The sequence below is a fragment of the Malus domestica genome, chromosome 17 (genome assembly GCF_042453785.1).
Source record: "Malus domestica chromosome 17, GDT2T_hap1".
NCBI classification, from domain to species: Eukaryota; Viridiplantae; Streptophyta; class Magnoliopsida; order Rosales; family Rosaceae; genus Malus; species Malus domestica.
The window spans coordinates 13,798,286-13,870,374 of record NC_091677.1 but is presented as its reverse complement, the minus strand read 5'-3'; the positions used below and the strand labels follow the sequence as shown (position 1 = coordinate 13,870,374).

Sequence of the window (72,089 nt, the reverse complement as noted above, 5' to 3'; positions counted from 1 at the left end):
TTTTTGACACGACACGGTAACACGACACGAAAACGACACGAAAATAGCGGGTTTCGGGTCAACACGATAACTTATTGGGTCATTATCGGGTGACCCATTAATAATGGGTTCTTAATGGATATACACACGGGTAACACGTGGGTAACCCGTTCGACCCATTAAGAAAAATTTATTTTGATAATTTTAAAGTTTAATTACTAAAAGATTTATTATAAAATAAAATAGCCATATTAATATATACAATATATTCTATATTAAATATATAGTTTTGTATTATTATTCTATATAAGTTTAAAAAAAAAAAAGTTTTTGTCATTATTTATTTTTATTATGAGAGTTTCTTATTATCATTACAACAACAACAACAACAAAGCCTTTTCCCACTAAGTGGGGTCGGCTATATGAATCCTAGAACGCCATTGCGCTCGGTTTTATGTCATATCCTCCGTTAGATCCAAGTACTCAAGTCTTTTCTTAGGGTCTCTTCCAAAGTTTTCCTAGGTCTTCCTCTACCCCTTTGGCCCTGAACCTCTGTCCCGTAGTCACATTTTCGAACCGGAGCGTCAGTAGGCCTTCTTTGCACATGTCCAAACCACCGGAACCGATTTTCTCTCATATTTCCTTCAATTTTGGCTACTCCTACTTTACCTCGGATATCCTCATTCCCAATCTTATCCTTTATCGTGTGCCCATACATCCCACGAAGCATCCTCATCTCCGCTACACCCATTTTGTGTACGTGTTGATGCTTCACCGCCCAACATTCTGTGCCATACAACATCGCTGACCTTATTGCCGTCCTATAAAATTTTCCCTTGAGCTTCAGTGGCCTACGACGGTCACACAACACGCCGGATGCACTCTTACACTTCATCCATCCAGCTTGTATTCTATGGTTGAGATCTCCATCTAATTCTCCGTTCTCTTGCAAGATAGTCCTAGGTAGCGAAAACGGTCACTTTTTGTGATCTTCGCTAGATTGCTCCAGTCATTAGTGTGGATAAGTATATAAATGGATAGAGATAGGAAAGCAAACACAAGATGTACGTGGTTCACCCAGATTGGCTATGTCTACGGAATAGAGGAGTTCTCATTAATTGTGAAGGGTTTACACAAGTACATAGGTTCAAGCTCTCCTTTAGTGAGTACAAGTGAATGATTTAGTACAAATGACATTAGGAAATATTGTGGGAGAATGATCTCGTAACCACGAAACTTCTAAGTACCGGAGTGTGGTATCGTCTTGACTTGCCTTATCTGTCTCATAGGTAGATGTGGCATCTTCTCTGGAAGTACTCTTCCTCCATCCAGGGGTGGTATCTGTAACTGGTAGAGATGCACAAGGTAATGTATCAATTTCCTTGAAGCTTACTTGTAGTTTCAGGCTTGATCAAGCGCGATACAAACCATGTAGTAGGAGTCCCCCAAGTCGCCGGGCTAGGGGATCTGCTGAAATAGGTGACAGACAAGGTAAGCAATCAGAGCTCCGGCTGATTGTTCACATTCTCCCTATCTTGCAGGCAGCATGAAGGATAAAGAGAAGAAAAATGAGAAGAGATGATATGGGATACTTTTGCTTTTGAAGAAGTAACTTTCCACAGGCTTATTCTTGAACCGGGCTAGAGGGTTTTCTGGTTTCCTCCAGAGTATACGGCCGACTGAAGAATTTGAGGGTCAAAACAAGTCCATCAAATCTAGAGTACGTTCGACCCTGCTGATATGGGATACTTTTGCTTTTGACAGAGTAGTGGATGTATCGGCACGTGTGCTGTTACGCTTGTCTCCACATGCTTCCTTGTATCCTTCTCACTTGCCCTATCTGTTCCTCAAGCAAATGCGGTATCTTCCCTGGAAGCATAAGATGTTGAAGATGAGTACTCGAGAGCAATGCCAGGTAAGTAATCAGGTAAGGGGTTCCAGGCAGTCAGTTCCTGGCTGGAAGCTTGATTCCAAGTGCTGACTGATTGCTCTCTTTCTCCTTGTCTTGCAGGTAAGAACAAGGCCAAAGGAAAAGACAAGGAAAAAGCATGATATGGGATACTCTTGCTTTTAACCCTGATGATATGAGATATTCTTGCTCTAGTATAACTTGTTTACAGAGGTATTATCGGGGGGGAAAGAAAGCTGAATATTTCGAAAGGCTTCGTTGGGAGTGCCCTTTCAGATAAGAGAAAGGGTTGAGCATTTTTGCAGGTCTGCCTGTCCGTTAGGGATGGAGGTCGACATATATAGGAGTCTCCCTAACATCAAGTAATAATGCTATTCCTTTACCCTGCTTGGTCATAACACGGTAGTGGGAGCTGCCAGCTTCACATGTTTTAACTCTGTCAGAGCACTTTGAAAAAGTGGTCTGTGGTATCTGGAAAGCTGATGTTGCGTGTGAAGATTACAGACAAGCTTTATCCAAGGAGATCCAGCTCTTGAAGTTGGGAAAATGGTGCCTCTTCGGTTTTCGAACAAGCAATCCTGTCGGGGATCTGGCTCTCGAGATTCGGAGGGCGGTGCCTCTTCGATTTTGGAGCAAGCAATCCTGTTGGGAGTGTTTTCTCGAATGTGAGTAAAGGTTGGCATGTTTACTAGTCTACCTTGCCACGAAGCACAGAGGTTGACACACCGGGACTTTCCAATTATCCAGCAGTGGTACTGTTCCTTTACCCTTGTGGGTAATAATATGGTAGCTAGACCTTCAAAATTTATGTGTCTAAACTTTGTTAGTGTTGTTTCTTTGCAATTCTTTTACCCTTCTTGGTCAGAGCGATGTAGCGGGAGCTGCAAACTTCACGTGTCTCAACTTTGTCAGAGAACTTTGGCAAAGTTATCTGTGGTACCCATGAGTTACTGTTGCGTATGGGAAGTGGGTGATTGAACAGTACGATTCATGTGCTTTCTACTTCGCCAGAAATCTTCGACAGAATGCCCATAATTTCCGCAAAGCTGAGTGTGTGTGTGACAGGTGCTGACAAGGCTGGAAAAGTAGGTGCCTCTTCGATTTCTGAGATCGGCCTTCGTGGTCTCTTAGCAGCCCATCTTTTGAGAAAGCAAGCCTCTTCGATTTCTGAGATCGGCCTTCGTGGTCTTTGAGCAGCCCAGCTTTTGAGAAAGCAAACGCCTCTTCGATTTCTGAGCAGGCGCCTCTTCGATTTCTGAAGCTTCGTCGAGTGCACATTTTTATAGGGGCTGACATTAAGTTCCAAAGCACACTTGAATATCCACCAGTAGAAGCTCCATTCTTGCACTTCTAAGATCTTGATTTGTTCGACCTCTTCTCTCTTCAACACCTTTGAAAATGTCTGGCCCCTCCGACCGTCGTTTTGACTTGAACCTTGTTGAAGAGGCAGCCCCGCCTTCTCCAGACAACATATGGCGCCCATCCTTCGTCTCCCCTACTGGTCCTCTTACCGTTGGGGATTTCGTGATGAAGAATGATATGACCGCTGCGGTAGTGGCCAGGAACCTTCTCACTCCCAAAGATAACAGACTACTTTCCAAACGGTCTGATGAGTTGGCTGTTAAGGATTCTCTGGCTCTTAGTGTTCAGTGTGCAGGTTATGTGTCTAATATGGCCCAACGCCTATTTGCTCGAACCCGCCAAGTTGAATCATTGGCGGCTGAAGTGATGAGTCTCAAACAGGAGATTAGAGGGCTCAAGCATGAGAATAAACAGTTGCACCGGCTCGCACATGACTATGCTACAAACATGAAGAGGAAGCTTGACCAGATGAAGGAATCTGATGGTCAGGTTTTACTTGATCATCAGAGATTTGTGGGTTTGTTCCAAAGGCATTTATTGCCTTCGTCTTCTGGGGCTGTACCGCATAATGAAGCTCCAAATGATCAACCTCTGATGCCTCCTCCTTCTAGGGTTTTGTCCAGTACTGAGGCTCCGAATGATCCCCCTCCGGTGCCTTCTCTTTCTGGGGCTCTACCGACTGCTGAGACTTCTCCTAAGCAACCTTTGTGAAGGCTACCTCTTGTTTGTTTATTTTGACTCAAGTATATGTACATATTTGTAACTTATCGGGGATATCAATAAATAAGCTTTCCTTCATTTCAACGTATTGTGTTAAATATACCAAAGCCTTCTTCGCTAAGTTCTTTGAATTTTCTTTTGTTGAAGCTTGTATGTTGAAACTTTGTGAGTGGAGCATGTAGGTTGAGGTAGTGTTCCCTTAATTTCCCGAGTGAGGAAAACTTCTCGGTTGGAGACTTGGAAAATCCAAGTCACTGAGTTGGATCGGCTATATGAATCTTAGAACGCCATTGTGTTCTGTCCTGTGTCATGTCATCCGTTAGATCCAAGTACTCTAAGTCTTTTCTTAGGGTCTCTTCCAAAGTTTTCCTAGGTCTTCCTCTACCCCTTCGGCCCTGAACCTCTGTCCTATAGTCGCATTTTACTTAACATGTTGTTGTCCAAAATTAAAATAAACTAATATAGTATTTGTATAGGCAAGAACTAAGAAGACATACATACAAGTATGACAAATGTGAAAGAATATATAAACACTTGTGATTCATCATTATTCCTCCACGAGTAAATAATGGTTACACTTACATTATGATTTAGATTTTTAAAATCCTCCAAACCGTCATGAATAATGTTTTTTATTTGAGGGCAAAATTAATAAAATTAATAATAATTATTGTAGAAGTATAAAAAGTGTAAAAAAAAATATACTTTCACTCATATTGACAAACTTTACAACTTTCATGAAGGGGTCAGCTTCGAAATCCAACGCTATAAAATGACACGAACACGGAAAACACGACATGAATGCCAGGTCTAACTTTAGGTATGACTCAGGGACGAAAAAACTTCATGTACTAAATGTTGAAAATCACAAAACTTGAAGGTAGTAAACTGAGATTTACCCTAGGTTTTTATTAATATTTCTAAAGGTTAGTTTTGGTGCATTCTCAACGGACCCTGCTTCACTACTGAGCTCATGCTGAAACCTTCAGCAGCCAAGTCTTATTCATTCTCAACTGTTTTCTTGGGCTTTACAAAGAAATTCATTGTTCCTGCAATCAAAAACATTATGATGGGCTTTTAAAGCAGCCCTCCAATGAGTGCCTAATCCAACGTTGTGGTGGTTTTACAGATCAGTCAAATTGGGTTGCTTGGCAAAAAAATTTGGTAAAAACATTTTTTGATCGCTGAGAGAGGGATTGTTTCGGTTTGGCAACTAAACAGAAATTTTGAGTAAATCAGAATTCGATAAACTGGACATTAGATTGGTTTCAATTTAGTTTGGTAAACTGAGAATTTGGACTGGGCTTTGTTTGTTATGCCAGATTTTAATTTTAGGAAAACTAATGAAAATGACTTAAAAACTTTGAATTTTAACCATAAGAACAAAATAAATGGTAAAATGAATAGTACCAGGATTGATTTTTTAATGTAAAAATATGATTTTTCGTTGAAGTGAACAGTACTTGTAGCTTTTCGTTAAAGTTCCCTTTAATTTTAGGCTCTCTTAATTTTAGCCCATATTTGAGTGACTTTGAGTTCCAAAGTTGGCTCTCTTAATTTTAACCCATATTTAAGTGACTTTAAGTTCCAAAGTTTGTCAAACGATGCATTTTATTAAATTTGATGTTAGATTAGCTAATGATGGGGTTCGAATTCTCGTCGTCATGCAATTACTCAATTCCTTTTCACCACTGTGGTAAAGAGTCATTTGCTTGAGTGCCAAAGTTGGGTGTAATTTTATGTGTGATGTGAGTTTGAGGGTTTGAACCATTTTTTATGTAACTTTAAAATTTAAATGGCATAATTTTTTTGTTTTTTTTGGATAGAATTTAAATGGCATAACAAATAAGTTAAGTTTAAGTTAAAACTTGAAATAGAAAGCAACTATCGAAATAAAAAAGTTACATCTAAAAACCAAAATAATAAGTTACAAACTTACAACCCAAATGAAATAATAAGTTACGACCCAAAAATGACTCTATAGTTCAAACTCAAAACCTTGATGTAAAAGCTTAACCCCTTCGGCTTCTTCGGCTCCTTTGCCCCTCCCCCCTGTAAAAGCTTGAACCCTACTCGTAGAAGAAGTTGTTGTTGTTGTTATTTTCTTTTTTTTGGAGAAATTAGGTTCACATCTTTCTGTTTTCTACTCCATTGATTAAAATCCTATTCATTTTCAATTTTTTATCAAGGTCCTTGAATATTAATAATATCATTAATTATTTGAATAATAAAATATTTTTATTTTTAAATATATTCCTTTAGTGTTAAAAATGTTACAATTATAATATTTATATTTATGGCTAAATTTTTTATCATTTATTTTATTTTTAGTTTGTACCTATTTTTAATTTGCACCAATTTTTTTTTCATTTTTAATTTGTACCCATATATTAGTTTCTTTTTGTGCCCATATTTTTTAAAGTTTTATTTCTATTTGTACCCATGTGTATACCGTTACGTGACATTGTATATTTAATTAATGATATAAAAATTACATATGGTATATTTATGTTTTATGCCTAAACTTTGTATCATATATTTTTATTTTTAGTTTGTACCCACTTTTAGTTTGCAACATTTTTTTAATTTGTAGTATTTTCTTTTTAGTTTTATTTTGTACCCATGTATTAATTTCTTTTAGCACCTGTATTTTTTAAAAATTCATTTGTACTCATAATTTTTTAATCTTTTATCTATACCCTAATTTATTTATAATGTACCCATTCTTCTTTATCAGTGTACTACTTTGTTATATGTGAAATGTACCAATTTTTTTGTAAAATGTACAAATTTTTTTAACACTATGGATACATTCTTTTGCCATTTATTATTTCTTATTTTTACATAGTTTTTATCAATTTATTCAATCAAAATGTTTGAATTTTTTTATTATAACCGTTTCTAATAGTATTATAATAAGGGATTTTAAATTTATAGGATTATAAATCTCATAAAATATCAAACAATTAATTTCAAAACTATAAAAATATAAATATAAATTGTAATATAATGAGTTGTACAAAGTCAAGGGACTTTGATAAAACTTTGAATACCATTAAGATTTTAGTCAAAGAATGTTAAGGATTAGGGACCGCATCCAAAGTATCCATTTTTTTTTTTGAACAAACGATATTATCTACACTAAGGGGAAGTGGTGGACATAGCCTCATAATGATCTAGCAATAATGTGGTTCAAATTCATCTTTGGTGAGAATCGGATCTACAACATCTCACTTACAAGTGAAGAATAATATCACTTGACCGTAGTACTAAGTGACAACCCCTCCTAGAAATTGAACTCGGGGTAGAATGTGGAGGTGGACATTGCTGATTTGTTGGACGAGGCCCATGGAGTTGGCATGTCACCTTGAGTTCTGTTTGGAATTTCAACAATAGGTGCACTGAACTAAAAAGTTAGATAAATTTCGATTTTACTAAATTTCGACTTTGTTTCGCTAATTTTCTGTTCGGTTTCGGTATTTGGTGCAGAAAATGCCAGCTCCAATGGAGAGTGATATTTAGGATGAAAGAAAAGATCTTCAATACAAGAAAGTAAAGGAAGAAGGGATTTGGGGTAGAAAAACTATGTTTCCTCTTTTTGTAGTCAACACTATTGTGGATGTTGAATCAAAATGCTTTTGTAGTTTGTAATTTGTAATTTGATATGACTACAGTCGTATCTATTGATTTATAATCGTTGATGTATGAAAGAATCATAATATAGTAACATTCAAGTCATTAGAATATTGATCATAAAAAGTACCCAAAAGAGGACATGGCTAAGATGAGAACTAGGATATCTCAGATGGTGTCAAATGTGGTTGAACATCAACATCTTAACCTAATTGTGTGGTAAATTCTGCTTTAATATCAAATGGTAGTCCATGCTCCAAAAATATATATAGCTTGTCCATGCAAAATCAATTTGTAAGGGAAGAATATATATCAAAGAGTTCACATACCTTTCAAATATTGTATTTTCTTTCATGTGGGGTATTTGGAAACATTACAACAATTTTGTTGTAGATGTTTTCGAGACCAAAATGAAAACTTATATAATAAGTGTGAGAATGTGAAGGTAAAGTCTCACACATATGTGAGAGATCAAACTATGTAAACACTTATAAGAGGTTGGGGTACTCTCTATATTTCCAATTGATTTTATGATGGAACTGATAGGAGCATATTTATGCGACTTAGTGAGCTTGTTCTTGTGCATTTATGTTGTGTTTTCTTAGTTAAATTAGTCTTTTAAGCTAGTTTCATGTATTTTCAGGTTCTAAGGACAAAGTATGCAAAAAGGTGCATTTTGGAGCCTTTGGAGCAGTTTTGAGCATAAAATGGATATCACATGCTTGGAGCCAAATGGATGGATGAAATTGGAGATCAAAGGAGGCAAAAAATGAAGAAATGAACATGAAGAACAAAGAGTTCAGAATTGGAAGCCAAAGTTTCTAAAGTTGGAGGTTTCCATTCTTGAAAGTTTCTATTCTTGGATTGGAAGTTTCCTAATCCTTTTTCACCTTGGTTCCAACCCTTGCCACACCTTTCAAGCCTCTTCCCTCTTGGATTCTGATTTGTTAGGCCCTTTTCCTTGTGGATTTGGGTTCTACACATCATTTTCAGAAACTAAGTGGGCCAAAACCCTTTTCTTTGTTGATTTAAACCCTAAACCAAATCTTTAGGCTCTAAGCCTTAAAATCTGCTAAGTTTAAACCCTAATCTGATTTCCCTAGGGTTGTGCCGCACCTAATGTTCTAGAAGCCTAAAAATCTGCATAAAACCCTAGTTCTTTTCTCCCTTAGATGGGCCAAGCCTTTTAACTTCAAAACCCTAACCTCTTCCCATCAGATTTGTGAAAACCCTAGCTTTGCTGTGCCTATATATATGTGTTTTAAAGCCTAAATTCGTCACCACCTCCCTCCCATTCAGAAATACATCCAGCCGCATCCTCTCCACCATTCTACACCATTCTACATCCCTTTCCACCACCATACATCCTTGCCGCAACCCCCATTCAACCTAAACCTATTTCTGACTCTTTCATACGTCCATAACCATCCATAGACTCTTGTGCCGCAGCAAGGTGGGGAAGAAGAAGGCCCTTGGTGTTTCATGCTTGCAGATTGGAGCGTTTTAGGTGTACTTCGTTCTTGTTTTCAATGTTTATTTTGTTATTACTTTCTGATTTTGCTGTAATCATGAGTGGCTAAAACCCTAATTAGTTAGGGGGAAGTTTGAAGCCATGAACATGCTTGAGATATGAATTGATTTCGTCCAATTGTGATTTGTTAAGTTGTGATTGCAATTCAATTATCTATTTCATTCATAACTGATTCTTGTATGTTTATTGAGGATGCATACTTAGTTTTCATACATGAATTAGATGCTAGAATATAAATGAGTTTCACCTAATCATTACAAGTTTATATTCATTAGTAGTGAAGGTTGCTTATCACAATCGCGTTAATTGAATTCTTGGCAAACGTATCATGCATTCATAGTTACAATTGCCTTGTCAACACTTATGATTTTCATGAAACGTAATGATCTCTTATTGTATCTCTATTATGCATTCATGTAGGGAACTTTTATAGAATGATTTAGGTTGTTGCATGCATTCATCCAATCCAATGAGTAAAGGAAAATCTGAGGGTTAATTTGTGCATCACGGTTAATCTGGGGTGTTGAGCATCATAATCTATTGAAATGCAATTGGAAATCGATTCATGTTCAAGTGTGTCATGTGTGGAGAACGGACCTCTAACTAATCCATCCATCATCTTATTCATCAAATTTCGTTTTATAATCTACCTAACTTTATAACTTGTTTGTTTGTTTCAAATTCGTCCAATTCAAAAACCCCCTTTTATTTTCTTGTTTCAAAGTGCTCAATTTAGGTTTTGTTTGTGTTTTTGAGTGTTTTGGTTCAAACCAAAACACTAAATTCGTCCAAAATTGTGTTAAGGTCAGAATCTGCCCAGATTGTGTTTTTAGGCAGTTTTGAGTGTTTTTAAGCTGTTTTGAGTCTTTTGAACCTGTTTTGAGTCCCTTGAATCTATTCAAACGTTTTTAACTTTGTTTTTATGTTTTTGAGTCAGTTTAGAGGTTTTAGCAAGCCCTCCTAATCCCCGGTTTAGAACGATCCCTACTTGCATTTATACTACGATTTGACAGCAAGAGGGTTTAATTTGTGTGCTTAACTTTTATCACATTAGGAACCCCAACTTTTTTCATGGTATTTGAGCAAGTTGGCCTACGTGTGAAGCACAACGGCAACACGTGCTCCTTGTCATTATGTTTATGTTGTCTGTGGATGAAAATTTCTTCCTTCTTATTCTTGGACAAAATTGCACCTACAAAACAAATAACACCTTAGGTCAAGGTCAAGAGCCTCACGCGCCTACGATGAATTGGGGGGGGGGGGGCTTTTGGCTGAAGAACCTCTGATGCCAAAGTTAAAATTTTGAGAGAAAAGTGTTTGGGGAATTCAGAAAGAGGATTCAACTTGAATTTTTGGAGAAAATGGGGTGATATTTATAGGGGTGTGGCCGGCCCCTTTGGGATAGATGGGAACCGGCCACTTGGGTGGTTTTTTGGGTTTGATTCACAATTTATTAGCTAATTAATAAATTAATTGAGTAATAAATCAATTAATTAGCTAATTAATATAATTTGAAAGGAATGATTTGGGGGTTACCTTGTCGAGAAGATTTGATGAGGATGGATGAAATAGGTTTTGAATAATTACCTATTTTGAGCACTTTTAACCTTGATTAAGTCATGATTGTCCACTGCTCGCGTGTAGGAGTTCAGGTATTCCTCGAGGGTAATTTTGTCCTTTTTACCCTACAATCCACGTGTCGCCACTATATTTTTCTCGATTATTTTTGGCTCCACAAATACCCCCACAATTGTTGAGCTGCTCGCAGGAAAGGGTAGTAGGTGTAGAGATTTTCATGCGTAAGGAAACATAGGATGGTTTCCTATTTTGATGTAGATTCCCTCTTTAATTGGAAATTAGATCCTTCTAGGAAAAGGAAATAAATTTTTCTCAAAGCCTATTTAAGTCCACCTTAAGTGGATTATTAAATCAACTTTGGAGAACGATTTATTTTTCCTACAAGAGAGAGAAAGCTTAGAGGATATTTGTTCCCTCTCCTCTAGCAATCTTCTACATCTTGCCCGTGCAAAGGATTATCTTTCATTGCTTGCTTCGACTTTACATTGCTTCAAGGTAAGAAAAAAAAATAATTTTCCTTGTCTTCTCAAATTTTGGGAGCCTTGAGGCTTGAAATTTGGCTCGACAGAGGTCGAGAATGTGTGAAAAGAGTTTGGAGAGGTTGCGGCACAAGGGCTGCCATGGGGTAGCTTTGTGGTTTGGCTCAGCTCCTATCTCGGCTTGGGCAAAAAGTTGACATGGATGGGGTGCTGCGGTCTGGGTTTGGCGCGGGCCAAGCTGGTGTCGGGCTAAGGAGTAAGGCGTGGGCCTTTTTTTTTTTGAAACAAAAAAAAAAAAGACTGGGCTCGTGCCTGTGCTTAAGGGAGAAGATGAGAGCAGTGGGCTGCAAGGCTTGGCCCGCCTGGTTGGGCTGAAGGCTGCCCTTTTTTTTTCTGGGCTTGAGCCTATGTTCAAGAGGGGAGAGAGAGAAAGACCAAGAGCTTGGGCCGTAGGCCTATTTGTGTCGAGCTCACTTCCTTCCTTTATTTTATTTTATTTTATTGTGCAGCCATCTAACGAATCTTCCTTGCATCTTTGTAGAATTTATTCAAGCATGTCTTTCTCGAGCCACAAGAATGATGATGGTGTGCTGTCATTGTTTCGTCAAGGTGGGTCTTTAAGCAAGGTTGGTTACTTCAAGGCCACTCACTTTTCCTATTATTTTGTGTTAGGGTTCACTTTTCCTATGCCGCGTTTCTTCCAAGAAGTGCTTTGCTCCATGAGATGTGCCCCCGCTCAATGTTCTCTGAATGTGGTTTGTGTGATGGTAAGATTCCACAATCTAAGCCAATTCTTTGACTTAGATCTGATTGTCAATGAATTTTGGTACTTTTTTTACATAGGCCACATCGAGGAAGTCGGGCAGCTGCAATCTCGCCATAGGCTCTTTGATCATTCAAGCAAGGGAGATCATGACTAGGCCAAGAAGACTTTGGAGATAAGTGGAGAATGGGAGTCTAATTATTCCCTCGAGCTGCGTGTTCCAATGGTCTTCATATCCGATAAGTAGGCTGCTTTGTATCTTTGCTAAGCTGCTCTTTAATTTTCTAATTGTCTTCCTCTGCTTTTGTAGATTCGGAGTTTGGCTCAACTCCCAAGGCTTCTCCAGACATGAAGAAAATGCATGTCACTCTGGGTATCCCTTCCAAGTACCGTGAGTGACATTGGCTGTTCAGTCCTCTTCGTAGGGAGAAAGGTGGGCCACCCCCGACAGAAGAGGTAAAAAGAATCAAGGTAAAAGTGTTAGCTCACCTGATCATCGTTGTGGAGCCTGCTGCAAATGAAGGTAGGAAAAAGAGATCTTCCCCGCTTGCCCAAAAGATGTCGGCTGAGAAGAAGCCTATGACTTCTTCTATTGCTTGTGAATGTTCGTCGGCTGCCCCCAAGCTCTTGATTGTCTTGACTTCCTCCAAGGGCGAGAAAGATGAGGCTACTAAATTTTTGTCAGTGATGTCTGCCATTCCGAATGCGACTAGTTCTATTGTTGACAGGATTGCTCAGTGTAGAAGCTCATCCGTACGTCCAGTGTCGACATTTGTGCCAAAATGCCCATCTGGGGTTAAGTCTGGTTTACCTTTGGAGAGGTTTTCTACTATGAAGGGTGACAAGGTGCCTTTGCTTGCTAAAATGGCACCAAAACCCGTTCCATTTGCTGCCGAGACCGACTCATCTGCTGAGAAGAAGGAGATTGCTTATGTAGGCAGTTGTGAGAAATTCACCAAGTCTGTTTCCGAGGAAGCTGCTGAGATTTTCATACTTTTAAGACCAAATCTGCTCGAGGACATGGATATGTGTGCCGAATTTATCGATGGCATCAAAGGGGTTGTTCGTCTAAGTTCATTCGGGAAGCATATGATCGAGTATAGGAGGACTGCTCTGCTGGCCATGATGTAGAAAATGACGATTCTGGTAGCCGAGTTTATGTTCCTTGTTCAAAAGGATACCAAGGTTGCCAAGGATGTGGCAAGAACTGTGGCAGCCGAAGTTTACTCTTCGGCTGAGAAAGTTAAGAAGTTGGAATATGAGTTTGCTGCTTTGAAGGGGTCTAACATTTCTACCCCTTCTTCTCTACAGCTTGAGATCGCTTGCCAAGATATAGTGGATTTGAAGACTAGGTTTGACTCGATCCAAGTAAAGTATGAAGGTGCATAAAAGGAGATTGGGTGCTACATACCTCAAATTTAAGACCTTGAGTGTGCCGTCTCTGAGCTCAACTCCGCTGCTTACGCAAAGGATGAAGAATTGATCACTGCTTATAACCAAGTGATCCACTTCAAGAAAGTTGTTGATAGGCTTGAGCCTTAAGTGTTGTAACTCCAAGGTGCTTTAAAGATTAACGATAGTCTGAAGAAAGAAGCGGATGAGCTGCAGCGGGTCTGTGCTTGTCTGCTTGAGGAGAATGAGCAGTTGAAAGGTAAGAATGCAAGGTTCGAGGCTTCACTTACTCAGAGTCAAGATGATTTCTACAAGTTGGGTTATATGGACCATCTATTTGGGTGACCGTCTGACTTTGAATTTTTTGGTAAAGAGTTTAAGAAACCATCTCTATTTCTCCGGAAGACTTGCTCGCCTTTACTTTTAAGTCTTCCATTAGTGAAGTAGTTGGAGAGGTTGGTGCCTAGGCTGGGGCAGCTGAGGGTGAAGCGCCAGATGGTGCCACTGCTGAAGGGTAGCCTTCTAGGTTGTCTTTAGGATTTTTTTTGTTTTCCTTGTTGCTTTTACTTAAACTCCTTCGGTTTTTGCTAGTTGTTCATCAATTTTCCTAGAAAATTTAAAAAAGTTGTTTCCTTCACTTTTCTCCATCTTTGTTTCTTTTGTTCTTGCCCTAGCCTTTAGACTTTATAGACCAGTGGCAGGTGTGTTACTTTTCTATAAGCAGATAAGCCCACGTAACCTATGCAGCCGTAGGTGTTGGTGTAGAACTTTGCAAAGCTGTTAGCCATAGGGTTGGCAGCCAGACGCCTTACTTACATAAGCAAACAAGTTCGCATAACCACTAGGCTATTAAACTTGGCTTTCTCCAATTTCGTAGGTTGCGTAGCAAGTATCACAACACTTTAGGACTTGGTGTAAGTAGTTCCGCGCTTAGCAGAGGTTAAGCTTATCGACTACGTAGCATGTCGGTAGTGGATAAAGCTTCGTATATGCACGTTAGCTTGTCTAATCTTTCACAAGAATGTGCGGTTGTATAAGTCTAGCACGACTTTACTACTTGAAGGGCAAGGCGTATGCAGTCTTCCGAAAATCGTAGGCTACCTTAGTGCACTTGGTAGCAGCTTTAGGGTTCTAGGGTAGCTGTCCATATAGCATACTACATTATGTGCCCCCTCTGTCTCTAGAGCCCGATTCCACGCAGATTAGGCAAAGAGACCCAAAATCCTTCAATTAGCTAAGCATTGAAAAAGACCATTGTGGCTACTTCTAGGAATCCTGGCACAAGCCATTGTGCATCTATTTATACTAGGGCAGTATGGCTCATCCACGTCTGGATATTTGGAGTGTTTCTACTTTGGAGAACAGCCCCATGTGGATGTCAGGCAATTAGTTTACCCTCTCGCACTGAAGAGCATGGTTGGTCCTTCGGGGGGGGTGCAATTCATGCGATAAGTCCCTAAGAAGGGCGCAATCTTCTTTTGAAGTGCAGGTGAGATAAGTTATTATAAGCATGTAGTCGAGCCAAGTTGTAAATTACTTCTGAATTCCTCATTGAAAAATGAGTGAAACAAATGAAACACTTAGTTGTAAAGTATAGACTCCATAACAACTGGTTAATCTTCAGCTCGTGGGGTGGTGCCCGTTTAGCTGCTTGAGTTCTTTGGACCTTGATATAGTGGGAGGTCGCACATGGTACTTCCTCAGATTGTAGGCGTTTTACTGCTTTTTTATCTCTTTTTCGTTCATGGTGACGAGGGTGTAATTACCCTTGCCGCATACTCTGTTAATCTTGTACAGACCTTCCCAGATGGGATCCAAATTTTTGGAGCCTTCTCTGCTGGATGTGATGAAGGCTTTTCTTAGGACTAGATCTCCGGGTTGGAACTGCCGGATCTTGACCTTTTTGTTGTAACTGGATATGAGCTGCTACTGGTAGGCTGCAATACAGGTGATGGTCTGCTCACACTTCTCCTCTACTAGATCTAAGCTTATGGCTATCTTCTTACTATTCTGCTCAATGCTTGGCAATATAGTGCTAATGTTTGGCACGATAATGTTGGGAGGAATGATTATTTTCAAACCAAATGCCAAAGAGAAATGAGTCTCATTGATTGCTCATCTTTTGGTGGTGAAATATCCCCATAGACATCCGGGGAGTTTGTTTAGCCATTTTCCATTCTTGTTAGAAAGGGATTTCTTAAGGCAGTCGATGATCGTCTTGTTGGATGTTTCAGCCTGCCCATTGCCTTGAGGATATCTTGGTGTGGACATGTGCTGCTTGATGTCATACTTTTGGAAGAACTTCACCAAATCTTTGCCCATGAATTGCGGGCCGTTGTTGGTGACGATGGACTAAGGGATGCCAAATCGACAAATGATGTTCCTTCATATAAAGCGCTCTATGTCCGTTTGAGTCGTAGTTGTCATGGGCTCTACTTCTACCCATTTGGTGAAGTAATCGGTTGCCACGATCATTATGCCTCTGCCCCTAGTACTACTAGATCGATTGTCCATTGTATGAATGGCCAAGAACTCATCTGCGGGTGTAGTTTGCTGGCAGACAGTGCTGGTACTGGCTTGTAATGTTGACAGCGGTCGCACTTTTATACTAACTCCTTAGCATCTTGGTGCATGGTAGACCAGTAGTAGTCTGCACCTTCTGTGTTAAGGATTGACCTCCAAAGTGAGTTCCATAAACGTCTTCATAGATTAAGCTTAGAACCTTTAAGTTGTCGGGAGGCGTTAGGCAGAGGAGATGTGGTCTGGTGTTGGATCTTCGGATGAGAATGTTGTTCCACATGTAGTAACGTGCTGCTTTTATTTGGAGCTTTCTAGACTCCAACCTTTCCGTGGGGAGTGTGTCATTGACCAGGTAGTCTATAACGTGCTGCCTTTATTCTGCTGCCGGTTTCGTCTTTATGCTTGGTTTGTCTAGATATTCCATGGAAATAGAGCATTTGAGTTGGTGGTCGAGGGCGGAGCCTAGGCCGGCTAGAGAGTATACATGGGCGTTGTCTGCCCGCAGAACTTGAGTGAAAATGTTAGTATGAAATGCCTCAAGTTGCTTGCGTACCTTCTCTGGGTATTACACCATCCTCATATGTTTTGTTGTGTACTCCCCAGTAGTCTGGTTGGTGATTAGCTGGGAATCAGAATGAATTGCTAGCTTTTTCTCCGCCAAGTCTTTTGCCATTTGGAGGCCTGCTAATAGGGCCTTGTACTCTGCTTTGTTGTTGGATGCTTTGAATCCTAAAGTGATCGCCTGCTCGAGCATTGAACCTTCTGGGGTGACAAAGACCACGCCTGCTCCTGAGCCTTTGTAATTGGATGCACCGTCGACATGCAAATGCCAGAAGTCTCTATTGGCAAAAGCAGGCGCAACTAAGGTGTGCTTGGCTGCTTTTGGGGAGTTGTTAGGCCGTTTTGTTACGTCGCCTAGGCTAGGCATGAATTGTGTTGTGAAGTCAGCCAAGGCTTGGGCCTTTATTACCTTGCGCAGTCGAAAAACTAAACCATATTGGCCAAGTTCCAACGCCCATTTCATTAATCGTTGAGAAGCATTCGGATCATGTAGGATTGATTGTAGTGGATATTGAGTCATAACGATGACTGTATGAGCTTGAAAGTATGGTCTGAGCTTCCGAGCCGTAACAACTAGTGCCAAAATTAATTTTTCGATCTTCGGGTATCTAGTTTCAGCATCCAGAAGAGTTTTAGAAGTGTAGAATACCGACTGTTGGGCCCCCAGCTTTTCTCTTATGAAGGCAGAACTCACTGCTACTTCTGAGACTGCCAAATAGATGTATAAGTCATCCACTGCTTCCGGCTTGGATAGTAAGAGAAGTGCTGTGAGATATTTGTTTAGGTCTTGGAAAGCTCTTTTGCACTTACCATTCCATTTGTCTCGTTATGCCCTCTTGATAGCCTTGAAAAGGGCTTGCATCAATCGGTAGACCACGAAATGAAGCGGTTAAGGGCAGCTGTTCGTCCGATCAAGCTTTGGATCTCCTTCAAGGTAATTGGAGATTTCATCTCTAGGATCTCTCGGATTTGCTTGGGATGTGCTTCGATTCCTCGTTGGGTTACTAGGTACCTTAAGAATCTACCTGAAGATACTTCGAATGTGCATTTGGTGGGGTTGAGCTTCATCTTGTACTTTTTGAGGATGTTGAAAGTTTCCGCCAGGTTGCCAATGTGGTCTGACTGCTGCTTGGCTTTTACCATGATGTCGTACACATAGACCTCCATGGTTACCCCAGTTTGTTTCTTGAACATCATGTTTACTAATTTTTGGTAAGTGGCTCCCGAGTTCTTGAGGCCAAAGGACATGACTTTGTAGCAGCAGGTGCCTCGCTCGATCACAAAAACGATTTTCTTTTTGTTAGGCTTGTACATGGTTATTTAGTTGTAGCCAAAGTATGTGTCTAAGAAATTGAGTAACTGGCTCCCAGAAGTTGAATCTACTAGTAGATCAATTCAGGGAAGTGGATAAGGATGATTCGGGCATGTTTTGTTGAGGTCGGTATAGTCTACACAAACCCTTCATTTTCCCTTCTCTTTCTTCACAACTAGCACGATGTTGGCAAGCCATGATAAGTGTGCTACATCTTCTATGAAACTAGCCTCTAGTAGCTTGTCAATTTTTGTTTTGATGATCGCTACTTGCTTGGGTGCGAAATGTTTTCTCTTTTTGGATCACCGGTTTAGCAGCGAGGTCAACATGCAGTTTATTGCAAGCTATCTTGAGGTTGATGACGGGCATGTCGGAAGGTGACCATGCAAAGACATCATAATTTTCCCTAAGGAAAGTTGTGAGCTCTTCCTTCTAGGCTGGGCTTAGACGTGAGCTGATTCTAGCCGTCTTTTGCGGCTACTGGGGATAAAAATGATGTCCTCCGCGTCCTCTTCTGGTTTCCATCCTATCTCGTCTTCTTGGGCACCATTTTCTTGATCTGCTTACTGTAATTGGTATTTGGTAACTTCTTCGTTCCTTTGGACCTCAATAGCCTCTACGGGGGTAAATGTTTTCTTCTTTGATTCTTTCAATACTTGCACAATGCATTGTCAAAATGTGGCTTGGTCAGACTTGATTTCTCCAACTCCTCCTCCAGGATGTGGAATCAAATTTTTTGGTACTTAACGGAAGTGAAAGCATCTAGCTTGATCAACCAAAGTCTCCCAAGAATCCTATTGTAGAGAGATGGGTCGCTTACGATCATGAAAGTCTGCTTTGAGACAACTGGCGGTGTTTTCACGTCAAGTATGATGTGACCGATGGCAGTCGAGGTGTGCCTGTTGAATCCAGTGAGTACCTCTATGCGGTGTACGGTGTACGTTGAAGTAGGTTGACTGCACTTCCATTGTCAACCATCATTCTGCCTACTATAGCATAGGCTAGTTGGACAGATACTACTAATGGGTCGCCATATGGGAAATCAACACCTTCTACATCCTGCTCGATGAAGCCAATGATGGGTCCAAGTTGGGTGTCGACTGCTTGGACCTGTGAGACTAGTAGAGCCTGTTGGATCTTTCTCTTTTTGGAGTTATTGGTGGCCCCCAAGTGCTCGGATTCAGCGAAGATGCCATTGATCTGAATCGTCTTGGTTAGTGGCTATTCATCATCGTCTGTGTTCCTTCTAGGCTACACAGCTGGCTTGTCCAAGTATCTGTCGACCTTGCCTTTTTTCACGAGCTTCTCTAGGTAGTTCTTCTAAGTGTAACAGTCGTCTGTTGTGTGACCGGGTCCTCGGTGGAATGGGCAATACTTGGTGTGATCCATCTTGGAAGTATCTATCTTTAATTGTTTCAGCAGCTTGAACCATGGTTGATTCTTGATGTCGCGAATGATTTGGCTGATCGGGATTGAGAACTTAGAGTAGTTCCTGATTGTCGTGCTTTCTTTGGTCGTGGGTCGGTCCCTACGCTTGGCCTCCTGCCTGCTTTTGCTGAACTGTTTCTCGTCCTTCTTTTTTTGAGCCACTGCTGACTTTTTCCGAGGTTGCTTGGGTGTCTTGTTTACTCGTCGAGCCTCGTCCCAAAGTGCATGCTTTTTTGCCAGAGTAAAATAATCTGCCAGAGTTAGATATTCTTTCATGATCAATTCTTTGAATAGTGGGTGGTCCGCTGGGAGTTCTTTTTGGAAGACTGCACTTGGTATCGAGTCGTCGCATTCGACTATCTTCGCCTTTTCTGCTTTGAACCTCTTCACGTAGTCGCGGAGCGACTCTTTTGGGTTCTTCTTCACATTCAATAAATGGTCGAACTTTTTCTTGATTGAGCAGTAAGATGAATATTCTTTGGTGAAAACCAAGGAAAGATCACAAAACTCCTGATGGATCATGGCGGCAAGTGTGGAACCAATCTTGCACCTCGCCTTGCAAAGTGATGGCGAATATCTTGCACATAAAAGCATCGTTGTTCTAGTAAAGGACCATTGTGCTTTGGTAATGCTTTAAGTGCCTATCTGGATCTCCATCTCTTTTGAAAGATGTGAAATGTGGCATGCTCATGTTGGTATTGTCTCGTCGTAAAGCTTCATCGGCCACTTCGTTGCCTTGGAAATTACGCAATCGCTCGTTTAAAAGCTTCTTTACCTCTTCCTGAATTTGCCTTTGTTAGGGGTAGCGAAGCTTTCTGTTGCCCCCAGTCTTGACCTGCTGGTCTAGGCTGCTCTTCTACGTACTCGACTCATTTATGCCGCAATAGCAGTGCATGTGGTCCATTCCTTGAAGGCTGCCAATTGAACTTGAGCTGGATTGAGTGACTGTTTCTCTCCGTCCGTCGTGCTGCATGCTCCGATGTGATGTGAATGATGCTTCTTGCAAGCCTAACCGCGAATGAACGATTTGCTTGGAAGACTACTCATGTTGATTATTGGAGTGTGACCTTAACTGTGAGTGTATGCTCGTCCGCGAGCCTAGTAAAGAGTGCACACTCATTCGCGCGCTAAGGCAGAAGTATACGCTATCTCAAGGTCTCAATCGGGAGTGTACACTGCCTGAACGCTCGATTCGTGGCTAGTTGAGTGACTGCTTACCAGGACATTGCCAGAGAGGTTCCTCGTCTACCTTTGTCCTACTTCGGGACACCTCGTCTAGGGCTCGTTGGATCTCAGTGCGTTGCAAGAATTGATTCACCAAGGTCGTCTGCTGTGCAAGGACGCTCGTCAACTCTATGACTTGTCAAGAAAAGTGTTGTTTGCCATTTGGATTAAAAGAGCTTGGAAGGAATGCATTTCCTTGAGCAGTGGAAGTGTGGTAGATTCCAGGCGCAAGATTTGAATTGGGGAACGTCAGATCAGCGGAGAAATATGGTGAAAATGCCTCCGGTTTGATCGTAGGTCTTGAAATTTGAAGTTAGGACGGTTGAACTAATCTTGGGCCGACTTGGGTTGCTTGGGAAACCACGGAAATATGCTGGGCCACGGGAGTGGGTTGCTCAGCGTGTGGCACACGCGGGTGTGAGGCTTGGGCTCGGCTTGGCAACACATCGGGTTTGAGCGGCACGGGTCGGCTCGGCTAGGGCTTGGGCCCTTGAAGGTTGAAGTGGCACAACTTGGGCCGTGGCCTTGGTGCCGTGGGTTTTTTTCGAAGGTGGCCACCGTGGTAGTTGCCACGATGGTGCCTCGTGGGGTTGGTGCCACTCCACTCACCGTTATGTTGAGCCTTGTAGATCTCCACGATCCTAATTCTTGAACTTTGGAATTTCCATTCGTCAAGGTTTCCAAATCTCTTGTCATTGTACTTTTCTTTTACTTTTTACCAAAGAATTTTTAGAAGTAAAAATTCTAAGAATAAGAATGTACGAAAAATCTACAAATGAAAAAGAAAACGAAAAACCTTGAATGCAAGAGTCTTCTACGAGCGTTTGATCAAGACTTTCAATGAAAGATTGTGGATGCAAATTTCTTACTTCTTATTCTTGGACAAAATTGCACTTACAAAAAAAATAACACCTTAGATCAAGGCTAAGAGCCTCACGCGCCCACGATGAATTGTTGGGGCGGCGGCTTTGGCCGAAGAACTTCCGATGCCGAAGTTAGAATTTTGAGAGAAAAATGTTTGGAGAATTTAGCAAGAGGATTCAACTTGGGTTTTTGGAGAAAATGGGATGATATTTATAGGGGTGTGGCCAGCCCCTTTGGAAGAGATGGGAACTGGCCACTTGGGTGGTTTTTTGGGTGTGATTCACAATTTATTAGCTAATTAATAAATTAATTGTGTAATAAATCAATTAATCAGCTAATTAATATAATTTGAAAGGAATGATTCGGGGGTTACCTTGTGGAAAAGATTTGATGAAGATGGATGAAATAGGTTTTGAATAATTACCTATTTTGAGCACTTTTGAGCTTGATTAAGTCATGATTGTTCACTGCTCGCGTGTAGGAGTTCGGGTATTCCTCGAGGGTAATTTTGTCCTTTTAATCCTAGAATCCACGTGTCGCCTTTATATTTTTCTCGATTATTTTTTGCTTCACATTATCCACGTGTTAAACTTATAAGAGATTAAACTATTCTTCGTATTACAATGAAAGTTTAACTTTCGTCAACAAGGCTGAGAAAGCTAGGAGATAATCTTGGCTTGCTTTTTCAATAACAGAAAAAAAAAGTGCAAGTTGATGTTAGGAGTGATAAATTATTGTACTTGGTGCAATTTTAAAAACATTATCATGTTTCCTTTGACTATTCTAACACTACCTAACTAACCCTACTGAATTATTGGAAACAGACATCTAATTGTCTTCAAGTCTTTGTGGAGGGGCCAACATCTAATTTTCTAATTCAAGGCTGTGACAAAAGTTAGAGGGATCGAAGTCACTGGGGCCATGTTTATACTGATAAATCTATGGTGGAATCACAAGACAAGAAGTCCATTTTTATCTCCCAGAAGAGAGGAAAAAGACGTTTTAATTAATTTATCTACCGGAAGAACCTAATCGGGGTGATTAAGTATTCAAATCATCGATTGACTTTAGACTAATAAAAGGAATAATTAGAGTGTTTTAAGGTCGGTTGCCCGTAAATGTGTGGGAAGTTTCTGAATACTGATAGATGTAGGAAGTGTAACAACGGTCAAAATTTATTCACATACACATCAAAGTAACGGCAGCTGTTTAAAAAGAAAACAAAAATAATAGGTCATTTATGGTGTGCGATGAATTGAGAGGTAAATTCATCAATTCAATCGAGAACTTTATCATGTAAAAATTCAGAAGGTGCTGGTTGAGGTGTTGTACAAAGACTCTAAAAAATATTGGATTATAAAGTGGAAGCCATATTTTATGCTGTAAGAGTCTGGTAACATATATAATTCAACTGAATTTCTATGATAGTGGATTTTACATTGGAGCACTGTCCTTAGAGTTGGTTGGTCGAAGATTTGGAGGCAGATACATATTATTAGTACTTTAACTGTTTGATATGTAGCTAGGGTTGTGTTACTGGCTTGTTTTTCAGTGGGTTAAGCTTCTTTTGTACTTCAAAATGTTTCAATATTCATGACAATTCATGATTAATATATGAGTCTAATCTGTCCCAGGTTCTACAAGTTAACGAGAAACATAATTCTTAAGGGATACTTTGGATGCGGTCCCTAATCCTTAACATTCTTTGACTAAAACCTTAATGATATTCAAAGTTTGATCAAAGTCCATTGACTTTGTACACCTCATTATATTACAATTAATATTTATATTTTTATAGTTTTGACATTAATTGTTTAATATTTTATGAGATTTATAATCCTATAAATTTAAAATCCCTCATAATACTATCAGAAACGATTACGATAAAAAAATTCAAACATTTTAATTGAATAAATGGATAAAAACTATGTAAAAATAAGAAATAATAAATGGCAAAAGAATGTATCCATAGTGTTAAAAAAATTGGTACATTTCACATATAACAAAGTGGTACATTAATAAAAAAGAATGGGTACATTATAAATAAATTAGGGTACAGATAAAAGATTAAAAAATTATGAGTACAAATGAATTTTTAAAAAATATAGGCGCTAAAAGAAATTAATACTTGGGTACGAAATAAAACTAAAAAGAAAATACTACAAATTTAAAAAAAAATGTTGCAAATTAAAAATGGGTACAAACTAAAAATATAAATATATGATACAAAGTTTAGGCATAAAACATAAATATACCATATGTAATTTTTCTATCATTGATTAAATATACAATATCACGTGACAGTATACACATAGGTACAAACACAAAAAAAAACTTTAAAAAATATGGGCACAAAAATAAACTAATATATGGGTATAAATTAAAAATGGAAAAAAAATTGGTACAAACTAAAAATAAAAATATATGATAAAAAATTTAGCCATAAATATAAATATACTAATTGTAACATTTTTAACACTAAAGGAATATATTTAAAAATAAAAATATTTTATTATTCAAATAATTAATGATGTTATTAATATCCAAGGACCTTGATCAAAAATAAAAAATGAATAGGTTTTTAATCAATGGAGTAGCAAAAAGAAGGATGTGAATCTAATTTCTCCAATTCTTAATTTCTTACCCAATTAACAATAAACACAATTATTAAACAAACCTTCGATTTAATAATGTCATACTCTCTGAAAATTGAAGATCAAATTTGTATTCTTGTACTCTGCAGTGACGGAATATAATTATACTTATGCCCACAATTAATAATTTAACCTAATTACTGTCATTTGTCGAAAAAAGAAATTGTCTTCAAGCTTATCCCGTGACGTGTAAAACTATGTTTAAAAATGGTGGGACACTTGTCGACCCACTTGACCCAGTCATCCTGTTTCCTGTATTACGATTTCCAAGCTTTTTCTATGTAGCTTGCTTGGCTTCCCAGAATTTGGCTCGCTGCATATAAGTTTATCATCTTTTCTTATCTTCGTGGGTTAAACTCTTATCACAAAATAATTTATTTGTATGATGCATATAAACGGTTAAACACGATTTTTATTCAGTGTTTTACTTTTTTGCAAAGTTAATTTTTAAATAAGGTAAAAAAGAAAATAAGCAGTACCAATTATTATGTTTATATGATTAAGACATATTAATCATAAGTGAAGGAACAAATATTAAATTAAGCGCTGTAAGTCTATATTGAAGTGAATCATATTTGGCCATTGTAAGCCAAAATTATGGGCAAATATGTGTAAATACAATTAAAAAAAAAAGAAGATAAGATTTAAGTAATGAATGAGTTAAGGAAATTATCCTTACAATCAAGAAATTAAAAGAATGAGAAACAGGTGAGTGAGACTGAGAGTGAGATGAAGTGAAAATAGCATCACTTAAAATTAAAGGAAAACTAATAAAAATGGCTTGAAAACTTTGAGTTTTAAAAATAAGGACAAAATAAAGGGTAAAGTGAATAGTATCAGGATTGATTTTTTAATAAAAAAAATATGGTTTTTCGTTAAAGTGAACAGTACTGAAAACTTTTCATTAAAATTCTCTAAAATTAATGGATATCCTTACATGCATGCAAGCTCCTTAACCCCAAACAATATAGTAGTTACTCAAAATACGTTATCAAAAACGAGAAGCAAATTGGATGGCTCCAATGTAATCAAGCCATTTAGCCGTTCGCTCGTTTACTGAATTTGGCTTAGCCATCACCACCTCTCTCTCTCTCTCAAAGCCTGTGTCTTCTTATAAGAACCCTGAAACACCTTGTGTTCATAGAAAGAATCTTCCTTTATACGTATTAATTTTCTCATCTTCTCTCTTATTTGCTTTGTTTTCCCAATCTCTTTGTAACAGTCGTATAGCTTGGGTCACGAACCTACGCATAACAACTTCCATTGTTACATCGCACAGCCAGCTTCGTCGGTTGTTACAGAGAGACACTTAGTATTAGACAAAATAAAAAATAAGTCATCATGGGTTTCCTTCACAAGCTTTGGGATGAAACACTCGCTGGACCGGCACCCGAATCCGGCCTCGGCAAGCTCCGGAAGTACGACTCTATGTCTATCCCGTCCTCTCCGCCAATGGCTGCGGATGAGGTGCCGGTCACTCGCTCCATTACTATTCTCAGGACTAGTTCGTCCACTCTTGGAAACGTTTCACCTGATTCCGGCTCCCCCTCGGAGTCCCCGACCACACCAGGAACTCCGAGAACCCGTAAGTTATCTATTTTATATTCTAAACTACAATAAAACGAGTGTACATATACTATACTTCTCCTGTTACGATCAACTTGCTCGGTTATAGTTGTTATTGTTAAATGTATAATTTATTTTTTGTGAGAAATTTAAATGTTTAATTTTGTTTATGTTTATTTTCTTTTGGTTTTACTTGCAGCTGGAACACCAGGTGCATTGAACTTCAAGAAATTAACAAGGAGGAAATCGTCTACTGATGCTTTGACACGCGCCGAACCCAGAAGTCCGACTGGTTACGATTGGTTGTTAGCTATGTTTAGAATTATATATGCATATATGTCCTTGCTTCTCTAGCTAACGCCCAATAGATATCAGAGTCAACTTGAAGAAGCATGCATATATCATTTGGTTTAGATAATCTCTCACTTTTGATAAAAAAAAAATGATAATCTCTCACTAGATTAAGAACTGACCAAGTTAACCTTGAAACCAAGATTGAGAATTTGGAACCATATATCTTGGATCGATCATTAATATATTTGGTATACTAATATATTCCCTTGGACTACATATGCATAGGATATCTCATTAGATAATTAGTACAGTATATTGTTAGGCTGTCAATCGTTGATAGAATATATGTAGATTGAGTCACTAACATAACATGAATACTCTAATGGTCTCGCAAAATCCTGTATAACATATAGGAGTTCTGAGGTTATTTGGTAGATTAGTTGATCGATGTGATTATTCGAGGGAAAAATTGTTTAGCAAATACTAATTGTACTTCAACATCCCTTATTATTTCTTATTTATTGTTGTAAATGTGTATTGCAGGATGGTAATTACTGCTTTGGATCGTTGAGTGAGGAAGTGATGAAGATTTTACTAAAGTATCGGCCGACGACTCCACTCCATTGTACATAGAGAACCCTACCTTTATGGGAACTTGATGCATATACAAGTGCATAGATGTAATTATCTAAGTACGTACTATATATAATAAGACGGTTCAACTGACAAGAAACAGCAGAGGAACCAATGCTCCTTGGAGATTATGAGGGAGGAGTTAAAGTAGGGTTAGCTATTTCACCTATTTTGATGTTTCCATGTGATCTTCGAGTTTCATTTTGTATTTTGATCTTTGTAAATATGGATTTGTGTATTGAATCCTCCCCTTCAATGAAACTCCTAATTTTGGAGCTTAAGAATTAACTTAAAGATCACTTTCAAATTTTGATCTCTTATCTATTTTTTTGGTGGCGGTGGTGGCTTCAGGCGGAGAAATCACGGGCTCTAACGGTCAAAGAGGGGTGGGCGAGGCAATCACCGGCCTTGCTAGAGTGGAGCCTCATTCTTTAATCGGAGTTGGATTGATTTATATCTTCTTCTTTTTTTCCGTATAGGCGCATTCGTATTAAACAAGTAGTTTCATCATATTTCAAGCACAAAAAAAAAAAAAAATTAAAACTAATCAAACGGACCTTTAAAACCTAATTCGTTATGTGTATAGAAGTGTGAGAATTAGCTATTTTCAAAGTTCAATATCGTTTTCATGCAATGTATCTCTCTCTCTCTCTCTCTCTCTCTCTCTCTCTCTCTCTCTCTCTCTCTCTCTCTCTCTCTCTCTCTCTCTCTCTCTCTATATATATATATATATATATATATGTGTGTGTGTGTGTGAGGATATAAAGGTAAAAGAGTTTCGCATCGGTTAAAGGAGAAACCTTACAAAGAGCTTATAAGAGGCTGAGCTATCCCTCCGTATTACCAATTGGTTTTTGGTGGAACTTCAACTTTCTTCATGGTATTAGAGTATGTTGGCCACGGATAAAGCCCAAAGGCCATATGTGCTTCACGTCAACCTGTTTCTGTTATCCACTTCTTTGGCTTAAAATTCGCCACACGGGTGTGTGATGATGTGATGGTAAAAGAGTCTCACACTGGTGAAAAGAGAAACCTTGCAAATGACTTATAAGAGGTTGAGTTACTCTCTGTATTGTTAATTGGTTCTATAATGGAATCTCAACTTTCTTCACCCGATACTCTAAAATGATGAAGCTTTCAATATACCAAGAATGTCCTTCCCTTCTTAAAACTCTTGAAAAGGACAATTAAATTAAAAAGGGAACAATAGTAAAAATGCCCTATCCTCGAGCCTTTCTTTATCTCGACGCATGGAAGTAGTTTTGTTGACCTTTTTCTTTTGAATTTTTTTAATCATATATTTTAAATTTAATGGTAAATTACATAAAACTATCTTAATTATTGGGTCATTAACAGTTTCATACCTCGTCTTTAAAAAGTTTCAATGTCATATCGTATCTTTCGAATTTGTTGCAATGTCATACCTTCTGCAGTTGTCTATCAATTCCTCTGTTAAATGATGACGTGACGTGTGACATGGCCCACTTTCTATTAAAAAACTAATAAAATATTATTATAAACTGAAAAAAAAAAAATATTTTTTAAATAGTTCGTCTTCCCCCACCCCCTGCAACCCAGAAAGAAGAAGAAGAAGAAGAAGAAGAAGAAGAAGAAGAAAACTAATAAAATATTATTATAAACTGAAAAAAAAAATATTTTTTAAATAGTTCGTCTTCCCCCACCCCCTGCAACCCAGAAAGAAAGAAGAAGAAGAAGAAGAAGAAGAAGAAGAAGAAGAAGAAGAAGAAGAAGAAGAAGAAGAAGAAGAAGAAGAAGAAGAAGAAGAAGAAGGCTTACTACCTTCCCTCTTGATCCGCACCTACTACCTGCAACCCAAAAAAAAAAAAAAACCATCTTCATCTTCCCCAACCTCCCTTTCCCTGCAACTCAGATCCCGTCTTTCGTCGATTTCGCAGGTGGGGAAATTGCGCACGGAGAAAATGGGGGGAGTGGGGTGTGTAGAGAAGTGAAGAAGGTGGGTGCGAGGGTGGGTGTGGAGGAGGAGGGAAGGGGAAGATGGGAGGGGGAAGAAAGGGATGGGTTGCAAGGAGGGGGTCAGGGAAGATGAAGATGGTTTGTTTTTATTTTAATTAATTATTATTTTAATATTTGAAAATATTAAATGATTTTTTTTTAGTTTTTAATAATATTTTTTTAGTTTTTAATAGAAAGTGTGCCACGTCACACGCCACGTCAGTATTTAATAGAGGAATTGACAGACAACTGACAGAATGTATGACATTGCAACAAATTCGAAACATACGGTATGACATTGAAACTTTTTAAAGACGAGGTATGAAACTGTTAATGATCCAATAATTGAGGTAGTTATATGTAATTTACCATAAATTTAAATTTAAAAAAAAAATTAAAGAGCAAATTGTCTCCTGATCGAGAGTGTCACGAGAGGCTAATAATATAATAATATTGAAAATGAATATAATATACATTCAGTGTTAGAATTCTAGTGTTGAGTAAACTTGTTGTGTGGTTTACACACAATTATGCATTAGTTGATGAAACTTGACATGTTGAATATTCAAGAGTGTTGCTGTCCGAGCCCTGCATTATCATGCAGAGAGATATAACCTAAGACTAATTTTTTTATTTAAAAGGAAAAGTACAATTTTTCTTATATTTATTTGTCAATAAAAATGCATTTCATTCCAAATGGAAATTACATGTCACGACCTCATTGGAGCTTTGACATAATCTAAAGGGAAAATATGTAGGGAAAAGAAAAAGAAACAAAACTTGACTGATACAAGGAATTAATTTTCTTAATATCAACTTTGGAGGACCTTAAGTTGAAGCGGATTTCACTTTCTCAATCAGATCAGCAGCGTCTTGAACGGTTGCAATGTTCTCAGCTCCTCCTTCTCCGACGGACACGCCGAACTTCTCCTCCAAAGCCATTAGGATTTCAACCTGTTCCATATTTTTTTCATTGATCAGATATTTATGTGCAGAGAATGAACTTAATAATTAAATACAAAAAAAAAAAAAAATATTGAACAAAGGTGAGATTAGTCAAGCATATGAACAAGGGGTGTGATATCCACACACCCCATTTTACTTCTCACACACCTTTTTAATTTTTGGCCATCGGATCAGATGAATTGAAGAAGATCAACGGACAGAAATTATCAAGGGGTGTGTGAGAAGTAAAATGGGGTGTGTGGATAGCACACCCCATGAATAATTGGTCTTGTACGTCACATTAATAGGGGATTAATCTTATTCATTACCTTCATTTAGAGAGGGTTCCAACTTAAGTCAATACCTTATATTAGTTGAAGATGTCCTAATTAAATATTGATATTAAAAAATTATATTACTTGATGATGTGGTTTGTTATGACTTAATTGAGCATATAATTTTCCTGAATTATCAATTATTATAATTTTTACAGGGACCCTCTGTTTGTAGTGGTTGGATCAAAATACAACGGCCCGTGTTAGTGGGTCAGGAGGATCTCGAGAGTTTGCCTCGGAGAGGATCCAATTTCATTCAGGAAAACTATAATATTTTAATTAACTCATTTTATCAGCTCCTGTCACAGTCTCATTACGTGGCTAACCCTAATCCCCAAAGGCCCCATTTTATAGGAAAGGGATCCTCTCCGGATCCCTTTCTCCTAATCCACAAAATCAAGAGATCTGTATCGTTGAAATTTGATCAAACGGCTACAAACAGAGGCTTACTTTAAAGTTATAATAACTTCAGTTGTTGGATCAATTTTCAACGGCACGAATCCCCTGGTTTAATAGATTAGGAGGAAGGGATCCGGAGAGGATCCCTTTCCCATTTTATATACATTGGATAAACCATAGGTTACATGATAAAAGTCAAAATTAATAATTAAGGGATACAGTTTTTGAAGGTTGGAATAGCAGACGGAAAGAAAACAATTATATTTCATGCGGAAATTATATGAACACCGTAATTATTAATTAGTATAGCATTTTTATAAGTCCCAGCTAACTAATCGATTTAACATGTTGCCACTTAGTACTACGATCTAGTGGTATTCCTCTTCATTTGTAAGTGAGAGATCTTAAGTTCGATTCTCGCCAAAGGCAAGTTTGAACGACATTATTGCTAGCCTATTGTGAGGCTAAGCTCATCCTTCTCATTTAGTGTAGATAATATCATTTGTTCAAAAAATAAAAAATAAAAATCGATTTAACATGTTATTATGTATTGTGCAAAACTGCCAAAACATCACTCATCATTAATTAAAGCTGAAGAAAAAACTATAAAGTAATTAGAGAAAGCATGAAGATCGATCATCATACTGTGTCGAGAGAATCCGCCCCCAAATCGACAAACTTGGTTTCGGGAAGCACAGTGCTTTCATCAATGGAGAGTTGCTTCGCAATTGTGCTTTGCACAGTTAGCAGGGTCTCTGGTTGAGCCTGCACAAGGTAATCAAACTAGATAAGTGCTTATTCTAGTTAAGCACCGATTAGAAATATGATTAAAAGAACGTACATAGAATATGCACGGATTAAGTGTGCCGAAAAATGTTTCAAGTAACTACATACATTTCTGATGGCATTCGATAGAGCTTATAACTAGTAACTCTGATGCATGTGCTAATGGAAGTTATTGCTTGAGAAATTACAAAAAAAGGAAGAGAAAAAATAGGATGCAAGAAAAAGTAAGTGGAAAATTACTATGTCCCCGGCCGTTAATTATTTATATAAAAAAGAGGGTATATAATGGTCATTTTCCCCTCTTGATCCATAAAGAAAGTTTGCTTAAATAATAGTATAGATAGCCAAGTAAAAAAAGGATATTTGCAAAAATATATGTAAATATATTTACAATGGAGCATGAGATTGTAGTCTTAGTGCAACTAGGGAGTGCAAATGATCTTCCTGCTGCCTTAGTGATTTTGATCTTTGGTACAAGTCTTAGCCCTTTAACCACTGGCCCTCCCTGCATTGAAAACAATCAAATCATACAATTAGTGAAAAAAATCCACTCTTTTTATTATCTATTCTTACTCAGAAACTCTGGAATACGCGCGGCTTGTTGCAGTCTCTCACAATAGATGGATCATACATGTGAGTTATACACACATTATGATACACGACAGCCTATACCCAATAATCTATTATTCCAGAAAAATTCGGGGCACTTACAATGCTGGATAATCCATTGAGTTGGCAAGTTGTGCTTCTGCCCTTGGCGGTGTAAGGTAGAGTAGCCACAGAGATTGGGGAAATTGAAGCAAGAGAAGCCATGATCGAGATTGGAAGAATGAATAATTATGTAACAGAAGAATAATAATAACAGCTTGTTCTTGTAACGCGTAGATGCATATAGGTTTTGTAATTTGTTTCATTTATAGTGCAGAGATTGCATGGAAAGGCCTAGGATTTGGTCGATGATTACAATAAATCTTATGGTAATGACCATGTAATTGGCGGATTATACCATAAACTGTGTCTCTTGTGCTTGTAAAGCTGGCTTAAAGTGGATTCAGCAGAGCCCTTCGTCAAAGACAAACATGTAAGCTTAAGCTACACATTTTTAATGATTCACACTCAATCTGCCTTTGCATCAAGTTTGACTCTAGACTAATTGGGTTTAGGTTTTGGGCTCAAACCAAGAAAAGTGGGTAGTTTTAGGCTTCAGTAATAGTCTTTCTCTTTTTTTGGAAACTGTAATAGTCTTTCTTTTCTTCAATCCAAAAGGAGAAATTCAAGGCTGGTTTGCTATGTTGGATTAAATTGGAATGGACATATAACTCCATACTTTCATAGCACATTGAAGTTTCATAGCACATTGAAGTGTAGAAGTGAATGATTCTTCATTTGAGGGGATTAGAAGAGAACTAGACGTGAAGAAAATTTTGGGTTTTTTGGCTCAAAATTAGGATGATTCAAAATTTAGGTTTGTGTTACCTATTTGCTTGGTATCCTATTTGGGTTTGGATTTGACTTCTTGGTTGGATTCCTTGGCGGTTTTTTTTTGTTAATTACCTATTTGATTAGGTTTTGGATTTTACTTGCAATTAGGATTAGAATTCTCATTGTAATCTAAGTCATATGCACTATAAATAGGACTTTAGGGTTAGTTTATTTTGTGTGGCTCATTCGTGTGGCAATTTGTGAGCTTGTGAGTTAGTGAGCAATTTGGAAGAATCTTCTCCATTAGTTTTGGGTTGTATACTCATTTGGTTTAGGGTTTGTAATTTGTGAGATTTGGGTTGTGAGAGTTTAAACACTCTTTTGTAATCTCTGTTTGTTTAGTGAAATTCCTCGCCGTGCTTCGCCCATAGACTTAGGCTATGCGCCGAACCACGTTAAATCTCTCGTGTTCTTATGAGATTGTTTGTTTTAGCTTTCGCCTACGACGTTGATATTTGGTATTTTGTTATAATTCACTTCTGTTTGCGCATAAAAGTCCAACAAGTGGTATCAGTGAAGGAAAAATTTTGTCCTAGCTAAGAACATGTGAGAACATTTGAACACATATGCAAACTAATAACACATTAAAGTAGGCATGCATTCAAAAACAATTCTAAAACCCATGACTTTCAAAGCCTAGTGAATGGTGAACCACAAGACTCTTTAACAATATTAAAGAGATGGAAGGATTTAGAGATTCATTACCCTTGAAGCTCATCCTTGTTTACACAAGGGATTCACCCCAGTGGAGGGCCTTCAAGTCACCTCCTAGCTCCTTGGATCTTCCTTGTGTTTTTCTTCCTTTTGATGCTCATTTGCTCCTTGAGGATGTGAGGAAAGGATCTCCAAGAACACCAAAGATTTGGTGTCTCTAAGTCTCCACACCAAGGATAAGGTGTGAAGATGAAATGGATGACTTAGAGAAGAAAAGATTGCTAGCTAATTCTTCCCTAAGTGGCCGGCCTCCTTTTAGAGAAAAAAGAGAGAAAATGTTTCTCTTCTTTTCTTCAAGAAAACCCTAATGAGAAAAAGCTATAAAGTTGACTTTATACTACATCACATGTGAGTGGTAAACTTGTAATTAATTCAAGTTTGCATCCAATCACCCTTATGCCCGGCCTTGTCTTTGTTATTGGGCTAATTGCCCATTTTGTTTAGTTGTCATACAATTTAAACATAATGGGCCTTGCCATTTAATCGCTTATCCATCTCATTTATATTTCTTCACTTTCATCCTTACTCGGTGTACGATCCATTAGGTTCCAATTAGCGAGGCAGTGGGCAATTGTTACTCTTAACGATCGATTGTGAATTGAAACAACATTTCAATTCTCCCTTTGTTGAAGATTAGTGTTTGCTAATCTTTAGGGCTTCCACAAACCATGAGTGACACCTAGCAGAATGTCATGGCTACCCAAGCTAAGTAGAAGTGGTTAGAGAACCTATCTAGTTACAATTACAATGCAATACAGTCATTCTCTAATACAATACTCTTAATCACATTGTTTGAGTGATAGTTTGTTTCATGTCTATTATCCAATGTGATACTTCTTTATACGATTCAATGGAATATGATTTGGAACAAACTTCCTAAGTCATATTCATATGTTTTGGCCAAAGACTCCCGAATCATATCTTAGAGTATTCTCCTTCCACCATGGAAGGTTAGAGATCCCTTGTTGTGCATTCATATGCCTACATGACTAGATATTTTGACCCCAACAATGCCGTGGACAATCTCGATGGAATGCATTTGACATGATCAAAGATCAAGGACCTAACCATTAGACATCTATGATGCCTCAGGTCAAATGACTACTTTGCATATTGCAATTAACAAGTTCTTACATGACATGTATGTTTGAACTCTCTTTTGATCGTTGTTCAGTGTACTCGATCACCCTTTCAAGCACCTACGTGTTTGTTTTAGTGTCCAACACTAAATGACTTGAGACTAGTTATACTCACGCTTGAGTTGACATAACACATACTAACCTTAGCGGATTGTCAATGCCCAATTGGCAATCCTATGGCTAGGAACGTTTTAGGAATGAACATAAGAGAAAGGTCTCGTTAATCTAACTTACTTAGATTACTTCTCTCAGATTAAATACTTTCCTTGGATTCCCTTATTACTTAAACACATGATACAATAAATAGTGATTAACAATAAGCTTTGCCCTTCATTAAACATATAATAGTTTAATACAATAAGTATTTCAAAAGCTATTACATCAAATGAGTGGCTTTGTGGGCATACTTCCAACAATCAGAGCCCAAGTTTTGACTTAGGCTTTGCTTGTCCAGTCACTATGAAGCCTTCTATATCGTCGGTGAAAGTTGATATCGAAAAGTTCAACAACAATGACTTTGGTATTTGGCAATTGAAGATGCGTGCTTTGTTAGTTTAGTAAGGGCTTTTGAAAACACTAAAGGGTGTGAAGGCTTTGCCGAATTCTTGGACTAATGAGGAAAATGAAGACGTTATGGAGCGGACACTTGGAGCAATTCTACTGAATTTATCTAATGAAGTCTTGCGTGAAGTTGGTAACGTCAAATCTGCACCAGAGTTGTGGCTCAAATTGGAGAGCTTGTATATGACCAAATCCCTTACTAAACAGTTGTATTTGAAGAAAAGTTTGCATACTCTTTGTATGGATAAAGGTACGTCAATTCATAAGCATGTTGAATTCAATAAACTTATGATGGATTTTAAAAGTGTGGACGGCCAAATTAGTGATGAGGATTATGCGATAACTTTGTTGTGTTCTTTATCTCCTTCATATGAACACTTTGTCGATACTATGTTATTTGGTAGAGAATGTCTTAGTTTGGAAGATGTTAAAGCTGCTTTGAATTCTAAAGAGCTAAAGAACACTTATAGTTATTGTTATAAGGATGGTCATTGGAAAGTAGATTGCCCTAAACTCAAGGGCAAAAAGAAGCCGTTTGATAAGACTTTTGCTAGTGTTGAGGTAAACATTGCAGAAGAAGGTTGTTCTGAACTCCTCTAAAGGTTATGTGAGGAGGTAGAGCTTGGTACTCAAGCTTTTTTGGTGGAGTTCAATTCACACTTTTGGTTCGTATGTTCAAACTTTTGCTTAGATTTTGTTTCGTATTTGTTAGTTTTCGTAATGGAAATTGTTGGAGAAGCCGTTGGAGGAAAGTTCAAGTTTTGAAGACTCTTGGATTTTTTGAGCCATGGTGGAGATCAGTTTTCAAAAGAATTTGGTGCATGTTTGCGTTTGTATTTTGGTATCCCAAATTTGAAGTTTGTATTAGATTTAGAAGTTTGCTATTTTCTTGCTGAGGTGGAGATTGTTGGATTTTTTGGCTCAAAATTAGGATGATGCAGAAATTAGGTTTGTGTGACATATTTTTCCTTGGTGTCCTTTTTGGGTTTGGATTTGACTTCTTGGTTGGATACCTTGCTTGGTGGAGAGATTTTTGTTTACCTGTTTGATTAGGTTTTGGATTTTACTTCCAATTAGGATTATAATTCTCATTGTAATCTAAGTCCTATGCACTATAAATAGGACCTTACGGTTAGTTTATTTTGTGTATTTTGTGTGGCTCATTCGTGTGGCAATTTCTTGAGAGTCAATTTGTGAGTTTGTGAGTTAGGGTTTATAATTTGTGGGATTTGGGTTGTGAGAGTTTAAACACTCTTTTGTAATCTCCATTTGTTTAGTGAAATTCCTCATCGTGCTTCACCCATGGACGTAGGCTTTGTTCCTAACCACATTAAATCTCTCGTGTTCTTATTTTGAGATTGTTTATTTTAGTTTTCGCCTATGACGTTGATATTTGGTACTTTGTTATAATTCGCTTCCATTTGCGCATAAAAGTTCAGCAGAATACTTATCCACTCGGGGATTAGAAGAGCACTAGACATGAAGAAAACTCATCTACTCTAATTGTACATTTTAAAGAGAATTAGAATAAGTAAGTTTTCTTCATAAGTAATCCATCTTGTACCCCAGTGGCCGATTCAGGAAAAATCATTCGAAGGGTCATGTGCAAAAGTTCACAAACATGTTTTTAGACAAATAATGGCCTTAAAATTAAAGTATAATACTACTATTCATAATTTCATTGGGGTTGAGTGCAATTGGAATTTTATTAGTTTTGGGGTCTATATCATTGTATATGGGTACGTTTCTCTTGTGTATAATCAATTTTCTTTTTAAGTGACCTAGATCATGTTAAACCAAGTCAAACTTGGTTTAACAGAATAAAGGTCCAAAGTCAAGCCTTATTAGAGGAAAAAAATAAAAAATAAAAAAATAAAACTGACTTGGGGGTATTGTGAAGCAGTAGCAAAACATTAGCACACTAAAACCAGCATGCTCACAAGCATAGCCTGCCCTACCCATTTTCATTGAGGCAATTTATCAAGCATTTGGTAGGCAATTTGAAAGGGTAGCTAAAACTTTCAAAGGGCCAGAACTAGGTCTTCCATGGAGGTTTGCCAGAATTGGGAAGGTCAACTAACTACCTCTACCCCTACATGGATCCGCCCAATGTTCTAAAAATCGCCTTATGCGCTCGGCGGCAGAGCCCCGCTTCGATTCTAGCCAGGACATTTACAAAAAGTGGAGACGATTGGGCGGCCGCCTAGGCGCTTTAGCAGTCTGGGCGGCCATAGGCGGTAGTATGGGCGACCCTAGGCTGTAGTCTAGGCGGGTTCTACAACTTCCAATTCATTAGCATCTACATACGATTCACCATCTGCAACTTGCATCTGTAATTTCTGACAGCCTCAAACTTATATTTCATGCTTTACTAAGTGAAGATGGGTTATGCAGAAGGTGGTTTTGAAGGTGGGTTCTGCAAAAACCCCAGAAGAAGAGGATGAGAGTGAAGGTGGGTTCTGCAGAGACAAAATGAGAGAGAATGAGGATAAGAGTAAATTGCAGAGAGTGAGAGATGAGAGAGACCTCGCAATCTACATAGAAGATCTATTATATTAAAGCTATTAGATAAACAAGGATTAAGGAGTAGGTGGGTGAGTCCCAGTCTCCCATGCTGAATAAAAGCAAAAATATTTAAAAACTTATTAATTAACAATTTCTTTGGCACAATTATCCAGAAAATTTAATCATTTGAGAGAAAAGTGGGGTGGGTGGGTGACGACTATTAGTTTGTGGTTAGGGTTTCTTTTATTAAAAGTCTTGTGAGGCCCAATAATAATTTAAAACTTATGATCTTAGAAAATTTCTAAAATTTTACACAATACACAAATTTTATCATAAATATTTATTTATGTATTCTATTATTTTTCATTTTACTACTAAATTAAACAGTTTGTGCGACTAGGGACATTTTATCTTGCAAAGAATTGTTTGGTCGCGCATAAACTATGGCGACCAGAAAATCATCGTGCATATTTTGTTGCGCAAAACTCGTGAAAAAAGACATTGCGCAATGAACATTTTCAAATTTGTCTCGCGTCTTAACAATTACGCGACGCTTTACTAGTCGTCGCTCGAAAGTTATACGGACAAAGGCTTTCGTCGTACGATATAAATGAGTACAAGTGCGTTTGTGGGTAATTTGTCTCAAAACTTTTTGCGCGACGAATAGTAAGACATGCTTAATTTTGCGCGACGACATTTCGTCGTCGCGCACGTGTAATTTTTAATAAAACAAATAGAATAGAAGGAAAAAAAAAACAGATTTCATACTAATGAGAAAGAAAAAAAAATCAAATTTATAATATAAATAAAAATATACGTACAAATATAAAGTTTTTTTTAAAAAATGGAACAAAACTATGAAAATAAAGAGGCAAAATCTATAGGCATGTCATTCGGAGGTGCTTGGTAATCTTGCTGCTGGTTGGAGATAGGGTCGGAGGTCGATGGGCCTGATTGCTGTGCTTGCTCGGTGTGGAAGGGCTGTGAGGACGATGGTGTAGAAAAACTGGGGAGATGTATTCCAGAGGAACTGAGGGCTTGTACAAGCATTGACATTTAAGACTTGTACGATGCTAGCTCACTCCTCAGCCCAGCGACTTCCTGCATCAAAGCCGCAACCTTGGTCTTTGACTGCGAGGATGACGAGGCTCCAGTCTCCCAACAATATATCCCTGGCCTCCAACCGAAAGTTTTGTCCAACATCTCTGTGACGATGTGAAACCCTGCATCCTAAAGGGGATCCACAGACTCGATCGGCGTGTCCGAGGGAAGGTGGGAGGCGGACTCCTGAAGCATCACCTGTCGCTTCTCCACCATAGTTGCCTGTGAAAAAAAACATGGATTATTAATAGAAAACAATTTGAAAGAATTAGTATAAATGTTTAATGCATAAGAAATTACTTACATGAAGGGACTTGGTTAGCTCATTCCCAGGCCGAACAAAAACGTCAACAAAGACGTCGATCTCCGGAAATTTTGAACCCTCCTAAAATCGGAAAAGATAAGGAAAATGTTAGTATGAAAAACAAAAATTATTAGCAACGTTTTAAAATTGGAAATGAAAGTTGTATTATATACCTTCCGTCATGCCTTCATTCTATAAGAGAAAGGCCTCGAACCCAAATGGTGGAGAAGAGTCTTCTTCTCTCAATTGATCTTGTTCGCCTTCGCCTTCTTCTATTATACAAAAAATAAACGTATTAGTTGTAATAGTTAAAGAAAATTAAAAAATTAATAATAAACATTATTAAAAAATAAAAAAAAAGTAAAATGAAAGAAGTCGTCATTAAAAACGCACCACATGTGTCGGGTCCTTAAAATGACCGCAAAGCCAAACCCTACTATCTTGTCGGTCCTCCAACTCCTTCGGACATCCCTCCTCAAGAGCGACCTGCAGATCATCAAACTCCTGGAACCATTAGTGCAGGTCACTCTTCCACTGCTTGTAGCGTTCGGAGAAGAGTCGATTGACATACGCGAACTTGTCCTCGTCCATGTGCTCCAAATTGTAGTTTGTCTGCAATATAACAAATATTTTGAAAGCATTAGTAATAAAAGACAGTAATACATATAAATATATAAATTTTACATGAAAAGCATGACAAAGGCAATGCTACTTACGCACAATTGATTGTGCACCGTAATCTTCGTCTCATCCGGCATCGCCTTCCAAGACTTCCACAGCATAGGGCAAAAGGTCCGCACGACATGCCCAATGTCGTGGGCCAATACACTATGCTGCTCCGCCGTTGGTGCTGCTTAATGTCGCTCATCGTATCCGATTGGGATACAACCATTGGTCACTCGGGTGACCTTCCTCGTCTTCAATTGCCGACAAGGTCCCCGGGTGTTTTTCTTCGCTGCAAAGAGATGAAAAAAAATCATTAACCTATAACTAATAACAAATCCTACTAAAATTTCGGCATAACCTCCCCTATAATTAAAACATTTCCCAAAACCCTGAAAATAACATAAACAATATACATATCCAACACAATGATCACAACAGTTTAATAAAAGGTTCGGAACGATGAAAACTTTTTAATCCTTACATGACATAACAAATTGAACCTAAAATAAAAAAAAACTTAGTAAATAAGGGAATGAGGGAGTGAATTAGGATTGTATACCTGGCCGTGTACCGGAGGCATCGGTTGTGGATCCCGATGGCGACATCTGGTCCACAGTGCGGGGGCGTCGGTGAGTTCGTCTGGCGCTAGGTAACGCCATCGAAAAAGTCGACAATGCCTGGGCCTGTGGGACTGGAGGACCATCTGAGTGAACCGGATTGACCGGCTTATGGTCCATCTCTGCCAAAGCAGTGGCGGCAGTAGTAGGTATAGTCGTCGGACTAGGTGTAGCCGTCGGACTAGGTGTAGAAGTCGTCGGCTTCTGGGTTCTAATGAGGTGAGACATCTACAAAATTGGCAATCAATTTGTTTAGTACACAAAGATTTTGATTCTGTTTTCACATGCTTACAATTTCTATGGCTACAAAAGGATTGCTAATTGTTGATTTGATTTCAAATTAACTTGTTTACTAAAATAAACATATGGGAATTCCAGTCCATTGGCTGGTCAAAAGCATTTTCTGAATGCATATGGGCAGATTCAATGATTTTGGAGATGTAGAAATATGAAAATAATTGAAACATTCCCATCATAACAAAGTTCATGTGCTCTGCGATTTGCAGCAAAAGAAGTTTGCTAATACCTCTCATGAAAATCTAATATATATATATATATATATATATAATCTAAACTATAATGGAGGAATTCAAATTATTGTGCAAAAAAGAAAGATTAATATCAAAACGTAAATGTAACTTCAAAATTGGGAGGCCGAATTCAATAACCAACACAATCGAGTCTATCATATTAATAAGGCAACAACAAAGGGTAATACCCCATTATTTATCAACAAATCGTGGCAGTCAACAATGCAAATCCTTAATTTAAGAACCCTGTACTTAAATTAGAAAACCCCTAATTCGAACCCTGTACTTGAAATTAAAAAACCCCTAATTTAATAACCCTAATCTAACCCCCAGTGAAGCACCCTAAATATAACCCCCAATTTAAGAAAACTTAATCTAACCTCACTGCCCAAAATCGTTCCCCTAAGTTAAGACCTCAATCTAACCCCAATTAAGAACCCTAAAAACTCTAATTTAAGAACCTAAATGTAACCTCCAATTTACGAACCCAAAATCTAACCCCACCGCCCCCAATTTGAAAAAATAAAAACCCTAATTCTAACCCCCAGTCAATAAACAAAATTGAAACTAAAAACTGAAAAGGAAATTACCTGTTGGAGAAAAAGAGGCGATGGACTGAGAGAGGGATAGAGAGACGAGGTGAGTGAAGGAGAGATGGACGAAGATAGAGAGGAAGGAAAGAGAGGGTATCGCGTGGGGAAAAAGGAAGAAGAGGGAAGTAAGGGAGGAACGAGACACACGGGGGTTAATAATATAGAATATTACGAGACGGAGTGTTTGTCTCGCAAGGCTAAACAATCGACGCGCAAGTTTTTTAAAATTTCCACCAAAAAAAAGTGCTTTATTTGAATTTTCAGACAGTTGCGTGACGAATCAATACATTTCTTCGTGCAAATATACTTTGCGCGATGAAATATATTGATTCGTCAAGCAAGTTTTTTAAAATTTCCGCGAAAAAAAGCGCTTTAATTGAATTTTCAGACACGTGGGCGACGAATACATATATTTCGTCGCGCAAAGTATATTTGCGCGACCAAAAAAATTTTATGCGTTGCGCAATTGTGTTTTAAATTGGTTTTTTTTTATTTTTTATTTTGTTTACAATTTATTATAAAATACAAACAAAACAACTTTATTTACAAAGTAATTCACATATAAAATGGGAATCATTCATACCATTTTTTCCATCACTCTATATAATGCATTAAACATTTCATGTGTTTTTAAAAAAAATTACAAATAAATTGCCTAAATTTTAATCCGAACTATAATAACTTTCACTTTCGTCTCTATCATCATTTTCAGTGTCCCATTCCTTATCATAGATAGGTACGTCACCATCGTCATTCATGCGTACTGGACCATCGTATCGTGGAATATTACCGAGGTCAATCATGATGGACTGAATCGGTATTACGATTGAAGATACTCCATCTATCTGAAATGGTTCTTGGATAAGATTAGTATCTCGGAGTGTTTCCGCACCACTTTCCATGAAAGATTCAAGAGGTTGGTCAACAACATTGTTGATGTCGTCGTCAGTATGGTCTTGTTCTGGTATAGCATACAGGTTCCTATGATCCATCTTCTGAACAACTTTCCAACCTCTCTTGGATTTAGGGTCATCTAGATACACAATTTGTTTTCCCATGGTTGCTAATATGTAAGGGTCGTCATCGTACTAAGTTTTGGTAGTGTTCACGGATAGTAATCCAAGATCTGTTTTCACACTTCCATGCCTATTTGGGTGTGTATCAAACCATCGACACTTAAATAGGATCACTTGACACCGGTCTTTATAAAGTAATTGCACGACACTTGTTAGTTTGCCATAGAATTCAATGTATGTACTTTCGCCTCCTCCGGGGACATGAACACCGCTGTTTTGTGTACACAACTTGTCATCTCGTGCACCCGCTAAGAACTTGACGCCATTGACATGGTAGCCCGAGTACAATTCAACGCGAATTGGTCCGAACACTAAGTTATATAACTCTTCACTGTACACGGGAGAATTCGATGCTTTCAGTTGATTCACCTAATATTAGACAAACATTTAAATTTGTTAGTTCGAGCAACTTAATTGGTACAATATATATGTCCAATACAAAACACTTCAAACTTACATATTCGAGAAACCACTGCGGAAACAATTCACGGTGTTTCTTGGCATACAAATGTGAAGGATGTGCCTGCTTCATCATATTTTCATGCTCATCTAGGTGTGACAGTGTCTCGTCACAATTGTTGAGTACGAACCAATGTGCCACATCCATGTGCTTCTTGGAAAACGACTCACCATAAATCGAATCTTCGAATGGTCGAGCGACCTGGGCAAAAACCACCCCCGTCATTATTGCAAGGAGGACGATTGAAAGTTGTCTCAACATCTTTTAAATACATTCCACAAAATGTAAGTGCCTCATATGACACCCAAGCTTGTATAATGGATCATTCGGGCTTCGCTTTGTTTCGTACACTTTTCTTCAAGTCTCCGACAAGCCTGCCAAAAGAAAATGATACGATACATATATTACTAATCTTAATATATTTAATATCGATTAATAAAAAAGACGAGGAATATATACCTTTCTATTGGATACATCCATCGAAAGTTGACTAGTCCAGCAAGCAATGCCTCATCTGGTAAGTGAACCATCATGTGTATCATACTTGTGAAGAAGGCTGGAGGAAATATCATCTCAAACTTGCATAAAACTTGCACAATGTCATGGCGCAACTACTTAATGTTCGTTCTTCGTAACGTTCTTGACGTCAATTGCGAAAAAAAACTGGACAACAACATGATTGATTTCACTACATCGGGTGGCAAGAGATGTCGAATACCCACAGGAAGTAGGCGTTGCATAACCACATGGCAGTCATGACTCTTTAAGCCAGCTAATTTACCCTCGTCAATGTTCACGCAATGCGCGATATTTGAAACATACCCATCGGGAAACTTTACAAACAATAAAAACTTTCAAAATTCTTTCTTGTCATTTGGTTTCATTGAAAAAAATGCAAGATCCCTTCTGGCTTTATCATTATCCCTATTCATCCATAAACCCCATTGTATTCTCATTCGTTTCAAATCAAGATGAGCTTTGATCGTGTCCTTTGTCTTGCCTTCAATATCTAGAATTGTGCCGACCAATGTGTCAAATACATTTTTCTCAACATGCATAACATCGAGGTTGTGTCTCAATTGTAGTTTGGACCAATACGGGAGCTTAAAATTCATAGACTTGTGCGTCCAGTTCATATGTGTAGCAGGTCTTATCCTAGTGACATTGGTCCCGAAATGAGCAAAATCCAAATGGTTAAGCTGTTCCAAAATTTGAGCACCGGACCATTCTCTGGTTCTGAGGCGATGCTCTTTCTCCCCGTCAAACTCTTTATCCTTTTCTCGCCACTTATGGTCCCAAGGCAACCATATTCGATGACCAAGGTAACAAACTTTTCCAGCGTGCCAACTAGATGTTACGTCTTCCTTGCATATAGGGCATGCCATATAACCCCTAGTGCTCCACCCGGAAACCATTGCATATGCAGGGAAATCGTTCACAGTCCACATCACTGCAGCCCATAAAGTGAACATCTTGCCAGTACATTTATCGTATGTGCGCACACCGTGTGTCCATAAATCTTTTAACTTATCCACCGACGGCCGTAAATATACATCAATTGACCTACCAGGATCCTCAGCTATCAATAGAGTCATCATCATGTATTCTTTTGTCATACATTTCCATGGTGGCAAATTATACGGAAATACGAAAATCGGCCAAGTACTGTGGTGTTGGTTTAAAACCCCAAACGGATTAAATCCGTCAGTGGCAAGTCCCAATCTAACGTTACGAGAATCAGCAGTAAACTCGGGGAATGTTCGATCGAACTCTTTCCATGCCTCCCCATCTACATGATGTCGCATCACATCGTCGTCTACCCGTTTTTCCTTATGCCATCTCATGTCTGTGGTAGTATGCGACGACATATACAATCGCTGCAACCTAGGTTTCAAGGGCAGATAACGCATGACTTTTTGTGGGATCTTAGTGGTTCTATTATGAGATGTCATTTTTAACCTCGACTCATTGCATACAAGGCATTTATCCAATGTTTTATACTCTTTGTAGAATAAAATACAATTGTTTTTGCAAGCATGAATTTTTTCATAACCCAACCCAGGACCTTTCAAAACCTTTTGCGCTTCTCTATGGTCTTTCGGCAAACAATTGTCCTTTGGAAGCATTCTCTTGAAAACCCCCAAAAAGTAATCGAAACACTGGTTCGGCATACGATGTTTATTTTTCCATGCATTAGTTCCACAATGGCTGTGAGAACGGAAAAGTTTTCGCACCCCAAGTATAACTCTTGGTTGGCATTTTTTAATAGTTTTTCATATTGTTCGAACTCTGCACTGTCCATTGGTGTAGGCACGTTATCTTCCCCTTCGTGATTGGTGTTTGTTGATGCAAATGGAAAAGCATCATTTATAATATCCATGACTTGTTCATTAGGATCGACAATAGGTTCAACATTATCCACTCTTGTGGCATTTGAAGAAGAAGCATTGTCTAATTGTTCCCCATGATGGTTCCAAGTATTATATGTCTCTATCATTCCATTTCTTACTAAATGAAATTGAACATTTTCTATTGTCTCCCTTAACGTCTTGTTACACCTCCTACAAGTAGGCCTGGCAATTCCTGACACGACCCGATAACCCGACACGACACGACACGAAATTAACAGGTGTTCGGGTCGACACGATAACGAAACGGGTCGTTATCGGGTAACCCGATAAGCACCTGTTAAGATAACGGGTTGGTTCGGGTATACACGTGGGTAACATGATACACGATAAGCAGAATATTAACTATAATAATTATATATACTATAATAATTATACCCCCAAAATATTAACTATAATAATTATATTTATATATATATTAAATTTTAAATTAAATTTAATACCCCTAAAAACTATAATAATTATACATACAAAATAAATAGATTTAAATCTACTTAATAAATAAATATATATACACACACACACACACACACACCATTGAACTTCATGGGATATGAATTATACGAAACTAATTTCAACGATCCAACCGTCAAACTTGTTTGTTTATGCTTCGAGATTGCATCAGCAAAAAATTACAAAAAACAAACATTCACAGATCAAGTAACGGGACAAAAATTTTCGACGGTTATAAAAGAAAAATCACGATTTAACGGTTATTTTAACTCCGATTTTGATGATTTTTTACAGCTACACTCCTTGACCCTATATGAATACAATGAATGAATTCGATCTTCAATTTAAAATATTTACACTAGTGGATACCACAAAATCTTATGTTATACTTGAAAGTATGAATACACTCTAAAGTATTAGTGAATCTATTGTTTTGATGGGATACGCATTTTACGAAACTAGTTTCAACGATCCAACCGTCAAACATGTTTGTATATACTTTGAGATCGCATACACAAAAAATTGCAAAAAACAAACATTCAGAAATCAAGTAACGAGACAAAACTTTTCGACGGTTATAAACGAAAAATCACGATTTAACGGTTATTTTAACTCTGATTGTGATGATTTTTTACAGCTACACTCCTTGACCCTATATGAATACAATGAATGAATTCGATCTTCAATTTAAAATATTTACACTAGTGGATACCACAAAATTTTATGTTATACTTGATGAAAGTATGAATAAACTCGTAAGTGTTAGTGAATCTATTATTTTGATGGGATACGCATTCTACGAAACTAGTTTCAACGATCCAACCGTCAAACATGTTTATATAAACTTCGAGATCGCATATGCCAAAAATTGCAAAAAAAAAACATTCAGAGATCAAGTAACGAGACAAAACTTTTCGACGGTTATAAACTAAAAATCACGATTTAACGGTTATTTTAACTCCGATTTTGATGATTTTTTACAGCTATACTCCTTGACCCTATATGAATACAATGAATGGATTCGATCTTCAATTTAAAATATTTACACTAGTGGATACCACAAAATCTTATGTTATACTTGATGAAAGTATGAATAAACTCTTAAATGTTAGTGAATCTATTGTTTTGATGGGATACGCATTCTACGAAATTAGTTTCAATGATCCAACCGTCAAACATGTTTGTATATACTTCGAGATCGCATACGCCAAAAATTGCAAAAAACAAACATTCAAAGATCAAGTAACGAGACAAAACGTTTCGACGGTTATAAACGAAAATTCACGATTTAACGGTTATTTTAACTCTGATTTTGATGATGTTTTACAGCTACACTCCTTGACCCTATATGAATACAATGAATGAATTCGATCTTCAATTTAAAATATTACACTAGTGAATGAATAAACTCTTAAGTGTTAGTGAATCTATTGTTTTGATGGGATACGCATTCTACGAAACTAGTTTCAACGATCTAACCGTCAAACTTGTTTGTATATGCTTCAAGATCGCATACGCCAAAAATTGCAAAAAAAAACATTTAAAGATTAAGTAACGGGACAAAATTTTTCGACGGTTATAAACAAAAAATCACAATTTAACGGTTATTTTAACTCCGATTTTGATGATTTTTTTACAACTACACTCCTTGACCCTATATGAATACAATGAATGAATTCGATCTTCAATTTAAAATACTTACACTAGTGGGTACCACAAAATCTTATGTTATACTTAATGAAAGTAGGAATAAACACACTAGTGGGTCACTTTCATTATGCTTTGAGTTCTATTGGCAAGGTTTAAACTTTTGAGAAAGGCTTCACAACCTTGAAAACAAAAACGCTTTCATTTTGCATATCCTTGGACATTTAATATTTGTAATAGATTAGTAGTGTATGGATGTATTTTTTATGAGGCTCTTATTTTCGAGTGTAGATGTAGTACTTAAACGACAAATGTGTTTTAATATTTTGAAGTAATATTTATGTGACAATGTGTGGTATGTGCAAATTTAAGAAATTTTTTTTTTTCTTAACAGGTCATAACGGGTTGGGTCATTTTACCCGTTAGGTAAAGTGACCCGACCTGTTAAGGACCCGTTAAGATAACAGGTGTGACACGATACGACCCGTTAAGATAACAGGTGTGACATGACACGACCCGTTGAGATAACTGGTGTTACACGAAAACGACACGAACACGACTGACACGACCCGTTTGCCAGGCCTACCTACAAGGACACCGGATTCTAGTTGCACCCGGGTTATGTGTATTTGCAAAGTCAATAAAATCCTCGATTCCATCCAAGTATTCGTTCGCGCATCTATTCGGGTTATGTATCCACGTCCTATCCATAATTCCTGGAACCACAATAACAATACAACAATCATAATACAACAATCACAACAACTTCATACAAACTGATAGTGTCACCTTATGCCTCCGGTACGGGCCCTATCCCATTCGGGAATGCATAGATATGTCACGTAATTTACGGTTACATCATATTAGATTTCGACGTGGATAAATTTCGACAGCATCTCGATACAGTTCTTCAGGTGTATGATCCAAAGAACGTACAGAGATGATACCGAAATCTCCACAACCGAAACCTAATTCTTCAACCATAAACTACGCGTCATAACTGTGCATTCCCAAACTGTCCAAATAATTGGACAATTCAAGAATTAATTAGACCGCAGTCATGCTTTCGCATCCATGCGCGAAATCCAACTAATCCTTAAATGGGAAACTAAGTTTTACTAAAAATAAAAAACAAGTACGAAGTTAATTTCAATTAACTCCGTACATCACAACACATATTTGTACGTCAAGTACAAATTTAACAACATAATATAAATATAATTTCATAGCACAATATAAACATAACAAACTAAGTTCAAAATAATTTAATTAATGGTGTATGTTTAAAAAATAAAACGAAGAAATTACCTTCTCAATCGTCATCCAACAATCACTAATCACACACAATATCCCTATAGAGAACGAAATTAATGGCGTTAGTATGAATTTCATTAATACTTTTACCGTAACGACAAAAAACGCTTACCAGACACATTGAGATAGCTCGATCAACCTAGAGAAGATGGAGGGAGTAGTTTAGATGATGAAATTGAGAGAAAATGAAAATGACGGATACCAGATTCAGCAAAATCGCAGGGATGAGTGCAAAGGCACAATCTGCAAATTTTTTGCAGTTTGCCTCTGCACAAGGCTGATTTCAAATAAAAAAGGACGAACGATTTTGCGTGACAAATGATATGTTAGTCACGTAAAGAACCTTTGAGCGACGAAGAAAACTTTTTCATCGCGCAAATATTTCTTATGCGACAAATGCCTATATTCGTCACTCAAATGTTATTTGCGCGACGAAAGAAGACGTTCGTCGAGCTAGAAATATATATTTTTTATTTTTTACGTTTTCCTTCTTTATTTGTATGTACTGTAAAATTTTATTTTATTATAAATCAAAAACTCAAACCTAATTAAACATTAAATTAATTAACAAAACTAATTTACGATCCCAAATGAAAATTATAATTACTGCAAATATTAATACTCATCCACTTAACATATATTTATTCATTAAATTCAACATAAAGTCCACAAAATCTTATTTAAAAAATAAAAAATAAAAATAAACAACCCTCATCAACTTCAATCCTCCCTTGCCTGCAACACATCAAACTTCCAATTCCGGAATCTCTGCTTGAAAAACCCATCCACATAAATCCGTTGCTTCTCATCGGTTTCATCAATATCCCAATGAATCTACATTAATGCCAATAACAATATGTTGATGCACAAAATCAGTGAGGATTTTGGTACAACAGAAAGTGTTAAGTTTGTGACCTTCGCTAGATTGCTCCGATCACTAGTGTGGATAAGTATGTAAATGGATAGAGACATGGAACCAAACACAAGATGTACGTGGTTCACCCAGATTAGCTACGTCCACGGAGTAGATGAGTTCTCATTAATTGTGAAGAGTTTACACAAGTACATAGGTTCAAGCTCTCCTTTAGTGAGTACTAGTGAATGATTTAGTACAAATGACATTAGAAAATATTGTGAGAGAATGATCTCTATTTATAGAAGAGAGTTTCTAGTTTTATTTTGACATTGACACGTGTCTTGTTGTGATTGGCTTCTGATGTTGACACGTGTTGGGCTATGATTGGCTTCTGATAACGACACGTGTCGCGTTGTGATTGGCCTTCTGGTTGGAGGGAAACTTTTCTGGGTCCTTGACGGTATAACGTTGACCGGTGCTCAGTAGTTTCAGGATTGGTCAATTATGGTACAAATAGTGCTCCCCTAAGTTCCCGAGTGAGGGAAGCTCATCGGTTGAGGATTTGCAAGGTCCAAGCCATTGAGTAATCACAAAACTTCTAAGTACCAAAGTGTGGTATCATTTTCACTTGCCTTATATGTCTCATATGTAGATGTGGCATCTTCTCTGGAAGTACTTTTCCTCCATCCATGGGTGGTATCTTTAACCGATGAAGATGCACAAGGTAATGTATCAATTTCACTTGAAGCTTACTTGTAGTTTCGGGCTTGGTCAAGTGCAATACAAACCCTATAGTAGGAGTCCCCCAAGTCGCCGAGCTAGGAGATTTGCCGAATGAGGTAACAGACAAAGTAAGCAATCAGACTTCTAAGCAAGCAACCTGGATTGGATGTTCGACTTCAGCTTCCGATTGATTGTTCTTCTTCTTCTTGTGTCGTAAATAGCAACCAGGATAAGGAGAAGCAAATGGAGAAAAGATGATATGAGATACTTTTGCTTTTGAAAAAGTAACTTTCCACAAGCTTATTCTTGAACTGGGTTGGAGGGTTTTCTGGTTTCCTCCAGAGTATAAGGCCGACTCAAGAATTGAGGGTCAAAACAAGTCCATTAAATCTAGAGTACGTTCGACCCTAATGATATGGGATACTTTTGTTGTTGACAAAGTAGTGGATGTAGCGTTCTGTTACGCTTGTCTCCACATGCTTCCTTGTATCCTTCTTACTTGCCTTATTTGTTCCTCAGGCATATGTGGTATCTTCTCTGGAAGCATAAGATGTTGAAGATGAGTACTCGAGAGCAATGCCAGGTAAGTAATCAGGCAAGGGGTTCCAGGCAGTCAATTCCTGATTGGAAGCTTGATTCCAAGTGCTGACTGATTGCTCTCTTTCTCCTTGTCATGTAGGTAAGAACAAGGCCAAAGGAAAAGACAGGGAAAAAGTATGATATAGGATACTCTTGCTTTTAACCCTGATGATATGAGATACTCTTGCTCTTGTGTGGCTTGTTTGCAGAGGTTTTATCGGGAGAAAAAGAAGCTGAGTATTTCGAGAGACTCTACTGAGAGTGCCCTCTCGGATCTGAAGAAAAGTTGAGCATTTCTTTTATTTGTAGGTCTGCCTGGCTGTGGAGGATGGAGGTCGACATATATAGGAGTCTCCCTAACAACAAGTAGTAGTGCTATTCATTTACCCTTCTTGGTCATAGCAATGTAGTGGGAGCTGCAAGCTTCACGTGTTTTAACTTTGTCAGAGCACTTTGAAAAAGTGGTATGTGGTATCTGGAAAGCTGATGTTGCGTGTGAAGATTGCAGACAAGCTTTATCCAAGGACATCTGGCTTTCGAAGTTCAGAGAGCGGTGCCTCTTCGGTTTTCAAACAAGCAATCATGTCGGGGATCTAGCTCTCGAGATTCAGAGAACGGTGCCTCTTCGATTTTTTAGAAAGCAATCCTGTTGGGAGTCTGACTCTTGAGATTTGAAAAGCAGTGTCCCTTCGATTTTTGAGAAAGTAATCCTGTTGGGAGTCTGGCTCTCGAGATTTGGAGGGCGGTGCCTCTTCGATTTTTGAGGATGTAATCCTGTTAGGAGTCTAACTCTTGAGATTTGGAGATCGGTGCTTCTTCGATTTTTGAGAAAGCAATCCTGTTGGGAGTTTGACTCTTGAGATTTGGAAAGTAATGTCTCTTTGATTTTTGAGAAAGTAATCTTGTTGGGAGTCTGGCTCTCGAGATTTGAAGGGCGGTGCCTTTTCGATTTTTGAGCACGTAATCCTATTAGGAGTCTGGCTCTCGAGATTCAGAAAGCGGTGCCTCTTCAATTTTTGAGAAAGCAATCTTGTTGGGAGTGTTTTCTTGAATATGAGTAAAGGTTGGGCATTTTTGCCAATCTGCCTTGCCACAGAGCACGGAGGTTGACACACATTGGGACTTTCTAGTTATCAAGCAGTGGTGATGTTCCTTTACCCTTGTGCGTAATAGTAGGGTAGCTGGACTTTCAAAATTTATGTGTCTAAACTTTGTCAGAGATCTTTAGCAAAGTTATCTGTGGTACCCGATGAGCTGATGTTGTGTGTGGAAAGTGGCGCCTCTTCGATTTTTGAACCAACGGCCCTATTGCCCTTTCTTTTATAAAGGCACCAATTGTGTGCAATGAGTACATTCAGAGAGTTATTGCTTGTAGGAATTTTCCCCTTTACTTCAGAGATTTATTGCACCTTATTTTTCCTTCATCATTTCTGAGAATGTCTGGCCCATCCGACTGTCGTTTTGACTTGAACTTTGGTGAAGAGACAGCCATGCCTTCTCAAGACAACATATGGCGCCCATCCTTCTTATCCCTTACTGGTCTTCTTACCGTTGGGGACACTGTGATGAAGAACGATATGACCGTTGTGATGGTGGCCAGGAACCTTCTCACTCCCAAAGATAACAGACTACTTTCCAAACGATCTGATGAGTTAGCTGTTAAGGATTCTCTGGCTCTCAGTGTTCAGTGTGCAGATTCTGTGTCTAATATGGCCCAACGCCTATTTGCTCGAACCCGCCAAGTTGAATCATTGGACGTTGAAGTGATAAGTCTCAAACAGGAGATCAGAGGGCTCAAGCATAAGAATAAACAGTTGCACAGGCTCGCACATGACTATGCTACAAACATGAAGAGGAAGCTCGACTAGCTGCAGGAATCTGATGGTCAGATTTTACTTGATCATCAGAGGTTTGTGGGTTTGTTCCAAAGGCATTTATTACCTTCGTTTTCTGGGGCTGTACCGCGTAATGAAGCTCCAAATAATCAACCTTCAGTGCCTCCTCCTTCTGGGGTTCTGCCTAGTACTGAGGCTCCGAATAATCACCCTCTTGTTTGTTTATTTTGATTCATGTATATGTACATATTTGTAACTTATCGGAGATATCAATAAACAAGCTTTGCTTCATTTCAACGTATTGTGTTAAATACACCAAGGCCTTCTTCACTAAGTTCTTTGAATTTTTCCTTTTGTTGAAGCTTGTATGTTGAAGCTTTGTGAATGAAGCACGTAGGTTGAGGTAGTGCTCCCTTAATTTCCCAAGTGAGGAAAACTTCTCGTTTGGAGACTTGAAAAATCCAAGTCACTGAGTGGTCGTGAGACTTTCGAGTATCAAGGTGCAGTAGCATATGGTAGAAGTCCCCCAAGTCTCCGGTCGAGGGAGTTGACGAATGAGGCATTTCCTTTCTAAGTGGTAGCCCAAAACTCCTTCTTCATATATATTTGTTATGAAAGTTGTTAGGCCCAAAGAATAGGAGGCCTAGGCAATTTTATTTTTTTTTTCGAATTTTTGAATTTTTGAATTTCCGAATTTTTGAATTTTCGAATTTTCGAAAAAAAAAAATATATATATATATATATTTTAAAGCTTTGTAGGTGAAGCTTTGGTGTTGAAACTTTGTAGGTGAAGCTTTGAGGTTGAAGCTTTGTTGGGCACCATGAATTGAATTTGCTTCACACTATCTTGATCAAGATAGTGTGAAGCTTTTGTAGGTGAAGCTTTTGTGTTAAAGCATTTGTGGGTGAAGCTTTTGTGGGGTCAAGCTTTTGTGGGTCAAGTTTTTGTGGGTCAAGCTTTTGTGAGTCAAGCTTTTGTGAGTCAAGCTTTTGTGGGTCAAGCTTTTGTGGGTCAAGCTTTTGTAGGTCAAGCTTTTGTGGGTCAAGCTTTTGTAGGTGAAGCTTTTGTGGGTGAAGCTTTTGTGTTGAAGCTTTTGTGGGTCAAGCTTTTGTGTTGAAGCTTTTGTGTTAAAGCATTTGTGGGTGAAGCTTTTGTGGGGTCAAGCTTTTGTGGGTCAAGCTTTTGTGGGTCAAGCTTTTGTGGGTCAAGCTTTTGTGAGTCAAGCTTTTGTACGTCAAGCTTTTGTAGGTCAAGCTTTTGTAGGTCAAGCTTTTGTGGGTCAAGCTTTTGTAGGTGAAGCTTTTGTGGGTGAAGCTTTTGTGTTGAAGCTTTTGTGGGTCAAGCTTTTGTGTTGAAGCTTTTGTAGGTGAAGCTTTGGAGTTGAAGCTTTGTAGGTGAAGCTTTGTAGGTGAAGCTTTGGAGTTGAAGCTTTTGTTGGGTACCATGAATTGATTTGCTTCACACTATCTTGATCAAGATAGTGTGAAGCTTTTGAGAATTTGTAGTTGTCCTCCATTGATGAAGCTTTTGTTGGTGAAGCTTTTGTGTTGAAGCTTTATAGGTAAAGCTTTGGAGTTGAAGCTTTTGTTAGGTACCATGAATTGATTTGCTTCACATTATCTTGATTAAGATATTGTGAAGTTTTTGAGAATTTGTAGTTGTCCTCCATTGATGAAGCTTTTGTTGGGTACCATGAATTGATTTTGCTTCACACTATCTTGATCAAGATAGTGTAAAGCTTTTGAGAATTTGTAGTTGTCTTTCATTGATGAAGCGTTGTTGAATTTCCCTTTTTTTTTTTTTTGGGAAACTAGAAATTTGAAAATGTGGGAGAGACAACATATACAAATTTTGCTTCCACACTGTTGAGCAAGAGATCTTGATGCAAGTCACACCTTGTAGTAGTCGAAGGTTTGGATGAACTATATAAATTGAATTTGCTTCGAACAGTCTTGAATTTGCTTCAAAAGTTTGAGAATTGTAGTTGCCCTCCATTGATGAAGCTTTTGTTGGCACCATAAATTGGTTTTGCTTCACACTATCTTGATCAAGAGTGTGTGAAGCTTTTAAGAATTGTGGTTGCCCTCCATTGATGAAGCTTTTGTTGGCACCACAAATTGGTTTTGCTTCACACTATCTAGATCAAGAGTGTGTGAACTTTTGATCAAGAGTGTGTGAAGCTTTTGAGAATTGTGGTTGCCCTCCATTGATGAAGCTCTTGTTGGCACCATAAATTGGTTTTGCTTCATACTATCTTGATCAAGAGCGTGTGAAGCTTTTGAGAATTGTGATTGAACTCCTTTGATGAAGCTCTTGTTGGCACCATAAATTGGTTTTGCTTCACACTGTCTTGATCAATAGTGAGTGAAGCTTTTGAGAATTATGGTTGCCCTCCATTGATGAAGCTCTTGTTGGCACCATAAATTGGTTTTGCTTCACACTGTCTTGATCAATAGTGTGTAAAGCTTTTGAGAATTATGGTTGAACTCCTTTGATGAAACTCTTGTTGGCACCATAAATTGGTTTTGCTTCACACTGTCTTGATCAAGAGTGTGTGAAGTTTTCTACGAGTTGTAGTGTTTGCATTGTTACATAGGGGAAATGTTTGAAACAGATGCAAGAGGGTTGAATAGCTTGATCTTCGTATGCCATGCACTGAAGTTGTTGGTGGCTTGCAATAAAACTTTGTTGGTGACTATAACTCTTGTTGGGCATAAGTGCTCCCCTAGTTGAGTTGTCAAGCTTGAGGGTTTTTTATTATTTGTGAATGCTAGGAGTTCACATGTACAAGTTGTACCACTCGTCTTCTGGTAAGTGGAATGAATGGTGAGTTGCGTTCATCACTTGGTTGGTTGTATGAAGGTGAGTTCCTTCATAACCTTCATCACATTTCATCACCTGGTTGGTGGCACGAGGATGAGTTCTTTCTTTCCCTGGTTGGTGGTATGAATGGCAAGTTGCCAAATGATATTGGAGTACGGGTTGTACATTTCATCACCTGGTTGGTGGCATGAAGGAGAGTACAGGTTGTACATTTCATCACCTAGTTGGTGGCATGAAGATGAGTTCCTTCTTCACCTGGTTGGTGTCATGAGTGGCAAGTTGCCAAATGATATTAGAGTACGGTTTGTACATTTCATCACCTGGTTGGTGGCATGAAGGAGAGTACGGGTTGTACATTTCATCACCTGGTTGGTGGCATGAAGGATAGTACGGGTTGTACATTTCATCACCTAGTTGGTGGCATGAAGATGAGTTCCTTCTTCACCTGGTTGGTGGCATGAGTGGCAAGTTGCCAAATGATATTAGAGTAGGGGTTGTACATTTCATCACCTGGTTGGTGGCATGAAAAAGAGTATGGGTTGTACATTTCATCACCTGGTTAGTGGCATGAAAATGAGTTCCTTCTTCACATTTCATCACCTGGTTGGTGAGAATAAGGGCAAAGTGTCTAGGCACGTTGTAGCAAGTGTCGAATGACACAAAGTATGTTGAACCCTTTCAAAGCACAGTTGGCTTATGTATGAATATGTTGGAATGTATGATTGAACGAATATACTGTGAAGCTGTTCGTTTATTTGTATAGTCTTGTTGACATATACTTAGACTTTGTTTCATGTTGGAAGCATTCATGTTGAAGCTTTGAATCCGAGTGTTTCATTGCTAGGAATGTAAGAGGATTAGGACCGAGTTGTCTAAATCACCTCTTTATTGAATTCATGCCAAATAGTTTTCATTACATAGGATGCCGAATGGTTGAAGCTTAACACTTGTACAATGTGAGTTTACTTGTAATAGTACTTCAAGTGATCAGCGTTCCATGGATGGCTAAGGGTCTTGCCATCGGAGCTTCTAAGCTTGTAGGAGCCAGGGCGACTGATGCCAACAACTTCAAACGGTCTATCCCAGTTTGGACTAAGTGTTCATTCACTCGGGACTCTGTCGTAGAGTAATCTTTTCTTCAATACCCAGTCCCTCACTTTGAAAAAACGAGGTTTGACCCTTGAGTCATAGTAGTTGGAGATGCGCTGCTTATAGGCGACATTCCTCAAGTGAGCTTGGTTTCTGTGTTCCTCGACTAGATCTAAGTTGAAGGTAAGTTGTTTGTTATTTTCGCTTTGCACGTAGTTCTGGACTCAGAACGTTGCTTGCTCAAGTTCAACTAGGACAACTGTTGAACTTAGAGCAGAATATCCTGAACTTATTGTTGTCGAACTGTCGCCCATTGTCAGTGATTATCGCATTGGGAATGTCGAATTTGCAAAGGATGTTCTTCCATACGAAGTCTTCTATTTTTGCCTCAGTATTGGTTGCTAAGGGTTATATTTCGGCCCACTTTGTGAAATAGTCAACTGCAACGATTGCATAACGAACCTTGCCCTTCCCTGCGGGTATTAGGCCGATCAAATCGTCCTCATTGGGCGAAGGGCTAAGGGCTGATCATAGGAGTGAGCGGCTCGGGAGGGGAGTGAGGAATAGTTACGTAGCGTTGACACTTATCACATGAGCGGGATATTCTGATGGCATCTTGGTGGAGTGTTGGCCAGTAATATCCTTGGCGAAAAGCCTTGTGTGCTAGGGATCGAGATCCAGCATGATCTCCGCAGACTCCTTCATGTATTTCCCGAAGGATAGTTTCCGCCTCTGCGGGCGTAAGGCATCTTAGGTATGGTAGGTTAAAACCCCGCTTGTAGAGCTGGTCATTAATGATCAAGTAACGAGTAGCCTTGTATCGAATCTGCTTAGCTTGGACTTTGTCATTTGGAAGGGTGCCATGAGCAAGGAATCTATAAATTTGGGTAATCCAACTATCCTCCTGTTGTAAGTTGCACACTTCCGCAGCCATGGTGCTTGGTGCTGCCAACAATTTGACTTGAATTTTTCTTCCAATCTTATCTTCCACCGCTGAGGCGAGGCGAGCCAAAGCATCTGCATGACTGTTTGCCGCTCAAGAAATTTGGGTGATCTGGTAGTGGAAGTGCTTTAGCAACAATTGTATTTGTGCCAGATATGCTGCCATGGAGTTATCCTTAGCGTCAAAGATGTTGGTGACTTGGTTAACCACCAATTGGGAGTCACTGAATATATCAATTTGTTTAACCCTAAGGTGTTTGGCCAAACGTAAGCTTGCCAGGAGGGCTTCATATTCGGCCTCATTGTTCGACGCCTTGAATTTGAAACGGAGAGCATACTCCATCGCCACTTTGTCAAGGGTCGTAAGGACTAGTCCTGCTCCATAACCCTGTTGGTTGGACGAGCCATCAACATATAGACTCCATGCTGGGGCTGTTGGTTCTATTTTCTAAGCTTCCAAGGGTAATGAAACCACTTCTTTAGGCGTAGAAACAATGTCAACAGGATATGTGAAGTCGGCGATGAAGTCTGCTACTGCTTGGCCCTTCTCAACTGGCTTTGGTTGGTAGGAGATATCAAACTCACCCAATGCCATCGCCCATTTGATCATTTGCCCAGAAGTGTCAGGACTTTGAAGTATCTGTCGAAAATGATGATTGGTAAGCACGATGATAGAGTGTGCTTGGAAGTAAGGGTGAAGTTTTCGAGCAGACATGACCAATGCTAGAGCCAATTTCTCAATGTTGGAGTATCGTGTCTCCGCATCTTGTAAGGCCTTGCTAGCGTAGGAGACAGGTCGTTCGACATTACCATCCTTTCGAATGAGAACGGAACTTACTGCTGAAGCCGATACCGACAGATAGATAATGAGAATGTCACCAACCTCAGGTTTGGAGAGCAAATGGGCTTTACTCATGTAGTCTTTGAGGTTCTTGAATGCCTCAGCACATTCATCAATCCATGTAATGTACTTCTTACTTCCCTTAAGTGCTTTGAAGAAATGAGCACATCTGTCTATGGCCTTAGAGATGAACCTAGTTAAGGCTGCCACCTTGCCAGTAAAGCTCTGGATGTCTTTTGAAGTTACCGGTTCCTTCATGTCGAAGATTGCTTTTATCTTCTCGGGTTTAGCCTCAATGCCTAATTGGTTTATCATGAAGCCTAAGAATTTGCTAGAGCCTACGCTGAAGGTACATTTATTGGGGTTCAACCTCATTCGATACCTCTTCAAAATGGTGAAAGTTTCAGATAGGTTGGTGATGTGTTGGTCAGCATGTTTGCTCTTGACTAGCATATGATCAACGTAAACTTCCATGCTCTTCTCAATCTGTTCGGTGAACATTGAAATGACCGGTCTCTGATAAGTCACTCCTGCATTCGTTAGGCCGAAGGGCATGACTTTATAGCAATATAGTCCCCTGTCAGTAGTGAAGGCTGTGTGTTCTTGGTCCGGAGGGTTCATGAGGATTTGGTTGTATCCTGAGTAAACATCCATGAAGCTCAGGAGTTCACACCCTGCCGTAGAGTCTATAAGTATGTCTATGAGATGAAGAGAAAAGCTATCATCCAGGCATCCTTTGTTTAGATCAGTGTAATCGACACATATTCTCCACAAGACCTTTTGGAGCATGAGACTTTCCTTGGTCGGATTCTTCTTAAAAAGGATAACATTTGCTACCCACGTTGGATAATTGACTTCGCGGACGAAGCCTATGCATTTAAGTTTTTCAACTTCTACCTTCATTGCCTCATACCGTTCAGCGTCATAAGATCTTCGCTTCTGTCTCATTGGCTTGGTTTTGGGGTCAATACTTAAGCGATGACAGATTATATCGGGAGAGATGTCTGGCATGTCCTCGTATGACCAGGCAAAGACCTCAGTGTTCTCTTGCAAAAAAAGAGATCAATGTTAACCGAATGGGTAGTGACAAGGTGGTACCAATCTTCACCATACGATTCGGATAATCTTTTGAGATAGAGACCTTCTCCAACTTTTCAGCGGGTTGTGCTTGCTGGGTGAAAGAGTCATCTCGAGGATCATCGGGTTGACTGTTGCCACCGTGAAGATCCAAGTTGGCTTCATCTGGGCTGGTTTTTATGACTTGGCCATGTATAGAAAGGGTTTCCTTGGGCACAGGCAAGTGCTGTTGCTTGACCGAAGTGTTGTAACATGATTGTGCACTAAGTTGATCTCCTCTAATGTAACCATTGCCATAAAGGGTTGGAAATTTCATCAATAACATATGTGTGGATATCATGGCCTTAAGATCATTTATGCCTGTGCGTCTGAAGATGACATTATATGTCGTTGGGCAATCAACCACCAGGAAGTTAATAGTAATGGTAGCTGTGTAAAGGCATGTACCAATGGTGAAAGGTAAGTGTATGCTCCCCAAAGGTTACACGATATCACCGGAGAAGCTTATCAGAGGGGAAATCGAGCGATCGAGCAAGTGTTCAGCTACATTAAGTGCCCTGAAAGCTTCAGCAAACATGATATTGATCGAAGCCCCCGTGTCTATCAGGATTCGTCGTACTTCAAAGTTGGCTATGTGAGCTTCCACGATCAGTGGGTCGTTGTGAAGGTAGATGATACCTCTTTCTTCCTCAGGGTAGAAACATATTGGATCCCAGTTAGGCTTTTGATACTTACCTCCCCTGATGTCTTCCACGTGAAACACTTGATGGCCAGACCTTAAAGCTCGTTCACTATTTTTCATGGCCCTGTTGGAAGATTTAGATATGGGTATGCCACCACTTATGGAATATATCACATTCACCTGGCGTTGGTTACGGTTACCCCTTGGAGGGTGAAGGAGGAATTGATCAATTTTTCCTTCACGTGCCAAAGCTTCAATATGATCACGAATGGTGATACACTTCTCGCCGTCATGGCCGTTATGCTAGTGGTAGCAACAAAACGTGCCCGTGTTCTTCATGGGCTTGTAATCCGGGTGCCTCGGCTTTAGCTTCAGTATCAAGTGTGTTATGCTGGGGTAAATGGCCATGCATATGGCGTTCAAATGAGTGTATGCCTCATACCTCGAGGTATGGGCTATCCTGACACATGCTTGACCCACTGTATTGACTGCCTGGGGTCGGGGATTATCATGGTGATACCCTTGGTTATCGCGGTAGTGTCCCTTACTGTTTTTACTAAAATGAAACTGGTGAGGATGAAAATCTTTCCTTTTGCCCTGAGATTGATATGTCTGTTGACTTGGCAAAGTATTAAGTAAGGCAGGAGGAGGCACCGCTGCCGTTTGGAGGGTCGAAGTCTTCTCATTTGGTTGGATTTGGTTTCCACTCCCTACTTGCTGATAAGTGGTGGCTGTGGGGGGTTTCCCTTGATATGTCCTTGCCTCGGCAGAGGCATGGTTGTAAGCATGTGTCATTACCTCAGAGTAAGTCTTCCAAGTGTTGGCATTGATCATGTACTTAAAGAAACAGTCACGTAGGCCTGCCGTGAAAGCTTTGAGGGCAGTCTTGTCGTCTGCCTCGGCACAACGGGAATACTCATGGCTGAAGCGACCAGTATACATACGTAATGACTCGTTTGGCTTCTGGTGAATAGTGTACAAGTCGTCCGCAGAGTTCAAGCGATCGGTCTGGAAAATGTGTTAAGAAACAAATAGTTTCCTCAATTCCTCAAATGAGTCTACCGTCTCATGTGGAAGACGGCAATACCAGTTTAGAGCTCCACCAGAGAGGGTAGAGGGGAAGAGAAGACATCGCTCTTCGTCGGTGTGCATCTGGTATGCCATGGTAGACTTAAAAAGGTTAAGGTGTTCAATCGGGTCCTCCTTTCCAGTATAGAGTTGCAAGCCAAGCTTCTGCTTTGTCTTTGCTTTGAGGGGGGTGTCGAGGATCCTCCTTATAAGAGGGCCAGGCCTAGGTTGGTTCTAATCAGGTATCTCAGCTTGTCGTTCGGCCTTCAACTTGTTTACTTCCTTAAGAAGTTATAGGACAAGAGGGTCCTGAGTGGAGTCATGTACCATTGGAGCTTTCTTTCGTAAATCTCCATCTCTTCTTGGAAGTATGAAGGTTTGATCAAGAGCATGTGATTTTTCCCTAGACTCACCGTACTGACTTCCAAGGTACGTCTGTCGGAACATCTCTGAGTCCTCTATACCTTCGTGTTTCTCTAGGACTTGTTGCCCCTTCCCCAAATTGGTAGTCGGTCTGAGACACGGGAGGGGACCGAGTCTTTCAGAGACCCTTGGGTCATTGATTTTCGAGCTTACATGGATGGGATTGTCTCAACGTTGCTTTAGGAAATCTTGACAGTCGTGAAAGACGGCTTTCGATCCTTCCACTCCTTCTGTAAGGATGTGTCTTCCTCCACTTCTCCTACTTCGGGTAAAAGCAGCTGGGTTGAGAGAAGTCTTATGTTGATCAATATTTTGATGATTAGTTCGCTCTTCATCAGGGATACCCATGTCAAAGGAATACGACCCTCCGTGTTGAGGGGCACCCAGTTGATGGTTGATGTCCATAGGGCTAACGAGCTCGCATGTTTGAGTACGCCTAGTTTCGTGGAACGTCTCAAAGAGCTTCTCATACTGCTCCTGGAGGACCTCATTCTTCATTGCTATCTTGTTGTTCTAAGCTTCTAGCTCATCAACTTTAGCTTGAAGAGCAACCCTCTTTCCTTTCTTCTTTCGTTGCCTCGCACCAAGTGCAAGAGGGGTGTCATTCTGCGTGCTGTGGCTTCCTTCGCTCCCCATGTTGGAGAGGGATACCTAGTCAAAATAGAGTGTACGAATGGTGGAAACCAGCTTAATAAAGCTGAAGAGAGTGGGAATAAGTGTCGTTCCCCCAGACGGTGCCAAATATTGATGCACAAAATCAGTGAGGACTTTGGTACAACAGAAAGTGTTAAGTTTGCGACCTTCGCTAGATTGCTCCGGTCACTAGTGTGGATAAGTATGTAAATGGATAGAGACAGGGAAGCAAACACAAGATGTACGTGGTTTACTCAGATTGGCTACGTCCACGGAATAGATGAGTTCTCATTAATTGTGAAGGGTTTACACAAGTACATAGGTTCAAGCTCTCCTTTAGTGAGTACTAGTAAATGATTTAGTACAAATGACATTAGGAAATATTGTGAGAGAAAATGATTTAGTACAAATGACATTAGGAAATATTGTGAGAGAATGATCTCTATTTATAGAAGAGAGTTTCTAGTTTCATTCTAACATTGACACGTGTCGTGTTGTGATTGGCTTCTGATGTTGACACATGTCGCGCTATGATTGGCTTCTGATGTTGACACGTGTCGCGCTGTGATTGGCCTCCTGGTTGTAGGGAAACTCTTCTGGGTCCTTGACGGTATAACGTTGACCGATGCTCAGTAGTTTCGAGATTGGTCAAGTATTTTACAAACACAATAAATTAGTAATTTAAAAAATATTACGTTTTATCAAAAATAATTTTTCATTATTTACCATAAACTTACCAATAACTCTCCCAGCATGGACTTCTTCAGCTCCTCAATGACCTTTTTCCAAGACTCAAACTTAGCAGAACAATCCCTTCACACCAAATTTCCAATGTCATAAATGAATTTGGCGTACACCTCAGCCAAGTTTTTGCCTTCAAAGTACAGCACTTGCTTCCGTCGATACCTCTCTACTCGCACTACAACTTTCTTTTTTCCAGAAGCTTCCCCAGAATCGGCCATTCTTTTTTAAACAAAAAAAATTTGAAAACTTTGACTCTGAAACTGTGTTTATATAGCACTAGGACAACTTTGCGCGATGAAATAGTCGTCGCGCAAAATGCGTCATTAATGAGCAATAAATTGGAAGGTTTGAACGCATTTAGACAGCGCACTGCGCGACAAACACATGTATTCGTCGTGCAAGGTGTATTTGTGAGACGAATTATCGTCGCGCAATATATTGAGCGACGAATAGAATAAAATAGTTGTAATTACAAAGTTTACGTAAACATAGATATGTATGTTTACGTAAACTTTATAATTACAAACAAATATTCACAAACGATTTAATACCTTAAATATTTATTCTTAAATTAATTAATACTTTAAATATTTATTCTATAAATAATTAATACCTAATATATTATTCTAAAAATAGTTAATACCTTAAATATTTATTCTACAAATAATTTATGTCTTCATCCATACAATTATTTTCAACATAAGTACGATATTCATTAAAAATTAAAAACACATATAAACCATAGCCAGGGTGCTTACATTAGGTCTCAAAAAAAAAAAAAAAAAACCGAACAAGAATTCAAAACTAATTACATAAATTAGAAAGAAAAAAAAAACCTTAAATTTAAAATTGTCGTACAAAACATAAACTTTAAACTACTATTTGGATGATCCTACTCCATTCCGCAAGACTTCATAACGCCACATATTGTAACCTTCCTCCAACGCATCCTCCAGCAACTTCATCAATTGTTCTTTCGGTTCATCATCAAAAACATACTTACGGTATTACACAAATATACATATAATTAATTCCAACATATAACTAAAAATTTCGCAAACTAAATTATTGATCCATCAACAATATACTTACTAATAGTTCATCCATCACAAGCTTTTTCACATTTCCCGGCACATCTTTCCAAGAACGCCACTCAACACTGGGGCAATTATTCCTCATAGCTGCAGTAATTGCACGAGCAAACGCAAAATGTTCTCTCATATCATGCGCGTCGGCCTTGCGCACACTCTCATTGTTGTTTTTATCTGCCATCTCAGCATGAACATAATTGTGAAGAAAAGGACAGTAGAAGCACCTATTTATAGCAAAGTTAGGATCTTTGCGCAACGAACTCTTTGTCGCGCAAACATCTGCATTAAATAGCCTCAGATTTACCTGATTCAGATGTATTGGAAGGTGAAAAGTTGGTGGAGCTTGCGTCGCGCAAAAGTAACATTTCGCCGCGCAAGTTTTTCCACCAAATTAAATTACCCGCGTTTTCTTGCTGACTTTAAGCGACGACAAAAAATATTCGTCGCGCAAGAACACTTAGTGCGACGAAATTTTCATCGCACAAGTTTAATTTATTTATTTTCTCTATTTTTTTTCTATTTTGCGCAACGAAGTTTTTTTTTTTGTCGCTCAAGTGCGTCTTGTCGCGCAACCTATTTTTTTTACTAGTCTTTCTCAAATTTCCTATACAAGTATGTTTTTTATTTGTTGTAAACATGTGCTTATTCATATATTATATAATAAATTTACTTTAAAAATAAAAATCCACCTAGCCCGCCTAGGCGCTAGGCCCCACCTCGCCGCCCGACTAGTGTCTAGCGTCTTTTAGAACCTTGGATCCGTCCATGTTCTATTCTCTACTTCAACATGAATTTTCATTTCTCCTTTCATGATACCTTTAAATTAGAATTATCCATTTTATTCAATCTTATATGCCAAATGAGGCCTTATTGAGTCTTGGCATAAGGAAAACATAAGTGTTAAATGTAAGTAAGATGAGCGCGAACCAGTTACTATGAATTAATTTGATTCAATTATGCTACTAATTGAATTTTAAACCTAACCAGATCATATCAAATAGTCATGTACTAGTATAATTGCAGCTTGAGATCTAAACTGTACAAAACCAAGCTATCCACTCCTAATTTAGCTACCACAACCATCAAATTTGAGAGCAACCCCCTTGTTATCTTCCAATGTCTTGCAAATAGGTTGAGAAAATAAAGAAAAAGAAAATCGTTCATGACTATATTGCTATTAAAACAACCAACCACATCTGATTACGTATAAAAGGCGGAAGAATAGAAGTAAAAATTATACGGCTTAAATAGTAGAAGTTTGGTTTTTATTTTTTTAGTACGCAAGTTTTCTACATAATCCGTTTAAAAAAAAAAAAAGTTTTCTACATAAGTTAAAAGCGATTTTAGGTTAAAATCTCTATATATAGAGGTATGCTTGTATCATATATTCAATACAAAAAGATGAAAAGCAAAAAGTAATGCTTTTACTTTCTCAAAACTCTCATTTGTACGTTTATTTCTCTTGTCTAACACTAGTAAATAGCATAAATAATAAACATCTCTCATTTATACGTTTATTTCTCTTGTCTAACACTAGTAAATAGCATAAATAATAAACATAGTGATACATGGCTCTCGTTACACTTCAACCTCTTGCATAACTTCTCTCTCATTTTGTTTCAAGTTCAAATCCTCATGCCTCATTTAAATTAGTACAGAATATCGTTTGTAATTAAAAAATATATATAAATAAAATAAAATAAAATAAAATAAAAAATAAAGGCTAAGATTGAAAAAGTTCACCTAATAGCGAGGTGTCTTGGGTTGGACACTTACATCTGCTTTGGTGACTTTCTTGTGTAGGTACAGACGCTCGACTTCGGCCTGAAAAAATATCATAGAGGTCCGGCGTCCATGCAGCATGCTTCGTTTCTTTCTTCATAAAAAATATAAAAAATAAAAAAAAGCTTTGCGTTGGAATGATTCATGCAGTCTATGGTTGATATTGTATTGAGGCTTTTTAAGATAAACGTATATGTAGTGGAATGATTCATGCAGTCTATGATTCACATTGTCTTCTTCTTTTGGGTGCCAGCCATCTCTTGGCGTTAATGCCGCTGAAGTCTCATTCTCAATCTTGATACCGAATTTCCTCCATATTCGTACTAACTTCATTTTCTCGTTCAATCACATAAACCAAGTTCTTTGCTTTACAGAGTTACTTTGCATGAAAGACAAACAGAACAGAAACCGTTTCAGTTTTTATTCTTTTTGGTTCATTTGTAATACTTCGTTTGTTCATTTTTCGCAGGTGCTTCTGAGTGGTTCCTGTCGACATGCTTGTTTCTAGACTATCCGCGGTCAGAACTCAGATGATCAAGCATCTCGCAAAGGGTTTTTGTTTTGTACCTTTTTTTTGTTCCTATCTTTAGTCTGCTTTTTCCAGTAGTCTCAGATGATCAAGCATCTCAGATGATCAGCCCCATATTAAATTTAACATTAACTTCTTCCGTGCTTGTTCCTGTCGACATGTGGCTAGATACGTGTGACAGGAGACTAATGATGGGTTGTTTAATGTTTCAAGTTTTATACAAAAGCATAGAGTTTTAGTCTATTTGTGTCTTTTTAAATCGATTAAGGTGAAACTGTATTGAAAGACCTATGGTTACTTAGGGTTCCTCATGATTAGGTTTCTTGGTATTATCTGGGTAATAGGGTTTGTGTCAACTCTATTAGTGTTTTACCTAGTTAATAGCCGTTTATTTTCTTCTTGCTCTTATCAACTTGTATAAGGGTCTTATCTTGTTGTTAACTCCTTAATCCAAGGAGTTTAGTTATGTTCCCTATACCAGCTGTTCAACGTGATTCAAGGAGATTTAAGATAGGTAACTTGAGTGTTGAATGTAGTTTGCAACTCACTCAAACTCTCCTATATATTTGTAACCTAGGTATGCTCTCATTACGATTTCTATAATACAAAATCAGAAACTTGAAAGGTCAACAAACTGTACAATTAGTCTACTGCTTAGGTAGAGGTTATCTCATGATTCCAGTAAGGCAGTGGAGGTTCTCTTGTGATTTTAAATTGTAGTTTAAGTTGGTATCTTTAAAAATAGGAGAAATTAGGTTCTCATCCTCCCTTTTGCTACTCCATTGATTAAAATTCTATTCATTTTCAATTTTTGATCAAGGTCCTTGGGTATTAATAACATCATTAATTATTTAAATAATAAAATATTTTTTTATTTCTAAATATATTCATTTAATGTTAAAAATGTTACAATTAGTATATTTATATTTATGACTAAATTTTTTTATCATATATTTTTAGTTTTAGTTTGTACCCATTTTTAATTTGTAATTCTTTTTTAATTTGTACCAATTTTCTTTTCAGTTTTAATTTGTACCCATATATTAATTTCTTTTTGTGCCCATATTTTTTACAGTTTATTTGTATTTGTACTTTTTATTTTGCTAAATGTACCCATGCTAATTATATGTACCAATTTATGTAAAACTTTTTAATCTTAAAATGTACTCATTCTTAAATATACCAATTTGTTATATGTAAAATGTACCTTTTTTATATAAAATCTATTCAATTTTTTTCTAATCCATTTTTAAACTTATATGGGTACATTAATTCTTTATTCTTTGATTTTAAAATGTATGCATGTCATGTTTAATCGAATAAATTTACTAATGTTATTAAGCCTAATATCTTCATTTTTTTTTTTTTTTTTTTGTGATTTTGAAGAATGTACCCATGTTTTGATACAATAATATTTTTGGTTAATTTTGATGAATGTACCCATGTTTATATATATACACACACACACAATAGTATATTTATATTTTAATATTTTTAATCCCACAAATTATGGTTTTTTATTTAAAATCTCATTTATATAAACAACTAAAAATTTTAATTTTTAATTTAAAAAATATAGTAACTACATAGAAATAAATTATTGCATTAATTTTATGGACCTTGATCAAAAATTAAAAAACAACCAGGTTTCAATCAAAGAATATTCATAGCTAAGGACCGCATCCAAAGTCTCCCTTAAAAATAATTCATAACTAATTTGTATGCTTTTCCAGCTCCATCGACGTCTGCAGCGAAGACAGGAAACTTCGGTGGACGTTACAGTTATATTTTCCACAATCCGGTTAGCTTCCTAACGAATTTCTTATATATGGAACTTTGTCTCGTTTTCAATTTCTAGCACTGACCCCTCAAATCTCACTCATCTTTTTTTCCAGAAGCATCAAACTTACTCTACGACAACTGCTCATGAAGAGGGGGATAAAAAAGTAGAAGAGTAAGTTCTTGTTTCATATAAAAGAACCGTATTGGATTGTAGCCACAAATCCTTACATATTGTTTCAATCGCCAGTGAACAATTTGGAGAGAATTCCCTTATTTGGCTTATTTCATTAAAGATGAGCTCTCATCCTTAGCGCTATCCTGCAAGTAAATATGTGTTACCGGAACCCTTATATCTTATTCATTGATTTCTGCAACCTTCTTTTCGAATGTGCAGAATTTCTGTCACATTTGTGGACAAGGATGAGATGGCGAAGCATATTAAGATTCCCTTTGGAATGTCCACACTAGAAGCTGCTCATGAAAATGACATAGAACTTGAAGGTACTCTGGCATGTCATTTGATGTTGTACCACAGAGCATTCCACTTTGATTCCTCTTGTTTTAATATGATTCTAACTTTTATTACGTACTTTTCTGGGCTCTATGTAGATTATAGACGCCGATAAGTTTTGTTTTAGTGGTGTTGATGCGTGAGCTTGCCCTTCAAGGTTGTTTATAATGAGACTATTAAAATGCTTGTTAGGATTGAATGGATAAGATGACTTGGAAATTGAACTTATGTGATTAGAACCAAGTTATTGGCTGAATTGAATCGAGTTGGTCAACTAAGAAACAGCTTGGCTATCTCTATAGTCTACCTCGTAACTAGTTGGTTTTAATGTGATCTTAGGAGCATGTGAAGGATCGTGCGCTTGCTCAAGATGTCATGTGATTGTGAGAGTATGTACTATTGTACATTGAAACCTGATGTTTGGAGATGAAGAATCATACTAGGAAGGCAATATTCACTGGATACAAGGAGAGGAGACATGAAAAATGAACTGATTTCCGTTCGTTAGTATCCGGTGGAAGTTGCCTTCTAGACTTCCATTCCTCCCACCAAAATCTCCATCCGAAGCTAACTTCTAGAACTCTTGGTTAGGATATGGAATACTACAATAAACTCGAAGATCCAAACTGATGAGGAAAACGACATGCTGGATCTTGCTTTCGGGCTCACAGAGACGTAAGCCCCCTATATCTTGGAATTATCTGCAGGGAAAATTTTGTCAGAGCTATAGTTGAAATTGATATGAATTCTAAAAGACGGTATTTGTTTGCAGCAGGTCCCGTCTGGGTTGTCAAATGGTTGCAAAACCCGAACTTGACGGAATATGCCTTGAACTGCCGAGTGCAACGCGCAACTTTGCTGTTGATAGGTATGCCAAGGCCACATAGAATAGAATTCTTTTGATAGGAAGGAGAGAGTAGGACATTTTTGGTTAGGAAGCAAACGAAAGCTATGCCATTCTTGTAGCATGTCCTATTTTGCTAGTTTTACGCTTCAAACACTAATTAAAGAAGTGACTTTATGAAATTTGTTTGTGCCAGGAATTTGGTTGAATAATTTATGCGTAGTGATTCATGTTTCGGTTTTCTTTTTCTGAAAACCTTACTTTGTTTTTATTCCTAAATTTTACCTGATTTATTCAATCGTAAATGAAGAGCATCAAAAGAAAAACGAGAGTAAAAAAATCGTATTTCTAATTTATTTTTTTATTTTTTTGCTAAAGGGAAGTGCACCCCATCACTTTTTCCGATGTGATTTTCATAGATTAGAATGGAATGAGGGCTTCGTCCTCCTCATTCACATATGTTGATCTAGTTTTTGTTTTCTCTAGTGTTTATTCTTTTTTAAAATAGAATCGAAATTTTATTGATCAATAAGACTAGGATACATCGAAGTCCTCATACAAAAAAGGATTTATTCTTCGAAGTTGAAACTTAAACCTTACCTTCAATCAGATTATACACATTATCTTTTTTACTTACACATTATTTGATGTCACATCTTATATCTCGTCACATGTGAAAAAATGTGAAAACATACCCGTTGCAAAAAAAGTGTTAAGAGTGTAGTTAGCCGTGCCAACGGGACCAAAAAAATTATCCCATCATAGGAAAGTCTTTTTGGTTCCGAAATCTAAATCTAGGGGTTTTTAAGTCGATACTTGCTAGATTATGAGCTACCTTATTGCGTTATCGATTCTCAAATAAGTCATTGAGCTTCCGAAACCTAAATCTAGAAGTTTCCAACTCGATAGCAAACCTTACTAATTGTGAGCTACTTTATTACACTTTCGACTCTTAAGTCTTAAAGTCAACCTCAATGGTCAATCTGCTCAAATAAACATAATCCATGCTACCATAATATAGTTACTTTAAAATTACTTGAAAGTAAAAGAGATTTTATAACTCTTATATTCCTACACACTAAGTTTTTTAGGTTTGATTTTTCCTTCCCCATTACTACTTTATCAAGAGGCGTTTAAAGAAAGAGATTCTTATTTTTATTGGGACCTATATTATGTTGAACTTTAACAATCTGAACCATCTATTTTTCAAGTTGCACCTCATAGATTATCCTTGCAAAGTATTAACTAAATCATAAATATTTGAAGCATCTAATTGAGTTCAAAAAATTTGACAAACATTTTGTTCTAAGAAAACACTAAAATATTGTCGTGATAATTAAATAGGCAAATGATTTCCAATTGAATTCAATTTTTGCAATAATCATAAATAGAGAAGTTCGATGTGAAGTGAGTTCCACAACTAATTTTAATTTAAAAAAAATGGAAATCTTTTCTCTTAAAGGACCTGTATTTTATCCAAAGTAAGCTCTCAAACAGGTTAAAAAATAGAATTCTTTTCCCTTAAAGGCCATGTGCTTTATCAAAGTAAGCTCTCAAATGGGTTCAAAGGGAAAGGGATCCTCCCCCCAAATCAAGGGATCCAAACTTCTTGAAATTTGATCAAACGGCTAAAGTTATTATAACTTTTAAAGGAGGCCTCTGTTTGTAGCATTTGGATCAAATTTCAAGGGCCCAGATCCCTTCATTTGGTGGATTTTGTGGAAGGGATCCAGAGAGGATCCATTTCCGGTTCAAAGGGTAGCATGCTGATTAGAGTGCAGTCCCCCCTTCCATATACTTTGATGCCACAAAAGTCGTTAGGTATTACGAATGACGATCCTCTCCGGATTTTCTTTGTGAGGATTCAAGGATCCTCCAATCATATATGTTCATCATATATTGTACGGTCAGTTTTTGTCAGATGCTATTTATATTTAATTTTAAATAAAAAGATTTTTAATGATTTTTAACCGTACGATATACAATGAACTGATGTAATTGGAGGATTTCTAGAATCAAGATCCGAAGAAGATCCGCATTCAATATTACCAGCACTTCAACATCCACGTCAGATGTAGCCAATCAGGAAGTATGATTCTCTCCCCTTTTTTTTCCCTCCCTTCGCTTTTATTTGAACGGTCACGGTTAAGGCACGTCAATATCTTATATTAATTCTTTTATAGAAAAAGAAAGACAAAATAAAGAATGTAAGAGAAGAAGAAGGTTATAAATGAAAAAAAGAAGAGAAGAGAATCCTACCTGCCAATCAAAGCCGGCCTTGACCATGCAGCCCTGTGGACAGGCTGACTGACATCGTCCTAGCTCCCAACCACCTTTATCTTTGACCTACGTGAGCCCGTTTCCCTTTTGTGGCGTGACCAGCGGTCACCGACAACTGTCGGTCATGGTCGATAACGTTAAACAGTGACCGACTTCTTTAGCATCCTAGAGCCTATTTTAGTATGTTGTGCGGAAATGGAAATGGTAGGCGGTAAACGGTGACAGAAGAAAGCTGCCGTGAAGTCTGAAGAACGCAATTCCAATTCCCAAGCCAACCGGAATGCGGGGCCTTGCTTTGCTCGCTTGACGTTTTGAACTACCTCAGCTAAAATTACTTTATTAGCCTTAGCAAATTGGTTTTATTTTATTTTTCTTTTCATCTCATCTTTGGTTGTAATTTGTGTGAACTGTTTGGACAAATGATGCCTTTCCTTCCTTAGGATCAATTTGGGTGAATTGATTTTTCCACTGACGCGAAAACGAGTTAATGTTAAGAGAAATTTAAGTATGATAATATGACCAAGTGAATGATACGACACTCAC

The 72,089-nt window shown here is 38.2% G+C and overlaps 3 protein-coding genes, 1 long non-coding RNA gene and 1 pseudogene across 5 annotated transcripts; 2 read left to right on the top strand and 3 right to left on the bottom strand.

The window, feature by feature from the left end:
* Positions 1-19,059: 19,059 nt before the first annotated feature.
* LOC103431014 (uncharacterized) lies at positions 19,060-19,761 on the bottom strand. The gene has a single exon (XM_008369161.3). It carries the CDS (start codon positions 19,759-19,761, stop codon positions 19,060-19,062), a length of 702 nt encoding a protein of 233 aa, XP_008367383.3.
* A 5,158-nt stretch (positions 19,762-24,919) lies between these two features.
* On the top strand, positions 24,920-26,690 carry LOC103417273 (dormancy-associated protein homolog 4-like). 2 transcript variants are annotated; one of them, XM_008355463.4, is made up of 3 exons: positions 24,920-25,494; positions 25,675-25,777; positions 26,313-26,690. In XM_008355463.4, exons 1-3 carry the CDS (start codon positions 25,251-25,253, stop codon positions 26,338-26,340), a joined length of 375 nt encoding a protein of 124 aa, XP_008353685.3. In that variant the 5' UTR covers positions 24,920-25,250; the 3' UTR covers positions 26,341-26,690. The 2 variants fall into 2 exon arrangements, with proteins under 2 accessions (XP_008353685.3, XP_008353686.3); XM_008355464.4 differs by having other exon boundaries at positions 25,034-25,494; positions 25,675-25,758.
* Positions 26,691-29,204: 2,514 nt separating this feature from the next.
* Positions 29,205-31,352, bottom strand: LOC103410516 (uncharacterized). The gene is made up of 3 exons (XM_017325559.3): positions 31,233-31,352; positions 30,701-30,820; positions 29,205-29,330 (listed from the first exon to the last, which is right to left on the bottom strand). Exons 1-3 carry the CDS (start codon positions 31,350-31,352, stop codon positions 29,205-29,207), a joined length of 366 nt encoding a protein of 121 aa, XP_017181048.3.
* Positions 31,353-38,013: 6,661 nt separating this feature from the next.
* On the bottom strand, positions 38,014-40,574 carry LOC114822669 (uncharacterized). The gene is made up of 6 exons (XR_011578003.1): positions 39,873-40,574; positions 39,364-39,602; positions 39,041-39,259; positions 38,821-38,919; positions 38,648-38,728; positions 38,014-38,565 (listed from the first exon to the last, which is right to left on the bottom strand). It is a non-coding gene; the product is annotated as an uncharacterized lncRNA (long non-coding RNA).
* A 27,260-nt stretch (positions 40,575-67,834) lies between these two features.
* Positions 67,835-69,456, top strand: LOC103417543 (uncharacterized; annotated as a pseudogene).
* Positions 69,457-72,089: the final 2,633 nt, after the last annotated feature.

Bases quoted from the DNA above. Each gene is read 5' to 3' on its own strand.
- LOC103431014 (XM_008369161.3), bottom strand. From the start codon at position 19,761: ATGCTTTTATGTGCAAGATATTCGCCATCACTTTGCAAGGCGAGGTGC.
- LOC103417273 (XM_008355463.4), top strand. From the start codon at position 25,251: ATGGGTTTCCTTCACAAGCTTTGGGATGAAACACTCGCTGGACCGGCA. The intron at 25,495-25,674 runs GTAAGTTATCTA...TTTTACTTGCAG, and splicing joins ACCAGGAACTCCGAGAACCC to CTGGAACACCAGGTGCATTG. The intron at 25,778-26,312 runs GTTGTTAGCTAT...TGTGTATTGCAG, and splicing joins AGTCCGACTGGTTACGATTG to GATGGTAATTACTGCTTTGG.
- LOC103410516 (XM_017325559.3), bottom strand. From the start codon at position 31,352: ATGCAGGGAGGGCCAGTGGTTAAAGGGCTAAGACTTGTACCAAAGATC. The intron at 30,821-31,232 runs GTAAATATATTT...TACCTTGTGCAG, and splicing joins CTACAATCTCATGCTCCATT to GCTCAACCAGAGACCCTGCT. The intron at 29,331-30,700 runs GTATGATGATCG...AATATGGAACAG, and splicing joins GGGCGGATTCTCTCGACACA to GTTGAAATCCTAATGGCTTT.